Below are 72,089 nucleotides of genomic sequence, written 5' to 3'. Positions count from 1 at the left end.
ACAATATTTTCATTATATTTTTCAATCAATCATACACAGCCAGAAATAAATACACTATTATATTGATTACGTATTAAATGTAGTTTCTGTAATAAAGCTTACAGTTTCAGAATCAGAAGTACAGTACAAGTTATCAACAGATATTAAACGGCGAAAAATTTTGAATCGTTCAGAAGGTATTTTATCTGCATTTTCGGTATTACACTCTACCCCGCAGTGGTCACACAACTTATCCCGCTGCCTCTCAGTAAGTGGCCAAATTTACTTCGCTCACGGCCGAATTCACCAACGTCAACTGAACTTAAACACCTCCTAAAACACTTCTGTCTCTGTAAATATTTTGTGTGTAATGAGCAACAAAATTACAGTTCTTATAAAGCTCTTATCGTTAGCTGACTTTTTTGACTTGGTTGTTAGTTGCAAGATACATATTATAAAATACGGCTCGCAAGGGAAACTCTCCAACGCACTCCCCTCAGATTTTGTGGTAAGATGGCCCAGTGGATAGCGTGTCAAAAACTGAATACAGATCAAGTATGAAAACAAGAAGAAGGTGTAATGAACTGTGAAAAAAGAAGAAAAATAGAAACAGTGAAACGTCCAAGCTCTAGGGAGGAGGAGGATCTTGGTGTTTAACGTCCCGTCGACAACGAGGTCATCAGAGACGGAGCGCAAGCTCGGGTGAGGGAAGGATGGGGAAGGAAATCGGCCGTGCCCTTTCAAAGGAACCATCCCGGCATTTGCCTGACGCGATTTAGGGAAATCACGGAAAACCTAAATCAGGATGGCCGGAGACGGGATTGAACCGTCGTCCTCCGAATGCGAGTCCAGTGTGCTAACCACTGCGCCACCTCGCTCGGTTCCAAGCTCTAGATGTGCTACATCGAGCAAACTGCAAAAGCCACGGCGTCGTGGTTATGTGGTCACGGTGTTGGACTTCAAAGCGGGAGGTGCCTATTTAAACCACCCTCTTTTTTCACAAAATTACAGACTGTCCGTCTGGTGATTGACGTGTCTTTTCGATGTATTCGAACTGGTGTCTCTATCGTGGTGTAACGTCCGTTTGCAACAGTGAGGTGTAAGGAAGGGACCTACAGACGTTCGTACCTCCTATTTGTACTATACAGGTACTACATGTTATGACTCTCGCGTCCCGTTTTGGAAGTTTTGTCTCTTGCATTCCTTTGTTGCAACTTAGTTCACACCCGTTTACTTGTTATTTTCATTTCTGTGAGACATCTATGTAGCATCTCACCTGCTCTCACTATTTATGACGTTCACTTGCGACAGTAATATATTCTTACTACAAGATCATATTCTATAACCAATGGATGACGACTGCCGAGACTATAGAAGAAGAATAAACAGGTCAAACGACTGGACGGAAAATTCATAATTTTGTGAAAAAGAAATGTTACATAAGGGAGTTTCTGAACACGGATCTCCCTCTTTGCGGTACAACACCGTGACCACACAACCACAACACAATTCTCTCGATGTTGCACGTCTTGAGCTTGAATCATCCACTGTTTCTGTTTTGCTACTTTCTCCACAGTTCAGTAGACCTTCTTCCTGTTTTCATTCTTGACCGGTGTCCAGCTTTTGCACGGCTATCCACTGGACCATCTTATCACAAAAATTGAGGTGGGTGCAATGGGGGGTTTCCCTTGTCAGATTTGCTGGCCAAATGAATACATGAGGCAGGCTGTATGTGGCCCGCGGGCTGCAGTTGACGATCGCTGCCTCTAAATCTTTTAACATTCCTGTCTCACCTGTCCAGCTTCAACGCCCACTGACGTCATGACCCGAGAGATGACCGTTACGTTATTTTCAGACTGGTGTTATGGTAAGAAATTTCGTGCCATATGTGTACTGTTCGTCTTTGGTATTACGTTTTCCCTGTTGATGATACATTCTTCAGAGAAAATGACAGTCTTCTTGGATATAGACCAGTTCTTTGTGGAATACGCTTATTGATTACTGTGTTGCCCAGGTGCAGAGTTTATCAAATGCACTAAAGAGCCAAATAAACTGGTACACCTGTAGGGCAACTGGGAGCGCGCACAAGTTCCGCAGCACTATGTGGAATGGACTCCACTAATGTCTGAAGTAATGCTGAAGGGAACTGACACCACGAATCCTGCAGGTCTGTCCATAAATCCGTAAGAGTACGAGGGGGGTGGAGATCTCTTCTCAACATCACGTTGCAAGGCATCCCAGATATGCTCGGTAATGTTCATGTCTGGGGAGTTTGGTGACCAGCGAAAGTGTTTAAACTCAGAAGATTATTCCCGAAGCCACTCTGCAGCTGTTCTGGAGGTATGGGGTGTCGCATTGCCCTGCTGGAATTTCCCTAGTCCTTCGGAAAGCACAGTGGACATGAATGGATGCAGGTGACCAGACAGGATGCTTACTTGTCTGTCATCTGTCAGAGTCGTATCTAGACGTACTAGGAGACCCATATCACTCCACCTGCACACACCCCACACCATAGCAGAACCTCCACCAAATTGAACTGTCCCCTGCTGACATACAGGGTCCATGGAACCATGAGGTTGTCTCCGAAAGCCTACATCGACGATGTGTCGTTGACTGATTCGCACGCTAACACTTGTTGATGGCCCAGCATTAAAATCTGCAGCAATTTGCGGAAGGGTTCAACTTCTGTCACGTTGAACGATTCTCTTATTCGTCGTCGGTCCCGTTCTTTAAGGATCTTTTTCCCGCCTCAGCGATGTCGGAGATTTGATGTTTTACCGGATTCGTGATATTCAAGGTACACACGTGAACTAGTCGTACGGGAAAATCCCCACTTCATCGCTACTTCTGAAATGCTGTGTCCCATCGCTCGTGCGCCGACTATAACATCACGTTTAAACTCACTTAAATCTCGAAAACTTGCCATTGTAGCAGCAGTAACTGATCTAACATCTGTGCCAGTCACTTGTTGTCTTACATTTTCAACGACTCATTAATCACAAGTGTTTTCCCTGAGGCCTGGAAACTGGGACAAATTAAGCCACTGCCTAAAAAGGACATCGCCACAGCACCCTCTGACTACCGCCCCATCTGCCTTCTTCCTGCACTATCAAAGGCCTTAGAATATATAGTCCATGACCAGCTCACCAACTACCTAACTACTAACAACCTACTAGACGAATAACAATCAGGTTTCCGTAAACATCGAAGCACAACATCCGCACTGATAAAGGTGACAGATGACCTGAAACTTGCCATGGACAGACAAGAAGCGACTATCATTTGCTTCTTAGATTTCAGCAAAGCATTTGATACTGTCGACTTCGACATCTTACTAGCCAAACTTAGCGGTCTTAATTTCTCACCAAGTGCAGTGCAATGGTTTCGCTCATACATGACGTCTCGTCAGCAACGCGTCCTGTCCGGGAATATAAAATCACAATGGCGGCAGGTAGTGTCAGGCGTTCCCCAAGGCTCAGTACTAGGTCCCATACTCTTCTCTCTGTATGTCAATGATGTGTCATCGGTTCTGACTTATTGCAAATATCATATGTATGCTGATGACCTTCAGTTGTATCTAAGTGCGGAACCAAACAATCTGAAGAAAGCTATTGAAAACTTCAATACTGATCTCGATGCACTATCAAAATGGGCACAGGACATAGGACTAAAACTAAACCCATCTAAAACCCAAGCGGTACTTGTTGGTCACTCTAAGCTCATTAGCCCAAAACATCGGGAATCCGTACCATCTCTTATCCTAAATGGAACAAATATTAACTTCTCTCCCTCAGCAAAGAGTTTGGGAGTAATAATAGATGAAAATCTAAATTGGACAGAGCACGTAACTGCAGTGTGCAAAAAAGCATCAGCATCCCTTCATGTCCTACAAAAATATAAAAAACTCTTCCCTTTCGATCTGAAAAAGAAATTAGTACAAACGCTTATATTCCCAATCATTGATTACAGCGATATTCTCCTACAAGGCCTCTCTCAGGAAAACTCGCGACGTCTGCAACTGGTCATGAACGCCTGTGTCCGTTATATCTGTGACATTCGACTTTTTGATCACATTTCACCAGCATATGCAAAATTGTCCTGGCTGCGTGCAGACAAACGCAGAGACTTCCATACACTCTGTCTCATCTACTGCCTTATAAATGTACACTGTCCCTCATATCTCTCCTCGTCCTTAACGCTTATGTCTGAACAACATGGCAGAAACACACGTTCCCATCATAATAAAATCCTCTCTGTTCCACTGCATCGCTCAGTCGCCTTCTCCAAGTCCTTTACAGTAGCGGGAACCCGACTCTGGAATAACCTCCCTCGGTATGTTAGAGAACTTAAAAACATGTCTAGCTTCAAAAAACAGTTAATGACGTATCTACTTAAGCAACAGTAATGCTTTCCTTTGTACACAAATGCACTTCACCTCATTACTTCCCTCTTTCCCCCTCCTTAAGTCTCCCTCCCCCAAAACTCGCTATACTAGTAAACATCTACCTTACACACCAAGATATTAATGTACATCTGCACAAATCTTCATTACTATTGCCAATTTTTCTCATGTTTATCATTATTATTTAATTTTTTTTACTGTTACTATTATTACTTTTATCATAATTTGTATGTATAGCACCTGTCGTAAAAATACTGCGAGTACTTACTTTATTAGGTCTTAGTCATTATTCTTTATTCATATTGTGACTAGAGTAATCTAATTTTCTTATTTAAAGTATTGTCATGATGTAACTCTGATGTGTGAAATGCTGCATGTGTGAAACACTGGTCCGATGTAAGAGAGGGCCTGATGGCCCTAATCTGATCAGGTTAAATAAATAAATAAATAAATAAATAAATAAATATATAGGACTTGTCGACCGCAGCGACGTATTCTGCTCGTTTAGATACCTCTGTTTTTGAATATGCATGCCTATACCAGTTTCTTTGGCACTTCTGTGTATTATGTGGTGTACGTTAGAGACTTACCATGAATAGAGTTTGCCTGAATCTTAAGCCTGCAACCTTAAACTTTGTCCTTAGCCTGTAGGACAATATCAGGTACCCCAAATACGTATCTAGTTTTATATTTCCCAATGTTTATGTTTCATTTTGTGTTTACCACTTACTGAATTGTAAGAAGAGCGTCCCTCTCTACGGATTGAAGCATGTATGTTGCCAGTATATCATAGCAAGAACATAATTGCATGGCTGTTAATGATCAAATTTTAATCTGCATGTAAATCGTAACTGCTCTCACAATTATAACGCATGAGCAATGTATTTATTGCAAATGAAAATTCATGCCAGATTATGTGAACCACACACTTGCTAAATATGCTTAATCGACGTTAGATCAATTTCGTATATTTTCATGGAATGGTTTCTTTCTAGCTTGATGGTTCCTATTACACAGATAAGCCAAAAAGATATGACCACCGTCCAACCTATAACACTCCTGTCTGCTACTACTGTACCATAACCTCAATGCCAGAAACAGGTTGTGACATAAAACTAATTTGTAAAAGCAACTATGGCACAAAGCAACAGAGCAGTGTTACCCTCTGACTGGAATTTTGTTATGTTGACAGTGTTGTTCCTAACGGAGGTGGCTTATCGGAAATGAAAGTCAGAATTACGTTAATATTTGAACAGTAACAAATGGAATTTTGTTTATCTGCACTGTTTAATGGATAAAGAAAATGGTCGCCAGCCTAACTAGGCAAGAGAATGATTAACATTCTCGTTCAAGAAACTATTTATTAGTAATTTTAGTGGATAAACACAACCTAGACTTAGCCACACGCGAGTACAATGAACTCTGACACACATATGTTTTAAGATTGAAGCTAACAACTGGAGCAGCACAAACTATTTGCTAAATTATAAGAGATACCGAAACACCCTATTACTTTCAGGCTTACTTAAAGTGAATGGTCTTTATAATATTACTATTAACATGCACTTCTAATACACAAGATACACAAACACTTAGCAAACATGAATATATAATATTTCACAACTGCAGCTTTCTCACTTTTACTACAGCGAAACACAATACTGACCAAATTGCAAGAATTGACTCACCTTTTAGAATTTACCACAGACAACAATGTGTCCATTTACTTTATAAGCCTCAGTCTTAAGAATTTTTAATTTTGAAGTTGGCAACAGCACTTTAATAAGCAGTTTTAATAGGAATATTTTTAACAAACAACATATACTTTAACTCACTCTATTGCCACATTAACTTTAACTTCGTTTTTACTAAGTTCAAGAGGCATTAATTAGCAAAACTCTAGGCTTTAATTTCCTTTAGTAAGGACACTCGGATATCACTTTAGCTCAAACGGAGAGGAACCTGAAAGGTGTTATGATGAGGAGAAAAATCAAGGTAGGTACACAAATTCAGATACAAATTACCTTACATTTCAGCACATTAGCACATCCATTAAGCTGATCCTTCACTGTACATCATTATAGTATTACGTTGCAATGATTGCGCAATGTGGTGGCAACTGCATGTTGGCAGGTGGAATTGTAGGCAAAATTGCTGGACTCTGTCATTTCTTGGTGGCGATGATAGATACAAACTCCAGAATAGTTCCAGCTATTTATCCATCCATCCGAGGCCTTGGAAAGAAGCAGGAGAAGCCTCTCTCTGAATCAGCACAATATGCACCTTTATAATGGCAGTGCACGGACTCGTAGCTCGTCTCCGACTGCTGGCTCGTCTCCGACTGACTATCAGTTCCACCTTTTCCACCTAGGCCAACCACAATTTGCGCGCGCTACCCAGTTCCGTTCCCGAGGGGAACCACTACACCTTTTACATACAGAATAACTAAGAGCCCTAAGTGAAGGTCAGCAGTTTACATAACAGCAAGCAAACACATTAAATAAAACAGAACATTTTCACATATTGACACTTCTACAAAAAATTATTCACACAGAAATTACAATTATATATAGTAAGTTTTGTTCCCTCCAAATGGGACAAAGAATTTAAATTACAGATACACTACTTTGCATAGAATCAAATCACGACATCAAAGGTTTAACAAAGGAAAGAGTACACAATTTTATGTTATCGATTCAAACACATTTACAGACGATCAACAATGTAACATTAAATAAAGCAAAAAAAAAAAATAAATAAATCCATACAGTATAAGAGCTGTGGTGTTACACATGCCCCATGTTTCGTTGAAGTTTCCTGTAAGGGATACTTCAAGGAAACATCTATAACACCTAAGTGGTGTTGGCTGCAAAAAAATAATTTATTCCATCCAACTTTAGTTGGGACAAAAAAAATACATATTACAAACATACAGTATATACACTAAAAAACTGCATACATTTCTTCCAAAAGGTTTTCAAAATAAGACATTTACAGAAATTTTCATATTCACACTAGTTTAAGGATACTAATTTTCATCATTACACTAGATATCTTTAAGCATGTTCATTTCATACACACACAGTTCAAATAATTAACAAACAGTACATAAACTAATCTACATATTAGTATAATAGGTATCACCTTAAAAATAAAATAAAAGAATAAACACATATACAATAGCACAGAACATTTTAACTTAACAAAGCAGAAATTAGTCTTTCAATATTTTCAAAGAAAGTAAATATTCACAGACACCCAAGTATACCCATGGTCACAGTACGTTTTACAAGATTCAACAATTAATGTAATATTGAAAATTTCAATTTGCATCCAGATATGCACAAATATTTACACAAACAACTATGAGATCCTTTTTCCAACTGACTCTTTAAATACCAAAGTAACTTTGCAAGGTTTTTTCAAAATAATTAACTTTAAAGCTGCTCTTCATTAATAGCAGTCCAAAATATTTGTTGCACATAAACACACTAACCTATTCAGAACCTATCTTTAATCATCACTGCTGTGTTTTCAAACAAGGCAGTCCAAAACTTTAATTTATTTCAAAGAACCTAGTATCAAAAACATCTACATCCATTTAAATAAGAATGCATGCATATTTTATAATAACTTTTCACTGACTTCAATAAGAATAGTCAGTTCATAACACATTGACCAAAAAACCTAACTTACTTCACTGCTTGCCTCAGCACTAGCAGTCCATGTTGCACATTCTGCCCATTATTAGTTTGGCAGTCTTTGTATGTAAACATTTAGACACAAAAACACAATTTAGATTAAGAACACTAAAATACACATTTTTAAATTGACACACTGCCCCATCCTCTAGGTTTGGCAGTTCGTGACCACTTATCAACTTCTTGCCCCACAATGGCAAGTCCTTTGGCTACGGCTCACACAGCATATTTTGTAGTCCATAGCTTCAGGACCACAACATTTTTATTCTTTTGTCTTGTTTTGCTGCCCAACAACATATTTTTGAGCAGTTTATTGTCATCATCTTTAAGCTTTTTCATCGTTAAATCACATCTTTGGTAAAATTTGCGTTAATGGTATAAAACATGAAACCTGTAACTTTGAAACAGTAATTAGACACTGGCAACAAAATCATTTCTTTACACCATGACCAAATCAGTTAATATACACATCATTAATAGAGAAAAAATTTAAATGACATATTCAGGATCAAGTTAGGATAAAGTATTTTTACTACTCATTTGTCATTGCTTTTCCACACACTGTTAGGTCATTACATACATCAAGATCAGGACAATAATTTTATATCCTATTGCAAGTGATTTCTGCCACCCTTTTGGTGGCACTAGACACATACCTCACACACCTATTTCACATACATTAGCCAGGTTCATCTCCTCAGTTTTAAACACATATACAGTTTTTCAACACCATATTTGCCCCTTTTTTTCAATGACATTTACATTTAATCATATTATGGCATTCATTTACCTTTTCTTTTCAGTAAGCTATTCTTTTCTCATCTACTTTTCCCTTTACTTTTCCATTACATTTTCTCTTTTACAATACCCACTATACTCTCATTCTTCTTAGTCATTTTCTAGTGTACCCAATTTAATTATTCATTTACTTGTCCACAAACAATACACAGTATCTTAACCATTTCTACACTATTCAATACACTCTGATAGAGAAGAAGGAAAGAAGATAGTAAAAGTTCTGACTGATGAAGAGCAAGGTTGTCAGGCACCTGACAATGCAAAGAGTGCATGTCCCCTGAGGCTTCTACATTTCATTCATCATTGGTTCCTGTGGACATACAATTTCAGGTCAACTATATTTCTAACTCCTAAAGGCTTCCTTGACCTAGGGTACACAAGAAAATAAGCATTTGCATGTGGAGTTCCTTGCACTTCAAAAGGCCCATTGTAAATGTATTTGAATTTAGAAATTCCATTATTAATTTCGCTAGATTTTTCATGGGTCTTCACTAAAACATAATCTCCAAGCTTGAATTTAGTTGTTTTGAGGTTATTATCATGCCTTTTAGATCTAGCGGCCGCTCTCTCTTTCATTCTTTTCTTAACCAACTCTTTTTTCTCATGCAGGTTAATTCCTACAATAGGTGGGAATTGCAAGATTTCTTCAATAATACTTTTACTTTTACGGTCCAGCAGAATTTCTTCAGGGGTAAAACCGGTGGTTTCATGGTATAAGGTGTTCATAGTCTTTTCAAAGTCACTTACAAATCTGCCCCAAGCCTTATGGTTATGGTGACAGTAGGTTCTACCTAACCTTCCTAATTCACGCATATATCTTTCGACAGGGTTACTAGCCGGGTGGTAAGCTGAAATATATTTAACTTGAACAACATGTTGCTTCATGCCTTCCTTCCAGATTCTTGAGATAAACTGTGGTCCATTATCAGACAAAACTGCTTTAGGTTTACCAATGGTGTTAAAATACTCAGTCATTTTGCTAAAGACTGCTTTAGCAGTGGCTTTCCTGATTGGATATAATTTAATAAATTTGGAGAACACTTCCAATACTGCAACAATGTAAGACCAATTACCTGAGGTTTTAGGTAAAGGACCATACAAATCCACTGACAGTAATTCTGATGTGTCCTCTGGTATGGTATTCTGCATAAAACCTTGATTTACTTTATTTGTTACTTTTGCCCTCTGACATCCATCACAAGATCTTATTCTCTCAGTAATTTTCTTAGTAGCACCTACATTAATCGCAACAACATCAGTTAACTTTTCAATACACTTCTTGGGACCACAATGCCCTAAGGCAAGATGAAAATAATCAATCACTTCAGTCTCAAATTGCCTACGCCAACACACCTTCCATTCTTCAGTGCTGGTATTCTTTCTTCTATATAAAATTCCATTAAATATCTTGTAAAATCTGCAGATTTGTGGGTAATTAGGGTTACTAAAATTAACCTTCACTGACTTCCATATTTCATCCTCATTCTGGTGGAACCTCATGCTTTTACAAATTTGCTCTATTCTTTTCCTACCTGGAACCTCCTTAATATATCTTATATGAAATTTGCCTTCTTCATTACATTCCCTTGGTAAGTTGTTCATACCCTCAGGCAATCGTGATAAAGCGGCAGCTACATAATTGTCACTACCTTTAATATATAATATCTCATAATGAAACTGTTGTAAGTACAGGGCCCATCGACTCAATCTGCCAGTAAACAGTCGACAGTTTTTTTAAAAAGGTTAATGCCTTGTGGTCTGTATGAATTATAGTTTTATGTCCCCATAAATAATTCCTAAATTTCTTTAATCCCCAAATGATTGCTAAGGCCTCTTTCTCTGAAATAGTATAGTTTTTCTCATATTTAGTTAATGTTCTACTAGCAAAAGCAGTGGTCTTATGTGCTGTTTCCCCAGATTCTGTGTTTTCCTGAAATATTTCAACATCAATACCATAAGCACTACTGTCTGTAATCATGTGGAATGGCTCACTTAAAACTGGATGATGTAAAATGTTTTCCCTTACTAACTCAGTTTTTAAATTTTCAAAATCTTTCTGACATTCAGATGACCAAACATACACACTATTTTTCTTCAACAAGCTATTCAAATGTGGGCTGTTGAAAGCTTGCCCCTTCGCCAATTTGCGGTAAAACCCACAAAGACCTAAAAACGCTTTCAACTGTTTCCTGTTCTTTGGAGGAGGGCACTTTTCGATAGCATTAAGCTTTTCTGGGTCTTTGCCAATCCCAGATGTGGTTATTATGTGTCCTAAAAATTTAATTTCTTGTCTCCCAAATTCACACTTTTTTAATTTTAAAGTCATGCCCCCTGCTTGAAGAGCAACAAGGGTTTTGTTTAACAGGTCACAATGTTCTTCCCAGTTATCAGTAGCAATCAATAGGTCATCCACATATACAGTCAATCTGGCACAAAGTTCTTTTCCCAACACAGAATCCAAAGCCCTAATGAAAACAGAAACAGAGGTATTTAAACCAAATGGTACAACTTTGTATTGGTAACACTTTCCTGCAAACAAAAAAGCTGTATATTTCCTAGAATCTTTGTGCAATGGGATTTGCCAATATCCAGCAGTGAGGTCTAAACTAGTTAAATATTTTACATTATGGAACTTTAGTAATAAATCGTCTAAATTTTCAGGTCTGTCTACTTCTCTCCTGACAATTTTATTCAGTGTCCGTGCATCAATGACTACTACGCCTCCATCCTTCTTATTGACTATAATAAGTGGACTATTGTATTCACTATTGCTCCTCTCTATTACCCCCCATTCCAACATTTTATCAATTTCAGCTTGTACTGCTGCTTTCTTAGCTATAGGTATTGGATATGGCCTGACAAAGAATGGTTCATGTTCTATGACATCCATACGGTATTCAAAGTTGTTTGCAACACCTGGTTTATCAGAGAACACTTCCTTGTTATTATTCAAGATATTAAATAAATCCTCTTTCTGATAATATGAGATTTGTTGGATAACATCAACAATTTCCCTAAAGCTGTCAGTTTTTTTATCATACTGCAATAAATCTTTTACATGGTATATTTCATATAGTTGAGATAAACCATCATTTTCAGAATCAATTTTTAACAATATAGGTTCTACATTAACATCTTGGCCCTGGTTGCCACCTTCAAATTTAATTTCTATTGTTTTGGTTTCTCTATTAATCTTAACAGTTCCACTACCACAATCTAAAATTACTTTTTCCTTGTCTAGCCAATCAATACCTAGAATCATTTCCGTACTTAGTTCAGGGATCACTAAAAAATCATGTTCAAATTTTTTACTTCCTATTTCAAAATCCATCAATACTTGTTTTTGAATGGGCTTGCTGGACCTACCAGTAGCTCCTATAATTTTTACCCCACTCACAGACATTATTACTAGTCCTGGTTTACCTGAAATATGACCAAAGAAAGATTCTGATATGGCACTGATTTGGGATCCTGTGTCTAAAAGCACTTGCAGTTCAGTGTTATAAACATTTACAGGTATTGTAGTTTGTTTAATAATTCTGTGTTCCGTTTCCTCCTGTTCTTCCCATAACAGATCCTGCTCAATCATAATGTCTTTCCAGGAAATATTACCTACTGACTTCTGTTGTATATCAGGTGGCTTTTTGGGTTTGTTGACTTCTACATCTTTACAGATTTGCAACAATTCACGTTCTACTATATTTATATCTGGAGGTTCTTTAGGTTTCTGTGAATCTATTTTATTCATTACATCAAGCAAAGCTTGCCCTAATATAGTGTCATCTGGCGGCTCTTTCGGTTTTGTTTCGGTTACGCATTCCGGATTTTGTTTCGAAAAGATGTCATTAAATTTTTCGTAACCTCTTTCTGTAAAGGTATAATTGTGTTTGTCGACCTCCGAAAACTCAGATGTATCTGAATCTAAAGTATCTCCTTCATCTGAGCTATCACTAGGTTCTATCTCGTGATCAGATTCGAGCAGGAAAGCAACTTTTAAACAGTGAGGCAGATTATCACTAGATGTTTCAGCCACTTCGTTATTCGATTCATTTTCTACACAATATATATCGTTTGGAGACTCAGGCACTTCTGTTGTATCACTTTGAACGATTTCAGCCTTAACTTCATACTTAATATAATCGTCATATACTTCGATAACTTTCATTTCATTTTCCCCCTTTGTTATCATTCTCAGGTAATCGTGCGAAATTCCTACTAGGCCCTTCTGCATTAGAATCATAAAACACCTTTCCATCAACAACAATTTTGTCTGCACTGTTTATAATGCAATGTTCACTAACGTCCTCCTTTACATCATTTTCACCTATTTTTAATTGTGCACACGTCTTTTGCGTGGCATATTCTATCTCCCTTTCCTCTTTATTCATCATAACCTCCCCCACATCTACGTCTTTTACCTCATACACATCATTAACAGTGCCAATATTCTCCTTTTCACTCGCCTTTTCTGTCTCCCTTTCATTCTTTAATAAAGTCTTTTCGCACGATTCCGATACTAAGTTATCCTTATCATATGACATATTAATTTTATTTCCATTTTTACATTCATCTACTACTGAAACCGGCCAACGGAAGTGTCCAATCCCGCCTCTTCTGTTTCTCTCTACGGCAGCCATCTTGTTCTGACGTCTGCCATTTGTGTGTGCTGCCAAGCGCAATGTACGCTGCTCCGGCAACCGCTGGCCCAAGCACGAACGGTCACGTGACTTCGCACTGGATACGCCACTATGTATCACTCCGCGCCCGTCTTTCATAGGCGCGTCCTTACCCTTCCTGCCCCGTATTTTGCATCTTTCCTTCTCAAATTTATTATTTGACATCTTTTCTTTGGGCCCAAAACCGGTTTCCGCGTGAATCCGGCCCATAACACACACGGTTTTCAGTTTTCCTTTTCGTTTCTAATTTGGAAATTCCGCGCCGTGTATCCTCTGCCGCGCGTCGTACAATTTCCCCTACCTCTTGCACGACCTCTTTGAATCGTGTTTACACGATATCTTTCGTTTTCAGGTCGTTCATTTTGGTCATTACTTTCTCGCAAATAATTGTTGTTATTGTGGGGACGAGATTCGCGATTTCTTCGCCAGTGATCTTCATCCTCGACCCTTTCCAAAAAGGCAGAAAAACTTCTATGGGTACTCCCAACATATCGTTTCGAATCCTCAGGCAGTTTCTGCCAAAGAACCCAGACGATCTCGGCTTCAGTCCTTCTTGCTTTTAGGTGTATCAGTTTTCTATACCACGATTCGCAAAACTCTTTCATGGTTTGTCTACCCCTGGTATCATATAGCCTGGCCATTAGAAATTCACGCCACAACTGGTCTTGTTTTTGTTCTGACCAGTATTCGTCAATAAATTTTTGTTTAAAAGTTTCAAAAGACATCTGGTTAGTATCCAGATTCAACCCCCATCTTTTTGCTTCTCCCGTTAATGCACTGATCACAACATTGATTTTTTTCCTGGTCAGTCAAATATTCAGGAAAATTTCTTTCGCAATTCTTTACAAAATCAAGGGGGTGCCAACCGTTATGTCTCTTTGCAGGGTCGAATTTTTCCTCGCCCTCTAATATTTTACTGAAAGGAATTTTTTCAGTAAAATGTGTAGGTCCTGATTGTATTTTTCTTTCCAAGTCATACACTTTGCTTTGGATTTGTGAAGTGTTATGTTCACACTTCTTTTCGCAAGTAACAATCTGTTTGGTTAATTCTCTACTTGTTTCTGTTACAGATTGTTTGATCTGTGCAAATTCCACGTTACATTCTGTTTGTATTTCGGATTTAATACCGAATACCTTTTCGTCTACTTTAGTGATGACTAAGGGTTCTATTTGATCTTGAATTTTAATTACTTCAGTGTCAAATCTTTCGTTAACGTCATCAATTTGTCCTTGTACATTGGCAATATTGCCATTGATGACAGTAATTTCGCTTTTAATACTTTTGATTTCATTACTCACTGTTCCTACCCTTGAGTTGACTTCTTCAATTTGTTTACTAAGTCTAGTACCCTGCATTTCGATTTGTTTACTTTGTGCTGCATTTTGTTGCCCCAGTGCTGCAATTTGTGCCTTAATATTGTCATTTTGTGCAGTGTTTTGTTGCCCCTGTGCTGCAATTAGCTGTCTTTGTTCTACATTTTGTTGCCCCAGTGCTGTAATTTGTGCAGACAACATTTTTAACAAATCAGGCACATCTGGCGTCTTTTCACTTTGGGTTTCTACTGCATTTTCGTGTTCAAATCCTACAGCCCTTTCTGTTTTTGGAGATTCAAACATATCCCGCGATTCATTAACATAGCCACTATCTTCCACAACATTACTCATACTGTCTTGCTTAGTACGCGCGACACACATAGCTTCGATCTGTTTATTAACGTCTGCGTGATAACGTACGTCATTTAACTCGCGCGTCATGCCATCTGTTGGTGTGCTGCCTGAATTGCTCTCGGTTGCATTCTGCTCTCACGTGTCTAGATTTATTTCTAGTTTCCTGTCCATTTTAGCTATTATTAAGTACTGATACCTTTTATTTTTAATTTAAACTGAACTTTCACTACCAGTTCTGTCAAGTAATGTACAGGTTCGTGCCGCTGGACGTTTTATGTTCACTCTATGTTTGTAAAATGCTAACTACTTATAATTTTTTCCGTCTGTTGGTGCAACTGAACAACGTCCTGTCACGCGGCGCCACGTATAACACTCCTGTCTGCTACTACTGTACCATAACCTCAATGCCAGAAACAGGTTGTGACATAAAACTAATTTGTAAAAGCAACTATGGCACAAAGCAACAGAGCAGTGTTACCCTCTGAGAGGAATTTTGTTATGTTGACCGTGTTGTTCCTAATGGAGGTGGCTTATCGGAAATGAAAGTCAGAATTACGTTAACATTTGAACAGTAACAAATGGAATTTTGTTTATCTGCACTGTTTAATGGATAAAGAAAATGGTCGCCAGCCTAACTAGGCAAGAGAATGATTAACATTCTCGTTCAAGAAACTATTTATTAGTAATTTTAGTGGATAAACACAACCTAGACTTAGCCACACGCGAGTACAATGAACTCTGACACACATATGTTTTAAGATTGAAGCTAACAACTGGAGCAGCACAAACTATTTGCTAAATTATAAGAGATACCGAAACACCCTATTACTTTCAGGCTTACTTAAAGTGAATGGTCTTTATAATATTACTATTAACATGCACTTCTAATACACAAGATACACAAACACTTAGCAAACATGAATATATAATATTTCACAACTGCAGCTTTCTCACTTTTACTACAGCGAAACACAATACTGACCAAATTGCAAGAACTGACTCACCTTTTAGAATTTACCACAGACAACAATGTGTCCATTTACTTTATAAGCCTCAGTCTTAAGAATTTTTAATTTTGAAGTTGGCAACAGCACTTTAATAAGCAGTTTTAATAGGAATATTTTTAACAAACAACATATACTTTAACTCACTCTATTGCCACATTAACTTTAACTTCGTTTTTACTAAGTTCAAGAGGCATTAATTAGCAAAACTCTAGGCTTTAATTTCTTTTAGTAAGGACACTCGGATATCACTTTAGCTCAAACGGAGAGGAACCTGAGAGGTGTTATGATGAGGAGAAAAATCAAGGTAGGTACACAAATTTAGATACAAATTACCTTATATTTCAGCACATTAGCACATCCATTAAGCTGATCCTTCACTGTATATCATTATAGTATTACGTTGCAATGATTGCGCAATGTGGTGGCAACTGCATGTTGGCAGGTGCAATTGTATGCAGAATTGCTGGACTCTGTCATTTCTTGGTGGCAATGATAGATACAAACTCCAGAATAGTTCCAGCTATTTATCCATCCATCCGAGGCCTTGGAAAGAAGCAGGAGAAGCCTCTCTCTGAATCAGCACAATATGCACCTTTATAATGGCAGTGCACGGACTCGTAGCTCGTCTCCGACTGCTGGCCCGTCTCCGACTGACTATCAGTTCCACCTTTTCCACCTAGGCCAACCACAATTTGCGCGCGCTACCCAGTTCCGTTCCCGAGGGGAACCACTACACCTTTTACATACAGAATAACTAAGAGCCCTAAGTGAAGGTCAGCAGTTTACATAACAGCAAGCAAACACATTAAATAAAACAGAACATTTTCACATATTGACACTTCTACAAAAAATTATTCACACAGAAATTACAATTATATATAGTAAGTTTTGTTCCCTCCAAATGGGACAAAGAATTTAAATTACAGATACACTACTTTGCATAGAATCAAATCACGACATCAAAGGTTTAACAAAGGAAAGAGTACACAATTTTATGTTATCGATTCAAACACATTTACAGACGATCAACAATGTAACATTAAATAAAGCAAAAAAAAAAACAAAATAAATCCATACAGCATAAGAGCTGTGGTGTTACAAACCGTTCACCGGAAGTTGGATGCCGCCTGGTGGCATTTCGGCAAGTGACGCAGTAACGAAAGTATGTAAGCGGTTCATACACGGCAAGAGAAGATTTGGGCTGCAAATTGGGAAATCCATTGAGATAAGCGACTTCGACAAAGAGCAGATTATTGTTACGCACAACCTGTGTTCGGGTATCTCGCAAACGGTGAAGCTGGTCGAATGTTCACGAGCTGTCTGGTGACTGCTGGTGCCACGCTCTGAATCACATAGGTGCACGATGACCTCACTCAAGCTGATAGTTCTTATCTCTAAACTGACCCTTGTCCAGTATTTGCAAGACTGCAGAACTCAGTTCCCCACAGTTCTGCACGTCCTGCTGCTGTTAGCTTGAGGGAAAAGTCGCGAATCTGGGACAGGATGGCAGGGCATCTGTTAAGACATCAGGGAAGCGTCCTGGGACCTCTGCTGTCATATAAATGTCCTGAGTGACAATCTGAGCAGTTCTCTTAGGTAGTACATTTCTCAAGGCTGTCAATTCAACTAAGTACTTGGGTGTTAAAATTACGAACAACTTCAGTTGGAAAGACCACATAGATAATATTGTGGGGAAGGCGAGCCAAAGGTTGCGTTTCATTGGCAGGACACTTAGAAGATGCAACAAGTCCACTAAAGAGACAGCTTACACTACACTCGTTCGTCCTCTGTTAGAATATTCCTGTACGGTGTGGGATCCTTACCAGGTGGGATTGACGGAGGACACCGAAAGGGTGCAAAAAAGGGCAGCTCGTTTTGTATTATCACGTAATAGGGGAGAGAGTGTGGCAGATATGATACACGAGTTGGGATGGAAGTCATTAAAGCAAAGACGTTTTTCGTCGCGGCGAGATCTATTTACGAAATTTCAGTCACCACCTTTCTCTTCCGAATGCGAAAATATTTTGTTGAGCCCAATCTACATAGGTAGGAATGATCATCAAAATAAAATAAGAGAAATCAGAGCTCGAACAGAAAGGTTTAGGTGTTCGCTTTTCCCGCGCGCTGTTCGGGATTGGAATGGTAGAGAGATAGTATGATTGTGGTTCGATTAACCCTCTTCCAAGCACTTAAATGTGAATTGCAGAGTAATCATGTAGAATAGCTTGCGTGGTACTAGAGAGAACTATAGAAGGTAAAAACTGTAGAGGAAGGTAGTGATTGGGATACATCCAGCAAATAATTGAGGACGCAGGACGCAAATGCTTCTCTGAGCTGAAAAGGTGGACGCGTGGTGGGCAACATCAAACCAGTCAGAACACCGACAACTCAAAAAGAAAAGAGAAAAAATTCAACAGCCTCTCTTTACAGCATCCATGTTCCATGTAAGTTAGAGACACTCCTATTTAATTAAATGAATTCGCTGAGCTATCCATTGTGCGACACCTATAGTTAAATCCATGTGATACTATGAGGAGCGATCTATTTATCGGTAACATCACTCGATACAGATTACTCTGACACCCGCAGGCGTATGTCGATCGCTCAACCGTGACATCACACAGTAGATTACCTCATTGCTGTAGTTACAGACATCGCCAAAAGGGAATGGAACAAGGTCTGGGGTACTGAACGTCTGCACAACAGCATCCGGTACCAAATAATCCATGCGCATTTGCCGAAGGCCCAATGTTAGTGAAAAATTAGCTCTGAAATGCACCTCAGCTGGCATAGAAAACGAGAGGAGCTCTATAGACTCCGCCTCGCAGCGTCGGGCAGTGGGCCAGATAATGGCGTAAACGCATACAGATGAAAGTACACGATACTAGAAGCAAAAAGTCTCAGTAAACGTAGGGTCAAAAATGCATACCTTAAGAGCTACGAGCAATTTTTCATCTTCGATACTGTAAAGAAAATCTCTTCTACTGCAAGCACTTTGCTTTCCACAGTTTGGGAAGTAGAAGTATGGACCAAAACAAGAAAAAAATGTCCAGTAAACATTTGCTCTAAAATGCATACCTTAAAAGTTATGAGCAGTTGTTCATTAGAAGAGTTGTGTTTCTATGTAGATCTTAGATCTTAAGGTATGCATTTCAGAGCACATGTTAACTGAAAAAAAAATTTTCTTGTTTTGGTCCATATTACCGTTTTCCAAAATATGGAAAGCAAAGAGTTTTCAGTAGAAGAGATTTGCTTCATATTATCGAAGATGAATAATTGCTCGTAGCTCTTAAGGTATGCATATGCGACCCCATGTTTACTGAGACTTTTTTCTTCCAGTATCGTGTACTTTCAACTGTAGGCGTTTACACCATTAATTATGTTACACCATATATATATATATATATATATATATATCGGGTGGTCAGAAAATGTGTGAAATGCTTGTAGGGATGTTACAGGGCAGGTTGTACTGAGACATAAGTATTAAGAAAGAAATTCGATACGTTGCGCCGTTTCCGAGTTATTTAGCATTGAAGATAGCCAATCAGATCGTCGCGCTCGTAAATTCAAGTTCCAGCTAACGAGACACAGCACTCGTTGGGCAACACCGCCCCTGGCAGGCCGCTTGAAAGCGAGCGCGCGACGCCCCGATTGGCTAACTTCAATGCTAAATAACTCGGAAACGGAGCAACGTATCGAATCTCTTTCTTAATATTTATGTCTCAGTATAATCTGCCCTGTAACATCCCTACAAGCATTTAACACATTTTCTGACCACCCCCTATATATACAGGGCGAGTCACCTAACGTTACAGCTGGATATATTTCGTAAACCACATCAAATACTAACGAATCGATTCCACAGACCGAACCTGAGGAGAGGGACTGGTGTAATTGGTGAATACAAACCATAAAAAAATGCACGGAAGTATGTTTTTTAATACAAACCTACGTTTTTTTAAATGGAACCCCGTTAGTTTTGTTAGCACATCTGAACATATAAACAAATATGTAATCAGTGCCGTTTGTTGCATTGTAAAATGTTAATTATATCCGGAGATATTGTAACCTAAAGTTGACGCTTTAGTACCACTCCTCCGCTGTTCGATCGTGTGTATCGGAGAGCACCGAATTACGTAGGGATCCAAAGGGAACGGTGATGGACCTTAGGTACAGAAGAGACTGGAACAACACATTACGTCCACATGCTAACACCTTTTTATTGGTCTTTTTCACTGACGCACATGTACATTACCATGAAGGGTGAGGTACACGTACACACGTGGTTTCCGTTTTCAATTACGGAGTGGAACAGAGTATGTCCCGACATGTCAGGCCAATAGATGTTCAATGTGTAGCCATCATTTGCTGCACACAATTGCAATCTCTGTCGTAATGAATGTCGTACACGCCGCAGTACATCTGGTGTAATGTTAACGCAGGCTGCCACAATACGTTGTTTCATATCCTCTGGGGTTGTAGGCACATCACGGTACATATTCCCCTTTAACGTACCCAACAGAAAGAAGTCCAGAGGCGTAAGATCAGGAGAACGGGCTGGCCAATTTATGCTTCCTCCACGTCCTATGAAACGCCCGTCTAACGTGTACCACACCCCTCGTGGTAGGTGGTACCGAGCAAGGTGGAGCAGTGGTTAGCACACTGGACTCGCATTCGGGAGGACGACGGTTCAATCCCGTCTCCGGCCATCCTGATTTAGGTTTTCCGTGATTTCCCTAAATCGTTTCAGGCAAATGCCGGGATGGATCCTTTGAAAGGGCACGGCCGATTTCCTTCCCAATCCTTCCCTAATCCGAGCTTGCGCTCCGTCTCTAATGACCTCGTTGTCGATGGGACGTTAAACACTAACCACCACCCCACCCCTCGTGGTAATGTACATGTGCGTCAGTGAAAAAGACCAATAAAAAGGTGTTAGCATGTGGACGTAATGTGCTGTTCCAGACTCTTCTGTACCTAAGGTCCATCACCGTTCCCTTTGAATCCCTACGTAATTCGGTGCTCTCCGATACACACGATCGAACAGCGGAGGAGTGGTACTCAAGCGTCAACTTTAGGTTACAATATCTCCGGATGTAATTAACATTTTACAATGCAACAACGGCACTGATTACGTATTTGTTTATATGTTCAGATGTGCTAACAAAACTAACGGGATTCCATTTAAAAAACGTAGGTTTGTATTAAAAAACATACTTCCGTGCATTTTTTTATGGTTTGTATTCACCAATTACACTAGCCCCTCTCCTCAGGTTCGGTCTGTGGAATCGATTCGTCGGTATTTGATGTGGTTTACGAAATATATCAGCGGTAATGTTAGGTGACTCACCCTGTATAAATATTTTTAACCTAAGAGAGCCCTGTCCAACGGACAGCCTGGCTGTCAGATTAAATGCTGAAGGACTTCTTCACTTTCTGGCACTTTCAACGCCGCTTTAAGCAACGCTTGTATCTGAAACAGATGCTGTTCTTCTGTACGTAATTCCAATGTGATGTGAATGGATGGGAAAAAGTCACAAGTTGTGATAAAATAAAAAGGGGATAGAATCCAATGCTATTGCTTGTCTCAGGTTCATTTTATTCAATAAAATTTCTCACTGTGTAACCTCCCCCTCACTTATCGACCTTAATGACAGTGAAAAATTAAACCGCGTGTACCTAATGGAAATTTGGGAAAAGCAATCGTCACCGAGGTTAATTTGTCGGTAAAGAGGGAGGAAAGGGTTACATCTAAATGAAAGGAAAAATGCTAATGAAACTGGTGGAAATTATTTTTGAAATAGGGGTAAAGTTAATAAAGAAAGTAAATGTGCAGCCGTTACTTTAACAATCGACTAGCGGTAATTAGATATTTGAGATTTGGGGGAAATTACGGTCGCCAGTCCTAAGGACAATTACTATAGTAACTGAAAAAGAAAGATTATTACACATATAATTAGCACTAGAAGTGTGGCAACTGAAGGTTGACACGTGTAGTGTGAAAACTGGAAGTTTGTCAGAAGTAATAAATTTCGCTACACTCTGACTTAATTTAGCAAAAGAATTAATAAAACCGGAAAATCGAAAGTTAATTTAGTGACTGAAGTTAATAGTGTGCTTTCTTTCTGAAGCACATCGAAATTCAGTAAAATACGGTTAGTCTTGGACTACCTCAACAATCATTTCAAAAGCTACTTGAATCTACGCAATTTAGAAATAAGAGATTTAACTTTGAACTTAATTAAATGATTCCGAACAATTAACAATAGTAAAATTTAGTACGTACCAAGCTGAGCTGCAGTCACAGGTAAGCTAAAATATGGTAACAAAAGTAGCACTCTTAATTTGTGCTTGTGTAATCTAAATATTGTAGCCAGCTATGAATACTTTAACTGAACTTTGAAATTAAAGTAGTGAAGTGGAATGATGCTGGCGTTTGAATTTCAACGACACTCGGGTTCATTCCGGAAAAGGAAGGGACCCTGCTTGGTAATGCAATTGGGACAATGAGCAACAAACGTTCATGCTAAGTTGCTGTAATTTTGTGATGCAACAATTTTAAAAGTTTGAAAAGCTGAGGTCTGCCATACAGTTCTAAAACTTTACGTGCTTCCAGTCTTCCTTGTTGATTGATTGAAGGTTTGAAGCTGTCGATCGAGGAGGTGGCGACAGTCACTCATTGTCGGCCGTCGCTGTTGCAGAAGCTGGATGTTGACGCCTTCTTCTCGACACGGTCACCAGACGAAACGGGCTCTTGATGTGCACCAGCTAATGCTTCCCGTCCGCGACACCATGTCAGAAACTATCATCGCAAGTCGAGCGCAATTACATGCTGCCAAACCCCAAAAGCGCGGTAACTCGCGGGAGCTTCACACAACACACCTGCTCCACTCGCTACTCCCGCCAGACTACCAAAGATCCTACACACTTTGATTCTTTACACGACCTATCGATGTAATCGTTCGATAGCAGTTTTCCCTAGGCAAGACCCAGCGTAAAAATACAAATAATATTTACGAAACAAACCAATTATACATCGACATAAATGCATATATATATTCATTCATTCATTCATTCATTCATTTCATTGTTGCCCTTATGGACAGTGTTTGAACTCATATATATATATATATATACACAAAAAGTAAAACAATTACAATATGTAAAGACACAGAAATGTCATATATTCAGGTAACAAAAATAAGGGAAACAAATTTATAGTACAATAGATGGAAATAGGAGGATATGCATTTCCGGCGTTACAACTGGAGCAATAATATAGTGAAATCGAATACTTTATTTATCAGTATTTCCTCCATAATTTTCACAACATCCAAATCGTGACAGTAACACATCAAAGAACACTATGCAACATACATCTGTACCGGCGACACCACTTATCATTCTAGCCCATTGGTTTCAAGCCTGGGAGTAATTACCCCTTGAGGGGTAAACTGAAATTTTCTGAGGGGTAAAAACTAAACAATTAGATTCTGTTTCAGTCACGAAACTAAATAATTTTCCAAATATCATTACCATTAATCACACTTTTGTAAGAGTCTAATGTTCATTACATAAGTTATAAATAATTACTTTTTCTCAACTAGTAGCATTAATGCAGTGTAGGTTACAGGTTCCTCACATAGTCGACCCACTACAGACATATGTTGTGCTTTGATCCGTACATCGTTGATGATAAAAGTGAGACATACATAACAAATGCTAAATATCTCAAGAAAATGTCTTTTTCAAGTTGTAGATTAAATATCCCTAAAAAAATTTATTTTCCAAGTTGTAGATAATAACTGCAGTAGTACAGAAATTGCTCCCTTAATCGCTTCGTGACAGATAAATTAATTAATTGACAGCACGACACAGCAGTGACTACATAATCGCTACTATAGTGCTGTACACGGTGGTATTATTATTAGACTGGTTAGACACAAATCATTAACAGTCTGAAGTCGTCCGATTTCCGCCATTTCAAAAGTAAGAAATGCAGCAGTAAGGTGATCTACAAACAGTAAGTATAGTGCACTCGCCTGAACCTGTTTGATTTTAAATGAGACTGCAGTGTGTAGGCCAAGCAAGTGCCACAAAGGAAAGGGGTAACGCAGAGGAAGTACGTTTTGTAACAAGTGTCCACCCTCACAATGGATAGTTAGATTTCCTATCTGAGAAGGAATTGTTGGTAGTACTTGCAACGCACCACTCCTTCTAATGCACACACACACTCCCCTCTATCTCTATCTCTCTCTCTCTCTCTCTCTCTCTCTCTCACACACACACACACACACACACACGCACACGCACACGCACACGCACACGCACACGCACACGCACACACACACACACACACACACACACACACACACACACACACACACAGAGAGTAAATATCATTCACCTTTCATCATTTTAAAAATAAAAGTGTTCCAAGAAAAGTCTTTCATTCTATAGTTTAGTTAGGTGCTAAAGTTGGTGATAATGTGGGGGAGTGGGGTGCAACAGAGGGCAGGGACGGGAGGGAGGGTTGAGGGGGGGTTCCACATAACGTCTGATTGCACTCAGGTGTAATAGTCCAAGAAAGGTTGGAACCACTGTTCTATTCAATATAGGATCTTTCATCACCAGACCACTCTGCTATCGCCTTAACTCATAGAAGACCCTTTCTGTCAAATACTGGTGCAAGGTATTTCAAACACGAAACATAGTGGGGATTTCTGAAAACATCTTCCATGAGAGACGCCGAACCGTCGGCGATTTGGAAAAACTTCCCCCACTCGGAAGTGTGGCTGTGCGAGGTAAGCGACATGAGGCTCAGTGCACTGTAGTAGACGGCGCAGGTGCCGGCCGCTTGCACGTCGTCGACGAGGGCCTGCAGGGGGTAGCTGTCCGCCTCAGCCGCCATGTCCAGGCGACGCAGGAGCGCCACCAGCGTGCCGTGGTAGTCGGCCAGCAGTGCGTCCAGGTGGTCGCGGTGCACCTCCACGCTGGCGTTCCTGTACAGGAAGTGCAGCAGGTCCGCTGCCCCACTGTGCACCTTGCTGCCCTGAGACAGAAAAACAGTAATTCTGTAACATCTTTACTGGACAACTCTGAGGTGGTACAAAATGGTTCAAATATCTCTGCGCACTATGGGCTTAACTGCTGAGGTCATCAGTCCCCTAGAACTTAGAACTACTTAAACCTAACTAACCTAAGGACATCATACACATCCATGCCCGAGGTAGGATTCGAACCTGCGACCGTAGCGGTCGCGAAGTTCCAAACTGTAGCGACTAGAATCGTGAGGTGTTACAGATTAAGAGGAACACCATCTGGCTAGAAACGTTAAGAACCTAGAAGGAATGATTCAGTGATTCAAGTTAAATGAGGAAAAAATATACAGATGCTATATTGCTTTCGGTCAAGATATATGCACATTGATTCGGTTGGGCTGAGAGAGAGCCGTCGTATCTTCACTGGGGTAAGTCTGATCACAGCTATTGTAACCAACTCTACATTTCCTGCATGTTGCCACTTCTTTGGTACTGTCGTGCAAGCTTCTCACTAACAAGTTCTATTGGGAAAAGTTTAGAAGGTGGTCCAAGGCAGGAGTGGGCTGATGTTCACTGAGATCACAATTCCCAAAGGAAAAAGTTAAAAGCCTTTATATTTCTACAAATTTCACTTCCTAAATTTCACAGTTCCAGGGAATAAAGTAGCATGAAAACCAAAGGGTCTCAAAAATGACCAGGAATTCTAAAGCTTAAAAGCTAAGTTTTGAGCAAAATGTTTTTCAGGAACTTGTGAGGGGGTCTGCTTGCCTGGATGGGCTTGCGTCCTGATATCTTAACATTTCAGCCAAGCAGATGTGCACATGCAAATTCAAATGGTTCAAATGGCTCTGACCACTATGGGACTTAACTTCTGAGGTTATCAGTCCCCTAGAACTTAGAACTACTTAAACCTAACTAACCTAAGGACATCACACACATCCATGACCGAGGCAGGATTCGAACCTGCGACCGTAGCGGTCTCGCGGCTCCAGACTGTAGCGCCTAGAACCGCTCGTCCACCACAGCCGGCTGTGCATATGCACAGACTGGCTGTGCATACTACCAACAACAAATCTAACACAGTTCGTGGATACACAGGAACAACAATCAAATCACAAGAAGCTGACTAAGGGAAGTGGCAACGGCCTTGCCGCAGAGGATACACCGGTTCCCGTCAGATCACCGAAGTTAAGCGCTGTCGGGCGTGGCCGGCACTTGGATGGGTGACCATCCGGGCCGCCATGTGCTGTTCCCATTTTTTGGGGTGCACTCAGCTTCGTGATGCCAATTGAGGAGCTACTCGACCGAATAGTAGCGGCTCCGGTCACAGAAAACCATCATAACGATCGGGAGAGCGGTGTGCTGACCACACGCCCCTCTTATCCGCATTTTCAGCTGAGGATGACACGGCGGTCGGATGGTACCGATGGGCCTGAAGACGGAGTGCTGACTAGGCGAAGACAGGAAGCAAAACAGAAAAAATGACTGACTTTCACAACGTAGGTGAAACCGACAAACAGAAACAGTACTACTCTTACTTACAAGCTTAAGTACACACAGTCTCCAGGCTTGTTTCTATAATTATGATGCTTAGTGGAATGCTTATTAAGATGATGATGAAGAAATTAGTGCACACATCGACTTTCTATTATGCGAATTATGATGTTGTCAAACCTGCGAGACTTTGTTGCTATTATACAGTAGTTCTTCATTGTGTGAAACATCAACTCAAATATTTGCACATACACTGATGACCCAGAGCATTGTGACCACCTGATTAATAGCTTGTTTGACTGTCTTTGAAACGAAATACATCACTGACCATGCGTGTTAGGGATCCGACAGTTTGTTGGTAGGTTTGTGAAGGTATGCAACATTAGATGTCTATGCGCAGATCATGTGATGGCACCCAATAGAGACCCCAAATTGGTTCCGGAGGATTCACATCAGGCGGTTTTGGTCGCCGAGATATCAACGTCAGTCCACTATAATGATCTTCAAAGCACTGTAACACGTTCTGGCTCTGAGACATGGACAGTCATACTGCTGAAAGGTGACATCAAGCATGAAAAGGTGCAGGTGGTTCGCAGCTCTCAGCGTGTCTTCGATAGCGCAGGAAAATGTCTCCCACAGCACAATACTGCTCTCGCCAGCCTGCGTCCGTGGCACGCTACACGTTTCGAGTCGCCGTTCATCTCGATGACGATGTATGTGAGGACGATCATAGACTTTTTTCCTTTTTTTGAGTCATCAGTCTAACAGTCTTCTCATTGGTTTAATGCGGCCGAACACGAATTCCTCTCCGGTGCCAAACTCTTCATCTCAGAATACCACTTGCAGCCTACGTCCTCAATTATTTGCTGGGTGTATTCCAATCTCTGACTTCCTATACAAGTTTTACTCTCTACCGTTCCATCTAGTACCATGGAAGTTATTCCCTGCTGTCTTAACAGATTTGCTATCATCCTGTCTCTTCTCCTTGTCAGTGTTTTCCACATATTCCTTTCCTCTCCGATTCTGCGCAGCACCTCCTCGTTCTTCACCTTATCAGTCCACCTAATTTTTAACATTTGTCTGTAGCATCACAGCACAAATGCTCCGATTCTCTTCTATTCCGGTTTCCCCACACCCCATGTTTCACTACCATACAATCGGTGCTCCAAACGTACATTCTCAAAAATTTCTTCTTCAAATGAAGGCCTATGTTTGATATTAGTAAAATTCTCTTGGCCAGGAATGCCGTTTTTGCCAGTGCTTTTGATGTCCTCCTTGCTCCGACCGTCATTGGTTATTCACTGGTTGTTTCGTTGTCTAGGTAGCAAAATTCCTTAACCTCATCTACTTCGTGACCATCAGTCCTGGTGTTTAAGTTTCTCACTGCTCCATATCTGCAACTTCTCATTACTTTCGTCTTACTTCGATTTACTCTCAATTTACTGTACTCATCACACTGTTCATTCCATTCAGCACCTCATGGAATCCTTCTTCACTTTCACTCAGGACAGCAATGTCATCAGCGAATCATATCTTTGATATTCTTTCACCTTGAATTTTAATTCCACTCCTGAACCATTCTTTTATTTCCATTATTGCTTCTTCGATACACAAATTGAACCGTAGGGAAGAAAGACTACATCCCTGTCTTATATCATTTTTAATCCGAGCACTTCGTTCTTGGTCGTCCACTCTTACTATGCCCGCTTGGCTCTCGTACATATTGTACATTATTCGTCTCCCCCTATAACTTACGCCTATTTTTCTCAAAATTTCGAACACCTTGCACCATTTTATATTGCCGAACGATTATTCCAGGTTGAAAAATCCTATGAACGTCTCTTGATTTTTCTTTAGTCTTGCTTCCATTATCAACCGCAACGTCAGAATTGCCTCTCTCGTGCCTTTATGTTTCCTAAAGCCAAACTGATCGTCATCTGACTTATCCTCGGTTCTTTCCATTCTTCTGTATGTTATTCTTGTCGTCAATTTGGATGCATGAGCTGATAAGCGGACTGTGCTATAATTGTTCCTCTTGACAGGTTCAAAATGGCTCTGAGCACTATGGGACTTAACTTCTGAGGTCATCAGTCCCCTATAACTTAGAACTACTTAAACCTAACTAACCTAAGGAGATCACACACATCCATGCCCGAGGCAGGATTCGAACCTGCGACCGTAGCAGTCGCGCGGTTCCAGACTGTAGCGCCTAGAACCGCTTGTCCACATCGGCCGGCTCTTGACAGGTCTTGCGGTCTTAGGAATTGCGTGGATGACATTTTCCCAAAGGTCACATGGTATGTCGCCAGACTCATATATTCTACACACCAACGTGAACAGTCGTTGTGCTTCCACTTCCACAAATGATTTTAGATATTCTGATGGAATGTTATCTATCCCTTCTGCCTTATTTGATCTTCAGTCCTCCAGAGCTCTCTTAAATTTCGATTCCAATGCTGGATCCCCTGTCTCTTCTGAATCAATTCCTGTTCGTTCTTCAATCACATCAGACAAATATTTCCCCTCATAGAGGCTTCAGTGTACTCTTTCCACCATCCGCTCTCTCCTCTGCATTTAACAGTGTAATGCCCACTGCACTCTTAACGTAACTACCCTCGCTTTTAAGTTCATCGAAGGTTGTTTCGACTTTCCTATATGCTGAATTAGTCCTTCCGACAATCATTTTTAGACCTTTCACATTTTTCTTGCAACCATTTCGTCTTTTTCAAAAAAAAAATTTCTTGAATTTCTCTGAACATTTTTGTACTTTCTTCTTTCATAGATCAACTGTGGTATTTGTTCCATTACTCACGGTTTCTTTGCAATTACTTTCTTTGTACCTATATTTTTCTATCCAACTTCTGTGATTGCCCTTTTTAGAGATGTCCATTCCTATTCAACTCTATTGCGTCCTGAGCTACTCCTTATTGCTGTATCTATATCCTTAGAGAACTTCAAGAGTGTCTTGTCATCCCTTAGTACTTACGTATCCTACTTCTTTATCCTACTTCCTGACTAATCTCTTCAACCTACTCTTCATTACTAATAAATTGTGATCTGAGGCTATATCTGCTCCTGGGTATGCCTTACAATCCAATATCTGATTTCGAAATCTTTGCCTGACCATGACGCAATCTAAATGAAATCTTCCTGTACCTCCTGGCCTGTTCTTAGTAGACTTCCTCCTCTTGTGATCTTGAACAGAGTATTCGCTATTACTAGCTGAAATTTATTATATAACTCAATTAGTCTTTCTCCTCTCTCATTCCTTGTCCTGAGCCCACATTATCCTGTAACGTTTTCTTTTACTCCTTCCTCTACAACTGCTTTCCAGGCCCTCATGACTGTTAGATTCTCATCCCCCTTTACATACTGTATTACTCTTTCAGTATCCTAGTATACTTTCTCTATCTCTTCACTGTCAGCTTACGAGGTCGACATGTATACCTGAACTGTCGTTGTCTGTATTGGTTTGCTGTCGATTCTGACAAGAATAAGCCTATCACTGAACTGTTCAAGATAACAAACTCTCTGCCCTACCTTCCCATTCATAACGAATCCTGCTCCCGTTATACCATTTTCTGCTGCTGTTGATATTACCCTATACTCATCTGACCAGAAATCCTTGTCTTCTTTCCATTTCACTTTACTGACCCCTACTACATCTAAAGTGAGCCTTTGCATTTCCCTTTTCGGATTTTCTAGCTTCCCTACCACGTTCAAGCTTCCGACATTCCGCGCCCCGACTCGTAGAACGTTATCCTTTCGTTGGTTATTCAGTCATTTTCTCATGGTGACCTCCCCTTTGGCAGTCCCCTTCCAGAGATCCGAATGGGGACTTTTCCGAAATCTTTTGTCAATTACAGACAACATGTACTGTGGATCCAGGTTATGTGTATTTAATGCAGTGGTTCCCATTGACTTCTACAGTCTCATGGTGTTAATCATTGCTGATTCTTCCGCCTTTATTGGCAGTTCCCCAACCCAAGGACAAGACAATTCCCTTAACATTTGCTCGCTCCTCCGCCCTCCTTGGCAAGGCCGTTGGCACAGTGAGGGTTCCTTCTTAGGCCGTAAGTCTTCGGCCGCCAATGCTGATTATCAATCAAAATTCAAGCGGCAGCGAGTTTCGAACACGGGACCGAGAACGCTTTCATTACTAGTCAAATACGCTACCCCTACACTGCGGGTGCGGGTTGCCAGGTATCAAGTGTGGCAAAAATGTGACGCTTTCGAAGAGCCGGCACATTTTGGCTGATCGACGGTCGAGTCACGATTCCCCTTTGCCCATTGCAATCGTAATACGCCAGCGATGTTTACACCCACATTACCGAGTCTAACCGCATTGCTTTCCTATTTTAGAACATTCCTCGGATTATTTTGCGAAAGATTTAAATGTCAATATTAACAAGCACTATAACCTTGTAACTATCTTTCCCAGAGCTTCTGAGTACAATTATGAAACGTATACAGTTCCTTGAAAAACTCACACTTGTTTTGATATCTTGGTTGGTACCAGACTCAGCATTATCCGCCGGCCTAAGTGGCCGAGTGGTTCTAGGTGCTACAGTCTGGAACCGCGCTACCGCGACGGTCGCAGGTTCGAATCCTGCCTCGGGCATGGACGTGTGTGATGTCCTTAGTTAGGTTTAAGTAGTTCTAAGTTCTAGGGGACTGATGACCTCAGAAGTTAAGTCCCATAGTGCTCAGAGCCATTTGACCCATTTTTGAGCATTATCCATACATAACATTATGTGCCCCTTAGCATACCATTATTCTCAGAAAACCTTGTTTCGATATCTGGAACGGTTCACGAAGTAAAAGGTGTGCTACGACTTCAGCGACCCACCCTACGTATTGTAAACAGCTAATGTCATATCACACTTCCATGGGGCACTCCTGAAATTACCTTTACATATGTCGATTTTGTTCCATTAATAGCGACGAGTTGTGTTCTCTCTGCAAGAAAGTCTCGAATCCTGCCGCAAGTCTGGTCCAGTACTCGGTAAGTTGGAGATCTTTTCACTTAATTTCAGTGTATGATGGTGTCAAATGTCTACCTGAAGTCTAGGAACACTGCATCAACCTAAGTGTTGACGCCTACAGCACTGTGGATCTCATGGAGTTACAGAGTGAGCTGAGTTCCACAAGTTCGCTGTTTCATTTTTTAAGGAGATTTTTTATCTTCGAAAACGTCACAATATGCTAGCATAGAACATGTTCCAATAGTCTACAACAGATTGATGTCATTGACAGGGACCTATAATTATGTGCAGCTGTCCTACAACCCTTCTTAAAAACGCTTCAAGTGGTGTATGTATTTTCGAAAGCATAATTTCAACCCAAATACCAGCTCTTAAAATAGAGCATTGATGATGTAACACAATGAAAGCAGTGTTGTCCAATCTCCTGACAGAGTAAAGTCTAATACTTTGTTTATATTTGATGATGTTGCTGTAAGAAACCAAGATTAAATACAGAAATATTTCCGCTTTGGTCGTTACAAGGTGGTGGCTGTCTTTCATTTGAGCCAAACATACAGCAAAATTCCAAAATGGTTAGTGATAAAACACATATTATTGTCATGTTCAAGATAATAAGAATTAAAATCAAATTTATCAAGTGCATATAAATGTGAATGACCTTCAAGGAATCTGTGACGATATACGAAGTTTGCTAGAATCGCACAATGTATGGGGTTTTTGTTAGTGATGATATAAGACCGTTGAATGATGGTCGATGCAGATGAAATTTGCAGAAGCTTCTTTTTAAAAGATAATGTACTAATATGTAATTCTACCAGTGGCTCTGAGCACTATGGGACTTAACATCTATATTCATCAGTCCCCTAGAACTTAGAACTACTTAAACCTAACTAACCTAAGAACATCACACAACACCCAGTCATCACGAGGCAGAGAAAATCCCTGATCCCGCCGGGAATCGAACCCGGGAACCCGGGCGCGGGAAGCGAGAACGCTACCGCACGACCACGAGCTGCGGACAATTCTACCAGTACATTGCGTACTATGGACAAGTACAGTCAACTGATGTGTTCTCACAAATGAATCAAAATATTCAAATGTGTGTGAATTCCTAAGGGACCAAACTGCTAAGGTCATCGGTCCCTAGACTTACACACTACTTAAAATAACTTATGCTAAGAACAACACACACACCCATGCTCGAGAGAGGAATCAAAACTCCGGCGGGAGTGGCCACGTAATCCGTGACATAGCGCCCTAGACCACACGGCCACTCCGCGCGGCCACAAATGAATCTACAGAGCCTTGAAAGCTCAATTACTTATATACTTCTAGACCAACAAAACTACTCAATATGTTTATTCTCATACAAAATATTAAACGAGCATCGGGTGTTGTGACTTGGTAAGACAGCCAAGCCACTAGGAGGAAGCCGAAAGGCACGCGTTTAAGCTCACGCAGGCTGGCGTGAGGCCTGGAAAAGGTAAAGTAATTATACTAGCAAAAAAGGTACGTAGCTCCTGGAATACTTAACTTTAATTCATAATTGGTGAACATCGGTCTGACGGTACATGCATCACAAGATAAATAGCAAATGATAATGGCGCCTTGCTAGGTCGTAGCAAATTACGTAGCTGAAGGCTATGCTAACTATCGTCTCGGCAAATGAGAGCGTAATTTGTCAGTGAACCATCGCTAGCAAAGTCGGCTGTACAACTGGGGCGAGTGGTAGGACGTCTCTCTAGACCTGCCGTGTGGCGGCGCTCGGTCTGCAATCACTGATAGTGGCGACACCCGGGTCCGACGTATACTAGCGGACCGCGGCCGATTTAAAGGCTACCACCTAGCAAGTGTGGTGTCTGGCGGTGACACCACATCGGGAATCTATGGAACACTAGAAGAATTTAATATATTAACGGATCAGTTGATGGGCCATAATACTTCACTTGCTTGTGAAGATAATCAATCATAGATGGTAATCACACTGTTATCCATTACACTATGGAAAAATTCGTATAATATCATACATTCATTCTGAGGGGATGATGCATTGGCCAACACACGTTTTTATGTCGATGCAAAAACTGAAAATATCAACGAAAATCTTACATTCTATAGCAGGAACCTCGAGAAAAGAAATTAAAATCTTAAAAGCTGTACTACAAAAATTGAAATTACTAGAAAGGTTAACACAATTTCTAAGAGAACTGGTCAGGATATCAACGCACATTACGATGAGATTGAGCAGCAATTAAATATAGAATTCGAGAGAATGTGGAGGAGAATGATTACGCTAGCAGCAAGGACTTGTCACTCGTAGGAGGTATGACAATACTCCATTCTGGAGTTATCAAAATGGTTCAAATGGCTCTGAGCACTATGGGACTTAAGATCTGACGTCATCAGTCCCCTAGAACTTAGAACTACTTAAACCTAACTAACCTAAGGACATCACACACATCCATGTCCGAGGCAGGATGCGAACCTGCGACCGTAGCGGTCGCGCAGTTCCAGACTGAAGCGCCTAGAACCGCTCGGCCACACCGGCCGGCCTCTGGAGCTGTCACGAAAGTACCAAGGATATAAATGCCTGAGAAGAAAACATTGACAAAAGTATTATGGATATAAATGGTTGGCAAGAAAGCATAACAGAGGTATGGAGAAGAAAGCACCAGCAAAATTATCAGGGATATAAATACTTGAGAAGAAACCATCGACAAAGGTATCTATGATATAAAAGCTCGAGAAAATAGAAGCGGCAATGTATCAGGGATGATAATTCACGAGTGTAAAACCGTGTCAGACCCATTTTAAAATTATTCAACAGTTTAAGTGTAAATGTTGATGAAACTGACAAAAATCTCCCAAACAACAAATCAGAGTATGTAAGTTGTACACTATCTCGAAGTCTGTTTAGTACACAACAGCACATACATGAAACGTAAATTCATTTAGGCACGTAAGGCCACTCAGCAGAACTTATGGTCGCTGAAAGTTGGGTTGTTGGAAAGAGATGTTTAAGGCTGTTACTGAATCCCTAAAAAGACTCTCGCACACGTCTGTAAGACGGATGAAGGCACAGAAGAAGGTGAAGGAAATACCGTTATTCATTTCGTTACCCGTCATGAAGATATCAAGGAAGATAAAACATATGGAGTCAGCAGGGTACACCGTTTAAATTTAACTAAACGTGCTTCCACAACCACAGCAATGTATCACGTGAAAATATTACTTCGCCCGCGTTCGCGAGTCCAATTTAGCACTACCAGCAACCGTTGGCACGGCATGTGTGCGAAAAATAGCGTACTGCATTTGATTTGTTGCTGCGCCAGAGATGCTACCCCTTGTGATCTCACCAGCACGTGTCGACCCACGTGACAGGCTACTACACGTCTGGTGAGGTTTTACACCCTTACACACGATTCCTTATCCTTACCGTCCCTCTCCCCTGCAGCTTCCACTTTGTAAGGTGAAATCTAAGCAAGATGACCATCAATCAAGATGAAGACCATATCAGTGGATCCAACTGCTGGACACCAGGGCACCAGGCACATCATCCGCAAATCGGCCCTCTGAGAGGTGAAGCACCACTCCTGCCCCCCCCCCCCCCTCCCCCCATGGGCACACACGCAATCAACGCTTCATACCATCCCACAAATTCTCCAAGCTGCAAGACACAACACATTCACCCACTCAGAAGATCAGAGAGCAACAACCACCTCCACCACCAACATTCCCCCTCTGGCAGCAGCACCAGAGGTAGTCCACCTTGCTAAAATGATAGAAGCCATGAGTGAGGCAGTCGTCCCTCTGAATTAAATTTCTGTAAATCGCAGCTCAAAACAGCTGCAGCAAAGGTGGCCCTCACGGCTAGCACAAAAACGTACAACACTCAAAATGGCTTTTAGATCGCATGGCCTAAAGATATGCATATTAAATGCATGCCTAACCAGGTGGAAGAATTCTGACAGTTTTTACTGGAAGAAGACAATGGACATTTGCCTGCTTACAGTGGCACATCTGAAACAAGGCGTCCATGATGGAGTGTCAAATTATACATGCCGCGTAAGAGACTAACCCACAGCTGGGCGCAGAATGGTTGTCTATGTTAGGAGGTCACTGCACCATCATCCCTGTCCCCTGACCAACCTGACGATGTTAGAAGCCAACACAGATACAGTGTATCCACCCTTCAAGGGGAAACCTGAAGCGACCAGACTTCGAATCCCTGCTGTCCCTTCAAGGCAGGCTATTCATCGGAGGGAACTTGAATGCGAAAAACGTAATCTGGAACTCCGGCTTGATCAATATCAGCGAGAGGCGGCTGCTCCAAGACGCCAAAAACTATGATGCCACAATCATTGGCCCACATATTATACAGGGCCAGAGCCCAACTAACGTAGCACCATGCTGACGCACTGATTAAAGGATTATCATTTATTATCACCGTGAGCACGAGTTTGGGCTTGCCATCAAACCACTTCCCTGTGGTATTCAACATAGACCTACACAGTGTAGCACCGCATCCATCACTGCCGGGCTGGACCTCAAGGGTATAAGACGTCTTTGTGAGAGGTCGCCGGCAAGCTGGGTGACAAAGCAAATGCACTTTCGGTTGTGTTTGCAGGTAATTTCCCTCCAGTTGATGAGCCACGTGACCCAGAAAACATAGAACTGGTCACTGAACGTCTGCACCAGTTCATGCCAGACCCAGAGGGAGGCGACGAAATTGAACTATCATCAATATAAGGAGTGTTGCTGCAGCTCAGAATTCTATTTGCCAATAAAGCAGCTAGATTAGACATGCTGACAAACTAGACACTAATGGAAATGCCACAGACCACAGCTGCAGTGCTGCCAAAATCATTCAGAGGCATCCTGAGTACAGGCAGCTGCCACAAGATGTGGATATAAGTCCAGAAAGGATCACTGCCTGCCTCGCAGCTGACAGGCCCATAAGCCTCGTGCCACCAGTTTCTAAACTCCTCAAGCATCTGTTCCTGAGCTGGTTTCTCCAGCATATCGAAGCATGCCAGATGCTACTTGAAGAACTGTTCTGGTTCAGAAGCTGCCATGCCACAACCCACCACCAGCGGCGTCTCATCGAGGAGGCTATGCATTCTACTGAGAGGTGGGAATACTTCGGAGCAGTATTTCTAAATGTCTCTCTTGCCTTCGATAGCATGTGGCACAATGGCCTCCTGCATAAAATACGCGTACAGGAAGCGACAGTGCCCCACGTTCAACTGCTGAAGTCCTACCTCACCGACCACACATACCATAACGAGCACAATAAGGGGAATCAAGCCAGTGACACACCCTAGCCAGAGTCCAACAACCAACAAGGGAGCGTGTTGGGACCCTTGCAGTAGGACGCAACGGCACTATCCGCGGACAGCATGATGCTGTAGCTGTGGTGCAGGAGCACCAGGTTCCTATAACACTGCCTACAAAGAGCAACAGATGCGCTCACTGACTGGGGAAAAAAGTGGTCTGGTCTTCAACAATACAAAAACACAGGTGATCAGCAGAGGCAGACGACCGTTCACAGCTGCCGTGCCACCCTTACTTGTGCCAGTACTCCCATCCTATGAAGAAGCACCACGTATTACTTGGGCATCACTATGAACAGACGCCTCATCCGGGAGCACCATTCAATAAGCTACACCAGAAAGCAATGTGTAGACTGAGGACCGTACACCTGTCGCTCAACCGGGAGTCATCACTGGAAGAAGGACTTAACATTACATTTTACTTCATACTGGTGCACCCATTGTTAAAGTATGTTGCAGTAGAGTGGGGGAAGTCCACCCTGAAGAACATGCTGTACCTCCCATGGGACATTCCCACCATGGAGATACAGGAACTCACTGTAGTCCCATTACTGCAAGATAGGTACTGTCAACTGACCACACATTCTACAGGAAGTGTGTGAAATCCAGCAACAAACTAATATTTGTACTAGGTAAACGAGTGGACACTCAATGGCTACATATGCTGAACACACAACAATAGCAGCATAAGTGAAAGAAAACCATAGTCGCCAAACACCAAGCAGTGCTCTCCATGGAGAGGAAAAGAACTCCAGAGTCGACAAACACCAAGCGGTGATGTTTGTGGGGAGACAAAAATGTTTGTGAAACTTCAATGTAGATGACCATCAGTTGTTTATTTTTATGCTCAATGCTACCGGTTTCGATCAGTAAATCATTATCAAGCGGAAGCCCAACGGACAGACAAAACATTTAAAGTGCACAGGTCACAATATGCTGCCAAAATAAATAAAAAATATGGCTTTAAAAAACGTAGAAATTTCTTATAAAGCGTTACTAGCTTGCCACTAAAGCATTTGAAGTGAACAACTTCGATGTAGGTAGAAAAACATGCGACTCTATTTTGCTTTATTTGGTTGAGTTACATAGCTACAGTGGCTGACTACACTCCAAATGAAATCGTAGACATGATTACTACGTTAGGAGAGCACAATGGTGTTTTTGTGCACGCGGTTGCATTTTATGCTAGACGATTTCCTAACTGACGACACTCAAGTATCGTCACCTTTCGCGATCTCTGTGAATGAGATCGGGATAGACGGTTACATCTTGTACGTCCTCGTCATGAACATGGAGAAAATGAGAAACGCGTCATAGTCGTTCTTGCAGTTGTCAAGCTAAATCCCCATATTAGGTCAAAGCAAATTCAAACGGAACTATGATTATCGAAGTCAACGAATCTCAGAATCCTAAATGCGTGGAGATTTCATACTTACAGTATCACATTGACCCACAAACTAACACTTTCGTTCGAGGAACGCCTTGTATTTCGTATCTGACCGTACATCATCAAGAGGTGTTCACATCTGTTTCCTGATGAAGCTACATTTACAAATACTGGTTAATTAAGTAGGCACAACTGTCATTACTGGTCGGATATCCATCCTCACTGGTATAGAACTGTTGATGGCCAACATCGTTGTTGCCTCAACGTTTGGTGCGTGACTGTCAGTGGCTATCTGATTGGTGCCAAATTTTTAACGTTAATTTTATAGAAATATTGAGAAACCATTTACCTGGGTTACTTGAAGCTGTTGACACAGAGACAGATAAGGAATGTCGATGCAAGTGGATGGTGTACTGCCACATTACTCACGTATCATAAGGACATTTTTAAATGAATAATATCCATACTAACGGCTTGGACGTGGTGGCCCCTTCCTGTGGCCCGCTTGTTCATCCGATCTAACTTTCGCTGATATTTACCTTTCGGGATATTGAAAAATATTTGTTAACAGCAGCAGCCAATGACAAGAGAAAACATGATGGATCGTATCCGGAGAGCTAGTGCAATCGTTCCACAAGGCGTCCTGCTTTCCAGTGTCAGACATTTCTTAAGGAGGATTAATTTGTGCATTGAAGCAAATGGTGACCACTTTGAGCACATGCTCAGCGGTTAATTTCCACGCACAAAGTGTAAGACACGGGAACTCTTTAAATTAAGCACTCTAAGGATGAATGGTGAGGGGAGTCACTCAGCTACTTGTAAATCAATTATCTACTTTTTACTTATAACTGGTCTGTTTTTCAAATGTCAAAAGAACATTTCTACATTGTGACGCATTTATTTGTGCCAATAAACGCATTAATTAAAACTTAAAGTTCAAACTTCTCTTCCCTCTTTCCTAATCCAATGTCACAAATAGGGGCTTCCATTAAACAAAACTCAACCTTCGAATGACCTTCGATTATTAGCTTTAACATCAAGATTATTGGTAATGAATAGTGACCACTTACGCTCCTTCGAAATTGTATCGAACATCGTATTCCGCTGCATCCCTCCTCATTTCTGCTTAATGCTTCTTAGAACTAAAAACATGTTTGCTTATTTGAACTTCATTGAACAATACCAAGACGTTGAATAATGTATCACTGTATACTTAACATTTGCCGCTTTTTTTCTGGTCTTGAATAAAATATTACAGCAGCCATTTTTTTAAAAAAAAATCAATTTAACCTCCTTAGTCGCCTTGAAAATCATGTCCAAGGTCACCCATTAGTAGAAATGCGTGACCCTCTTTGCCACCTGCAACTTTTACCTAAAATATTTTGCTGTATCTCATCTCCACCCTGACTTACTCCTGATTATGGATTAAAAGCGGCCACCATGTATACACCTAACATGCTGTGTATGGACAAGGATGTAAGCCCCCTCGCATTCGTGCTAGAACAGTCCTAGAGAGTATGCATAACTGGCAGATTAAAACTGTGTGCCAGACCGAGACTCGAACTCGGGACCTTTGCCTTTCGCGGGCAAGTCCTCTACCAAAAATGGTTCAAATGGCTCTGAGCACTATGGGACTTAACATCTATGGTCATCAGGCCCCTAGAACTTAGAACTACTTAAACCTAACTAACCTAAGGACATCACATAACACCCAGTCATCACGAGGCAGAGAAAATCCCTGACCCCGCCGGGAATCGAACCCGGGAACCCGGGCGTGGGAAGCGAGAACACTACCGCACGACCACGAGCTGTGGACAGTCCTCTACCAACTGAGCCACTCAAGCACGACTCACGCCCCGTCCTCACAGCTTTACTTCTGCCAGTACCTCGTCTCCTACCTTCCAAACTTAACAGAAGCTCTCCTGCAGACCTTGCAGAACTAGCACTCCTGAAAGAAAGGATATTGCGGAGACATGGCTTAGCCACAGCCTTGGGGATGTTTCCAGAATGAGATTTTCACTCTGCAGCCGAGTGTGCGCTGTTCGAGTCTCGGTCCGGCACACAGTTTTAATCTGCCAGGAAGTTTCATATCAGCGCACACTCCGCTGCAGAGTGAAAATCTCACATATAATCTTGATACATCACACCTATTTTAGCATGGGATACCGCACTCGTAAACACAGATACTGAACTAGAACTTTTCACCACTGTAGATAGGCTGTTGTTTATTGATGCGAGATTTCTGGAGGACATAGCCCATGCGCCAAGGTAAATAACCCACAAATGCATGAAATGTTCAAGAACACATCTTCCAATTCAAGTTTCATCATGTACGTTGATGTGAACAATTTAAACACTTTCGCCATGCAACAATGTCTAGCAACTGGAGGGTTTCGATGACTAAAAAAATCCTAGTGTGTGTGTGTGTGTGTGTGTGTGTGTGTGTGCGAGTATGTTTGGACCTTATGATTATCACCACAATGACACTCATTAAAACAAACGAATGTGAATAAAACATCTAAAATAGTTGCATACTCCTGTACTCAAATTGACTACACAGTCACTCCATCTCTCATTCGCTAAAACAACCAAAAAAAGTAAAAGTAGCTATACATGAAATTGGAACACAAGTAAAACGACATAGGAGCACATGGAAATGTCACTGGCTGATCACTTAAAAAAAACATAGGTGATCCAGTCACCCTGTTAACACATTTAAACCATCTCCCTAATATCTCGGGAAAAATGGTGGAAAATTAACAAACATTAAAACTTGAACCACATTCATTTGAACGTTACTTAAAACAGAGGGCAGATCCGTCGGGAAATCCGCCGCGGCATGCTAGTCCGAAAATAAAACACAATCGAATAAAATGTGGTGCACAGTGATCTGTACGCCACAAGCACCACACATGTGACGGATAAGGAGGACATCGTCCCGTCAACATGGCTGGAAAGAGGTACGCCATGACCACGTTGCGTCCTTTATTTGACGGAGCTTATTGTCTGTTACTTCCAGCCACTCATCCTCCCACTGACGCAAAACTCTAGATTTAACAGTGAGGCTATAGGAGGCAGAGGGATGGCACATTGAAATAGCTGAGGGTCATGATACTCCTAGTTGGTTGCTATATCTGCCCTTTCGTTCCCCGCAATACCCATACATCCTGGTAACCAGCGGAACTCACTTCCTTTCCCAGCTGTTGTAGTTGTCGGAGCCCATCCTGGATATTCTGGAGTACTTTATCTGCTAGGTACAAACGTTGTAGACAGCGAAGCGCACTCAGAGAATCTGAACAGACAAGGAATATAGCACTGGAAGAACGTCTTATCTGCTCCAGTGCCTGCAAGATCATATATAAATCTGTGTCCAGTACAGTGAAGTCTTAAGGCAGTTGGGTGGTGAGTACACAATCCGGGAAAAGAACAGAGCAAACAACGGAGTCACCATGCTTAGACCCATCTTTAAAGACAGCTACATAGTAGTGATGCTCATATAAAATGTCAGAAAATATATTAAAAACGGAAGTAGGAGTGTAGCCTCTCTTGCACTGCACTAAACCGAAAATTACCCTGGGCCGCTGCAATAAAGATAGTGACTGCCAGTTAAAACACTGGATTAGTGGCTGTACGTGCTCCACATCAAGTGGCGCCAGCAAATTCTGCACACGGATGCCAAATGGCACTGTAGCTCGTGGACGTTTGGAGAAAAGGCGTTCCAGAGCGGGAGAATAACAGTATGGTATGCAGATGAAGTCAGAGCTGTGAGGACCTTACATACCTGATGCACCGTGAGGAGCTGTCGGCGGATGGTGAGTGGTGGTTCCCCACCCTCGGCACAGAGACTGAGTGTGGAACTGGTCCAGTAAGCACCTGTGGCCAGCCTAATCTCATGTTGGATAGCGTCAATAATCTTCGTTAGAAGGCCTCGCTGACCCATACATTGTGCATCCATAGTCCAGCCGTGAACACACAAAAGCCCTATAAAACTGGAGCAGACGCGCTCTGTCTCTTTCTCAAGACCTGTGACTAAGGCACTCTGAGATATTCAGTGCCTCACTTTCGGGACTCTCGAGTGTGGTAACCACGACAGTTCAGAGTAAAAAATAAGGCCGAGAACCCTCACTGTGTCTTTAAAATGTAGAATGGAATCCCTTATACGTAAGTCAGATAAATTAAAAATACGACAAGAATGATTAAAATGTACATACAGAAATTCATCTGTAGAAAATTGAAAACCCGTTTCTGCTTCCCACTCTCCTAACATCCACACAGTAAGTTGCAACTGACTGACAGGTCGCTTTGCAACAATGGAGAAGGAACAGAAAACAGGAAAATCGTCCCAGGAGTAGTGTACAGGACTCCTTACCGTAGCTGTACTACTGTTAATGGCTACGGCAAAGAGGGCAACACGTAAAACGCTGTCCTAAGGGACACCATTCTCCTGTTTAAAACCGAGCGGGGTGGCGCAGTGGTTAGACACTGGCCTCGCATTCGGGAGGGCGACGGTTCAATCCCGCGTCCGGCCATCCTGATTTAGGTTTTACGTGATTTCCCTAAATCACTCCAGGCAAATGCCGGGATGGTTCCTCTGAAAGGGCACGGCCGACTTCCTTCCCAATCCTTCCCTAATCCTATGAGACCGATGGCCACGCTGTCTGGTCTCCTTCCCCAAACCAACCAACCAACCAATCCTGTTTAAAACGATCTGACAACGTGTCACTAATTCAGGTCTTAAAAAACTGCTGAGACAAGAAAAGTCATATGAAGATGGGGGGAGGGGGGGGGATGGCCACAAAAGCCCCATTGAAGCAGTTCCGAAAGCAAACCATGTTTCCAAGTGGTGTCATACGCTTTTCTGATGTCGAAGATTGTGCCAACACAGTGATGTTTATGTAGTAAAGACTGCTGAACAGTCGCCACTAGTAGGGTTAGGTTGTGGACAGTGGACCGAAATCTCCAAAATCCACCCCAAGAGCGGGTAAGAAAAAGCATGGTCTCTAACAACAAGGCCAGATGACGGTTAACCATTGGTCAAGAGTCTTTCCTGCACAGATCGTTAAGGTGACAATCTGGTAACACGACATGTGGAGTCCTTTCCTGGTTCGACGATAGATACCGAAATTCCCTCTGTCCACAAGCTGGGGAAATGTCCTGTCTGCCACATGAAATTAAAATATTCGAGCAGGATTTCCTCTGACACTGCCAGCAAATGTCGGAGCATGCAGTACAGGATCAGGTCGCGACCGGGTACAGTATCACGAGTCTCAGACAGCGTCAATTCCAGCTCGCACGTGGAGAAAGGGTGGTTGTAAGCCAGAATTGTTAGATCTGAAGTCAAACTTTCCTCTCTATACATAAGCACGGAAGTGACGAAACGCTGGATCCTGACTTGCATTGGCTCTAGCTTTCGCAAAATGATCAGCCATCATCTGAGCGAAGCCTCTGGGTGTTGTTTGGAGAGACACCTGTTTCAGCACTGCTGCTATTGTGTTCACCAGAAATCCTCTGGATGACTTCCCACACTTTTGTAGGACAAGGGGAAAGATTGAGGGAATTTAGGAACGCTTTCCACCTTTTCTTGTACTACTTAATTGCGTATGGAGCTTTGGCTCCCGAGATCCGAAAGGGGTTTGTCTGCTGAGCTGTCGATGAGCTGCCTGCCTGTGCCGGATTGCTGAACGGCACTCATCTGTCCACCAAGGCACAGGTCACCTCCTAAGATGACCTGAAGACATTAGGCTCGATAAGTCAGCGGTATGATGGATATGGTATGCTTGATATAGTCCACCCATTCCTGCACACTGTCACGATGTTCAAACACAGCCAACTGGCTGAACAGCACACAAAAAAAAATGGTTCAAATGGCTCTGAGCACTATGCGACTTAACTTCTGAGATCATCAGTCGCCTAGAACTTAGAACTAATTAAACCTAATTAACCTAAGGACATCACACACATCCATGCCCGAGGCAGGATTCGAACCTGCGACCGTAGCGGTAGCCCGGTTCCAGACTGTAGCGCCTAAAACCGCACGGCCACTCCGGCGGCGGACAGCACACAGTTAGCCCCGCTGATCATCTCTCTCGATGGATTCTGTTCAAGCAATTCCCCATCCAGTAGGTGAATCCACAGTGGGGAGTGGTGACTGGACTGAAGGTCAACAGTTGCTTCACATTGTGATGAGTCTGCAAGGGCTGGAGAGCCGAAATAGAGGTCGATGGCTGAGGATGACCCAGTAGCAGCCGAGTGGGACTGCCCCAGTTGAGGATGCACAGCTCCTGAGACGTCATAAGGTTCTCCAGCACTCGACCGCTGGAGCAAGTATAGTTTGAATCCCATATTACATTACGGGTATTGAAATCACCCAGCGGTAGAAATGGGTAAGGGAGTTGTTCGATAAGGGATGTGAGAGCCTCAGAGTCTACTGCATCTTAAGGAGGTAAGTACAGGGAGCAAATAGTCATCTGACTCCCATGAACTGTAATGGTTACTGCTTGTAGGTCAGTAATCAAGGAGAGAGCAAAGGAGTGATGCGTGTCATTGACAAAGGCAGCAACATCTCCCTTGGCCCTTTCCCCAATCAAGTCGTCATTAAGGTGGAGGGTTATATTGTTAGCATAAGGGCAACAGTGGCTTTTAAATGTCTTTTCTGTAAACACAAGCATTGGGATTGTGCCTGGGCCACGTATTTCAGTTCCTCCACAAAAGTCCTGAATCCATTCGTGATTCACTATAGTATGGAAGCCATTTATCACAGGGATTGCACCTGCACCACGTCTTTCCCACCAGGGGAAGGAGCCTACAGAAGATGGTCAACCTTGGGGCTAGATGGCTGCCCTGGGCTGACTTCGAATTCCATTGGCTCTGAAGCAGAAGCAGCAGAACCGTCACGTCAAATGACTTCTACCGCCTGTTTTGCCTGTGGTGGAAGCTTCGCATTTGCGTTATTGGCCTGCGAGGGCTTTGTGGGGACTACCGCAGCAGTTTTGGGTTTTTTAAAAGGTTCTGCCTTGGAGCTCCACAATGGTGGTGACAGTGGCTTTCTTTGATATTCTCAGAGGGGCTGTGGGCTCCAAAGCAACAGCAGCTTCACAAGCACACTGACAAACATAGGTACTAGTGCTGACATTGACAACCTCCATTGGCATACAAGGATTGGCTGTCGAAACAGGCTTCTTAAGGGCTGAAGTAAAAGATGTAGTGAATGTGGGAGGCTTCATGGTACACAAAACGGGTCAGAACACAGTTGCAGAAACAACGAAACATACATACCAAATTTAAAGAGACGCAAAATCCCCAAGATTGAAAATCTGTTACAGAAGCTCGAAATTTAGCGCGGACTGAAATGCGAGATGCTTATAACAGTTTCCACAACAAAACTTTGTCTCGAAACCTGGCAGGAAATCCAAAGAGGTTCTGGTCGTATGTGAAGTATGTTAGCGGCAAGAAACAATCAATGCCATCTCTGCGCGATAGCAATGGAGATACTATCGAAGACAGGCTGCCAAAGCAGAGTTACTAAACACAGCCTTCCGTAATGCCTTCACAAAAGAAGACTAAGTAAATATTCCAGAATTCGAATCAAGAACAGCTGCCAACATGAGTAACGTAGAAGTAAATATCTTCGGAGTAGTGAAGCAACTTAAATCACGTAAAAAAAGTCTTCTGGTCCAGACTGTATACCAATTAGGTTCCTTTCGGAGTATGCTGATGCATTAGCTCCATACTTAACAATCATATACAACAGTTCGCTCGACGAAAGATCCGTACCTAAAGACTGGAAAGTTGCACAGGTCACACCAATATTCAAGAAAGGTAGTAGGAGTAATCCACTAAATTACAGGCCCATATCGTTAACATCGATATGCAGCAGGATTTTAGAACATATATTGTGTTCGAACATTATGAATTACCTCGAAGAAAACTGTCTGTTGACACACAGTCAACACGGGTTTAGAAAACATCGTTCCTGTGAAACAACTATCTCATTATTCACATGAAGTGTTGAGCGCTATTGACAAGGGATTTCAGATCGATTTCGTATTTCTGCACTTCCGGAAGGCTTTCGACACTGTACCACACAAGCGGCTCGTAGTGAAATTGCGTGCTTATGGAATATCGTCTCAGTTATGTGACTGGATTTGTGATTTCCTGTCAGGGAGGTCACGGTTCGTAGTAACTGATGGAAAGTCATCGAGTAAAACTGAAGTGATTTCTGGCTTTCCCCAAGGTAGTGTTATAGGCCGTTTGCTGTTCCTTATCTATATAAACGACTTGGGAGACAATCTGAGCAGCCGTCTTTAGTTGTTTACAGATGACGCTGTCGTTTATCGACTAATAAAGTCATTAGAAAATCAAAACATATTGCTAGACGATTTAGAAAAGATATCTGAATGTTGCGAAAATTGGCAGTTAACCATAAATAACGAAAAGTGTGAGGTCATCCACATTAGTGCTAAAATAAATCCGTTAAACTTCGGTTACACGATAAATTAGTCAAATCTAAAGGCCGTAAATTCAACTTAATACCTAGGAATTACAATTACGAACAACACATAGAAAATGTTGTGGGGAGGGCTAACCAAAGGCTGCGTTTTATTGGCAGGACACCACTTAGAAAATGTAAGAGACCTACTAAGGAGACTACCTACACCACGCTTGTCCGACCTCTTTTAGAATACTGCTGTGCGGTGTGGGATCCTTACCAAATAGGACTGACGGAGTACATCGAAAAAGTTAGAAGAAGGGCAGCACTTTTTGTATTATCGCGAAATATGGGAGAGAGTGCCACAGAAATGATATAGGATTTTACAGGATTTGGGCTGGACATCATTAAAAGAAAGGCGTTTTTCGTTGCGACGGAACCTTGTCATCAAATTCCAATCACCAACTTTCTAGTCCGGATGCTAAAATATGTTGTTGACGCCGACCTACATAGAGAGAAACGATCACCACGATAAAATAAGGGACATCAGGACTCATACGGAAAGGTATAGGTGTTCGTTCTTTCCGCATGCTATACGAGATTGGGATAATAGATAATTGTGAAGGTGGTTCGATGAACCCTCTGCCAGGCACTTAAATGTGATTTGCAGAGTATCCATATAGATGCATTTAAGCGCACCCAAATGGCCGCTTCGTCTCATAGCATTTCATGCAAATTGCATAAAAGGCAAGTTTGGAAGCATCTGTGTGCTCTTTACATTTCACTGAAAATTATCCTTACTGTTCGGTGTACCTCATGTTACAAGATGCACACCATATTTTATATTCTCCGACTTGTTCTAATTTACTTTTGTCTTTAGCGATCTCATGCATTAGACTTTATCTGACTGGATTTTTCGCTTGGAATGCTCATGGTTGAATATATTCCTCAGTTTTTCTGAGATTTCTTCAAAATATGGAACAGCAACGATCTTTTTGTCCTTCACTAGTTACTTTTTCTGTTTTCTGTTTCCCTGTGGTCAGTCACCATACTTAAATCGTATCCACTGTTTTCTGCTATCTGTTTATGATGTTTCACTCATTCGGTCTATCCGCTATACCTACTGGTACACTAAATTCTCTATGTGCTAAACTACTAAATGCAGCATTTTTAATAATTCGCAGGTGACATGATTAATTAGGAATCACATCTGTTGCTGCTACTAATTTTCTGAATATCTTGAAGTCACGCCGTCTGTTTTTCCTCGTTATCTCTAGGTCCAACAACTGAATACGATTATTACTTTCGAGCTCCACAGTAAAGATGATTTTCTCATGGCACTCATTGAATTTACTATTAAATAATGTGTCGTCTACAGAACATTTAAAATATGCTAACGTTTGCATCAAAGAATTTTCAGATTTTAAAACGTTCTCTTCTAAACTGCTAATAAATATATCCAACCAAAATGCTGGATCCCATAGCCTTTCCACGTTTTGGGGTGTTAAGCAAGAAATAGTTGAAATCAGTGACAAGCCCAGCAGCTCTGAAAACTCTGTCCTTTCCAATATGGACCTTTTCATGCTTGAGTACATTATTTTTAATAATTTTGACATCTACTGGAATTTTAGAATACCATTTTTAGTATGATGGGAGGCTATTTGGGAGGAATCAATGATCGGCTTGTCTTTAATTTCGTTAACGAAGGCGATATTGTTACACACTGAGTAGTAGCCTCTAAAAAACCTATTTAGTAACTTTGTTAATTTTTAACGATTGGTCTCATAGGCTGATTTACAAACTCACCAATTAGTTAACTCTTTAGATATTTCAGTAATGGCGTTGTTATCAAAAAATTCTAATGTTTCCCTGATGTATTCATCTTCCTTAACAACCACTATAGTGTTCCCTCCATCTGCCTTAGTAACAATCACTTTACTACCTTCCGTTCATTCCTGATTAACGGATTTTATTGTATTCTGTCCTTATTACTTTTCTGATATTTGCTACCATTCTCCCATTTACTTAATTAAATTTCCATGGTCTTGCACATCTTGTGCCGTAAAAGCCCTACTTTGTTACGATTAAGTTTCACTAAGTCAACCGCCAGTTTAGCAACAATAATTGTCATCCTTGCATTCTCTTGTCAAACTATCAAACAGTGGCTCAGTTTTTTGTTTCAGGCCTTGATTCAACCCTCCAGCGGGCACGTCTATGTATAAAGTGCGCCAACCGCAAGTCAGGTTGTCTTGCTACGTTCAGTTGTTGTTTTACAACTGTGAGCCCGTACCTATTGCTTCATTATTGCTTCAACTAACACTGTTTTGTATGTCCAAGTGCGCAGCAGTAATATAAAATAAACAGCGAGCTAGGTGAAAAAAAATTTAAATCATTTGCGATACGTGCAAGAACAACGCCCCACATTCCAAGCTATCAGCAGAATCCCACAATGAGGCACTTGTCTATGAGATAATTAGTAATCGGAAAAGCGTCTGGCTGGGATCTGATGCAACTGCGATGTTTAACTTGAAGAAAGCTGCTCGTTGCATGTGTGCAAAGTACGCCGCGCGTCTGCTCGTGCTACGAAGATCGAGGGTTGAAAGTATATTTTCTTCTTCTTTAAACACGGTGTCTTTCTGATTTGCGTCTCTTGGATAGAAGTTAAAAGTTTGTGGTTTATTTTACCCTCCCTGCTTTACCTGCGATTTTACCGAATTTTAGCGACATCTTATCCCTTCAGTTTCTTTTTAATGCATCCTTTCTACTATACATTGTCAACTTAACTTTTCGCTTTCTCCCAAATGCGCTCGTGCAGCTTATCTCAAGTTTTAACCAGCAACACGACTAATTATCTTGTTATCTTATCTCTCTTCTCACAAAAGCAATTAATTTCAGTGTGTTCCCACCGTATCTTGGCTTTAAAATTGTTACTTCTTCTGTTCTAGATTGCTGATCACCTGTTTCCATCTTTGTATAATTTGGGATAAGACCGTTTCTAACATATTCTTTCTTGAATTTTTCTGACTTTTTTAAGCAATCTGGATTTAAGATTCTTATATTTACATAAACACCTCACAGTCTTCACTGGAACCGGCATTCTAATGTTATCTGTCCTAAGCACTGGAGGTAGCAGTTGTGAAGATAACCGTTACCATTATGTAGCATGTAAATTCAGATGTGAGAAATGTAAACCACAGCTACATGTTTAGCGAGTCAAGTTCCCATCATCTTGACACAGAAGCACTTAAAGCACATAGAAGCAGCAAGATCTGATACTCTGGTTCACTTCTTCATACGACCACTTGTTCATCAAAGTGTTCCCTTTTCTATAGAGGTGACACAGGCCACATCTGCTTGTCGCAACAGCCACCGTCCTGGACACTGACTTGTTCTGTAAACAGAACAATGGCGCCAGCTGACAGCACTGAGTCACCAACCATTCCACAGCATTCCAGAGATATAATACCACTGCCCTGTTCCCAGCTCACGTGGAGACTGGCTGAAAGGAACTTGATACTACAATGAGATTCATTTCTAAAAGCCTGCCATGACCACTTCTTTAAGGAAAGAAGCAGAAAACATGTACAAACAAAAAAACTGCACCAAATCACTATACTATAATGATAAGGCCACAATGTTTATAAACAGGTGAAATCTTAACTATGAATTATATGCTGGACAGGACAGAGACGATGATATGAAAAATAGTGTGTGCAATGCAAATTATAGATGGTTGGAAAGCGAGAAGTATTTAGAGCGTCCGAAATATACAGAAGATACCAGATATCGAGTCTAAGAGAAGGTTAACTTTCTTTGAACACCTCATTCAAATGAATCAGAATGGGCAAACGTATATTTCTTTCAGGAGTGCTAGTTCTGCAAGGTTCGCGGGAGAGCTTCTGTAAAGTTTGGAAGGTAGGAGACGAGGTACTGGCAGAAGTAAAGCTGTGAGTACCGAGCGTGAGTCGTGCTTCGGTAGCTCAGTTGGTAGAGCACTTGCCCGCGAAAGGCAAAGGTCCCGAGTTCGAGTCTCGGTCGGGCACACAGTTTTAATCTGCCAGGAAGTTTCATATCAGCGCACACTCCGCTGCAGAGTGAAAATCTCATTCTGGAAACATCCCCCAAGCTGTGGCTAAGCCATGTATCCGCAATATCCTTTCTTTCAGGAGTGCTAGTTCTGCAAGGTTCGCGGGAGAGCTTCTGTAAAGTTTGGAAGGTAGGAGACGAGGTACTGGCAGAAGTAAAGCTGTGAGTACCGGGCGTGAGTCGTGCTTCGGTAGCTCAGTTGGTAGAGCACTTGCCCGCGAAAGGCAAAGGTCCCGAGTTCGAGTCTCGGTCGGGCACACAGTTTTAATCTGCCAGGAAGTTTCAAGTTTCGTATATTTCTTGATTTCTGGACAAAAACTATAACAGTAACCTAGGTTACAGGAATACGAAAATGACTAGCAAGGGAAAAGTATCAAGGAATCCAAAATAACAGAAATAAATTTTTAAGCAGAGAATAATAATTTTACAACGCTTGCAAGGCAGAAAAAAATAAGAAGTCAGTAAAACTCGGACATAAGGAAGGAAAAGAAAACATGGGGAGAAGATGAAGTTTCAGAAGAATAGAAAGAAAACGAACTCAAACTGTTACACGGAAAGGAAATGCACTTACCTGAAAATCTATGAGCCTAACATCTATATTATTTCCACCCACATTTGCAAACATGTAGTTGTACTTCCAACAGTCGCCGTGCAGAATAACTGGTAGCCTTACTTCCGTTGACCTCCAGTAGTTGAAGAAGTCGTTTGTGAATTTTTCTGCAAGCCGTTCATACTTTTCAGCGTAGCTTTCGAACCCACTGTGAGCTCTAAGCTGCCGGGCCGCGGCTTTGAAGAGATGGTCAGAGAACTGCCTGTAGTACTCCTGCAGACCCTCATTCATGGTATCCTTTGGGTCAAAGAGCGTTTTGTAGTGTGGCCGGTCCCTGAGGACCCTCGCGGAGGCGGCGTGCAGGCGGGCGTAGGCGCGCACCACTGCTGCACACTGCTCGTAGTCCAGGGGGAGCGCGGCATCCGCCGTCCTGAAGCCCGCCGGCGAGAGGTCCTCTATGGCGAGGAACGGGACGGGGCTTCTACCTGCCAGGTAGCAGAGCGGCGCCACAGGCCGGAACGCCTCGCCCTCCACACTCCTCAGCAGTTTATGCACCTGTGGCATCACTTCATCCAGTGCCATTGTCTCCGTTTGGAAGTCCTTTGGGACACCTTCCCTTTCCCAATCTATCTCCAAGTACTTCAGTACGAAGCTCCTCTTTTCATAGTCGTCGGATTCTCCAGGCCCGACATCCGCGACAATTCTGATCACGTCGCTTGAGAAGCTCATGCCTCGCTTCGAGGCAGAGTCAGATTCGAATATTTTCACCGTCAGCGCAGTCCCCTCATTTCCATTATTCAGCACAGACTCTATGAACTGCTTGTTGACCCAATAAGGAAAGGGCGGACTTTCAGGTTCAGCACAACTCATGTTTGAAGACTGCAAACAAACAAGAATACCAAAGTAAATCTCTTGTCGTTAACCAAAGGCTTATTTCAGTAACACTATGCAGCAATGGACCTTTAAACGAGAAATCAGCGTTCTGTAGGCATTTCTCTCTTAAGGGGAGCTACCTAGATTGATTCACAGGTTCCAGAAATATCACGCTCTCGTATATCCAATCGAAAAGGTAGGACGTGTAACGAGTTGGGAGATTTGTTCCAGATGATTTAGCTCTTCCGAGTTGGAGGCTAGAAATCTTGTTGGGTTCTAAAGGGAGCTGTTGTTCGCTTGGTGAATGAGGAGAGGTACTGACGGATCGAAGGCTTGTGTGAATCCGTCTCCAGTCCTCAAACCCACTAGCCAACTGCTAGTTCTCAGCGCACTGATATACAGGGTGGTCCATTGATAGTGACCGGGCAAAATATCTCACGAAATAAGCATCAAACGAAAAAACTACAAAAAATGAAACTCGTCTAGCTTGAAGGGGGAAACCAGATAGCGCTATGGTTGGCTCGCTAGATGGCGCTGCCATAGGTCAAACGGATATCAACTGCGATTTTTTAAGTAGGAACCCCCATTTTTATTACATATTCGTGTAGTACGTAAAGAAATATGAATGTTTTAGTTGGACCACTTTTTTCGCAACACGATATCGACCTTTTCCGCAATTGGTAACGGTACGTTTTAACACGGGTAATGTATCACTAAGCAAATACCCTTCGCACTGGCGGTATGTTACGTGATACCACGTACTTATACGTTTGGGACTATTATAGCGCCATCTGTCACAAAGCGCAAAAAGTGGTCCAACTAAAACATTCATATTTCTTTACGTACTACACGAATATGTAATAAAAATGGGGGTTCCTATTTTTAAAAAACGCCGTTGATATCCGTTTGACCTATGGCAGCGCCATCTGGCGGGCCAACCATAGCGCCATCTGGTTTCCCCCTTCAAGCTGAACAAGTTTCGTTCTTTGTAGTTTTTTCGTTTGACGCTTATTTCGTGACATACACTCCTGGAAATTGAAATAAGAACACCGTGAATTCATTGTCCCAGGAAGGGGAAACTTTATTGACACATTCCTGGGGTCAGATACATCACATGATCACACTGACAGAACCACAGGCACATAGACACAGGCAACAGAGCATGCACAATGTCGGCACTAGTACAGTGTATACCCACCTTTCGCAGCAATGCAGGCTGCTATTCTCCCATGGAGACGATCGTAGAGATGCTGGATGTAGTCCTGTGGAACGGCTTGCCATGCCATTTCCACCTGGCGCCTCAGTTGGACCAGCGTTCGTGCTGGACGTGCAGACCACGTGAGACGACGCTTCATCCAGTCCCAAACGTGCTAAATGGGGGACAGATCCGGAGATCTTGCTGGCCAGGGTAGTTGACTTACACCTTCTAGAGCTCGTTCGGTGGCACGGGATACATGCGGACGTGCATTGTCCTGTTGGAACAGCAAGTTCCCTTGCCGGTCTAGGAATGGTAGAACGATGGGTTCGATGACGGTTTGGATGTACCGTGCACTATTCTGTGTCCCCTCGACGATCACCAGTGGTGTACGGCCAGTGTAGGAGATCGCTTCCCACACCATGATGCCGGGTGTTGGCCCTGTGTGCCTCGGTCGTATGCAGTCCTGATTGTGGCGCTCACCTGCACGGCGCCAAACACGCATACGACCATCATTGGCACCAAGGCAGAAGCGACTCTCATCGCTGAAGACGACACGTCTCCATTCGTCCCTCCATTCACGCCTGTCGCGACACCACTGGAGGCGGGCTGCACGATGTTGGGGCGTGAGCGGAAGACGGCCTAACGGTGTGCGGGACCGTAGCCCAGCTTCATGGAGCCGGTTGAGAATGGTCCTCGCCGATACCCCAGGAGCAACAGTGTCCCTAATTTGCTGGGAAGTGGCGTTGCGGTCCCCTACGGCACTGCGTAGGATCCTACGGTCTTGGCGTGCATCCGTGCGTCGCTGCGGTCCGGTCCCAGGTCGACGGGCACGTGCACCTTCCGCCGACCACTGGCGACAACATCGATGTACTGTGGAGACCTCACGCCCCACGTGTTGAGCAATTCGGCGGTACGTCCACCCGGCCTCCCGCATGCCCACTATACGCCCTCGCTCAAAGTCCGTCAACTGCACATACGGTTCACGTCCACGCTGTCGCGGCATGCTACCAGTGTTAAAGACTGCGATGGAGCTCCGTATGCCACGGCAAACTGGCTGACACTGACGGCGGCGGTGCACAAATGCTGCGCAGCTAGCGCCATTCGACGGCCAACACCGCGGTTCCTGGTGTGTCCGCTGTGCCGTGCGTGTGATCATTGCTTGTACAGCCCTCTCGCAGTGTCCGGAGCAAGTATGGTGGGTCTGACACACCGGTGTCAATGTGTTCTTTTTTCCATTTCCAGGAGTGTATTTGGCGCGGTCACGATCAATGGACCACCCTCTATAGGGTGCAATAAAATTGTTCGGCCAAACACCCAGTACACACTCCTCAAGCATGGACGGTCAAATTATATTGTGTATTCAGATTTATGGATTCTGCCGTCAATTCTTGGTAGATAAATTCTCTATTTAACGTTGAAAAACGATCAAACTCTTTTTGCATATCTACTATTTGTTTATTTTCAACCTTTTTTTGCATTAGTAGACCATTGTCTGCAAACAAGTACCTAGCGTCCACGAGTGACACACACTTTTTTTCTTTTTTTCCTGACTCTTCAGCCTTGTAACAGGTTTTATGCGGCCTGCCACGAATTCCTGTCCTATCCTAATCTCTTCATCTCAGAGTAGTACTTACAACCTACTTCCTCTACAGTTTTTGCCCTCTAAGCTCACCCTACGACCGTGGAAGTTACTTGTTTATGTCTTAACCGATGGCCTACCTTCCTGTCCCTTCTTCCTGACAGTTTATCCATATATTCCTTTCCCCGCCGATTCTGTGGAGACCCTCCTTTTTCCATACCTTATCAGCCCATCTAATTTCCAACATTTTTCTCTAGCACCGCATCCCAGATCCTTCGATTCTCTTCTATTCCGGTTTTCCCATGGTCCATGTGTTTGCTCCAAACGTACATTCTCAGAAATTTTTTCCTCAAACTAATGCCTATGTTTGATACCAGTAGACTTCTTTTGGCCAGTAGTGTCCTTTTTTCCAGTACTAGTCTGCTTTTGATGTCCTCCTTGCTCCGTCCATCCTGGGTTATTGTGTTGCCTAAGTAGCAGAATTCGTTAACTTCATCTACTTCATGATCGCCGATCCTGTTGTTAACTTTCTCGCTGTTCTCATTTCTTCTATTTCTCATTAATTTTGTCTTTCTTCATTTACTCTCAGTCCTTATTCTGTGCTCAGTAGACTTTTCATTCCATTCAGCAGAACTTGTAATTCTTCTTCACTTTCACTGAGGATAGCCATGTCATCAGTGAATCTTCTCATTGATATAATTTCACCTTGAATTGTAATCCCACCTTTCTTTTACTCCCGTCATTGCTTCTTCGATGTATGGACTGAACCGTTTTACACCATTAATAATCCCTTCACCTCGTTCTTGGTCTTCCACTCTTCTTGTTCCCTACTTGTCTCTTGCACATATTGTATATTACCCCTCTTTTCCTATAACTTATCCCCATTTTTCGTCCTTTGAAAAGGCACGGCCGACTTCCTTCCCCGTCCTTTCCTAATCCGATGAGACCGGTGACCTAGCTGTCTGGTCTCTTCCCCCAAACAACCAACCAACCCATTTTTCTCAGGATTTTGAACATCTTACACTATTTTACAGTGTCGAACGCTTTTTTCAGGTCTACAGATCCTAGGAATACGTCTTGATTTTTCTTTAGTCTGGCTTCCTTTATCAACAGCAACGTCAGTACTGTCCCTCTGGTATCTTTATCTTCCCTAAGTGATCGTCATCTAAAAGATCCTCAATTTTCTTTTCCGTTCTTCTGTATATTATTCTTGCCAGCAACTTGGATACATGAGCTATTAAGCTGATTGTGCGATAATTCTCCACTTGTCGGCCCTTGCTATCTTCGGAATTGTGTGGATGGTGTTTTCCCGAAAGTCTGATGGTACACAGCCAGACTTACAAATTCTACACACGAACGTAAATTAGTCGTTTTGTAACCACTTCTCCAAGCCATTTAAGAAATTCTGATGAAATTTTATCTATCCCTTCTGCCTTATTCGATCTTAAGTCTTGCAAAGCTCTTTCAAATTCTGATTCTAAGAGTGGATCCTCTTTTCTTCCCTGTTGACTCCTGTTTCTTCTTCTGTCACAACATCATACAAGTCTTCCCCCTCATAGAGGCCTTCAATGTGTTCTTTCCATCTATCCGCTCTCTCATCTGCATTTTACAGCGACACTAGTGCATTGGAAATCAAACATTAGAAACAAAGGTGTTATTAACACCTGCAGATCTTTAGTCGTCACATTAGGCAAGAAACGTCGAGTGCTTGTCACTTAAGTTGTACAAAAACATTGAAAATTATAGTGTTAAATTACAGTTTACAAGACAGATATTATCGAACACAATTCATGACGAATACACACAATTTTAAAATATAAAAGGTCTCTGAGTATAATACTGAAGACTGTAAGTAACAACAAAGTAATATATATGACTCTTCTAGACGAAATTTAAATCCACCTTTGGAACTATAATTTAGTGGACCTTGTTGAGAAAATTTAAGGTCTCACTATCCTACACAGTAAAAAAGTGGAAGTTTATTTTCAAACACCAGTTCTGACAGAACTAGTATACAAAGTTGGTGTCAAAGAAGATATAAGGATGGCTGCCAATACATGCTGACAACTACATTGTTTTAGATTTCTAGGATCTCTGTACAGGCAGTTACATGGCTTGGCAATGTGGTCTCCCTTCAGCCCTCTTTTAGCACAAGTCTTTAGAGACCATTCAGAAAAGCTGTTTCTAGATGAAGAAGCTCTCAGTGTAACATTAACTAGTGGGTTAGATATGTAAACAATGTACTGTGTCTGTGTACAGTCACAGCCAGATAGCTCAGCGCATTCCTAGAACCCTGGAACATCTAGGCTCGCAACAGCGAACATACAGTTCACCATGGAGCTTGGTGAAAAACCCATCAGCTTCTTACATTTCTACAAATACACTTAGTTTCAAAATTAACAAAAAATCTTCAACAACAGACACTGTAACACTTTTATGTTGGTATGGGTATCCGGTTACCCACATATATGTTGTCTTCTATCCCATTGTGCATCGTTCATATCCACACCAATGTCAAGGGAGAGTTTCCAAAGAAAATGAGGCACAATTAAATTTATTCCATCTGGTAACAGCCCTGACAAAATTCTACACAAGAAACAAATATGAAAAATCTTTCCCTACCTTTATGTTTTTTGCAGTAAGAGTTGTAACTACTAGCACATATTAAGAAGTGTCATCCAACAATTTGGCCAAATTTCTAAGATCTGGCAACAATAAAACTTTATTTTACATATTATTCAACAACGAGGTTAAAACGTACTTATTAAATAATAGTAGAATTTATAAAACCAATTGCACTGTCCATAAAAAACTGCATATTGGTCAATCAGGCGGGGCTGATAAACTGATAAACTGATGGAACATGAACAAACTGGAGATTACATAAATTCAGCCACCACATTTACTGACACATGCTGGCCGTCGATCACACACACAAAGCCAACAAAGGGGAATGCTTAGCCTATCAGAAGCACTTTAAGTAAATTCGCAGTTATTTCAAAACCCCCACCTGGTACTGAATAATTTATTACGGCTCAGCACATTCCCACTCTTAAGCACCAGTCACTTACTTTCAGACCTCAAATTGAATGGTCTCATTCGTTTCCACAAACTTGTATCACAATAGAATTGTCACATGCCTTACTTCGTTTCTCATTACATCTTTATTATATTCATACTATACTTTAATACTGCGCGTTTTCGTTATGTACTGTTTTTGATATTATCTATCTTATAAAGAGTAATTCATCACTGTAATTTAAAATGTGTGGCGCATGATGTGAGTGATGAGCACGCGAACTGTAAGTCCTCAACTAATGTGAGAACTAAATATACTGTTTGTGTTGATAGTATCCTTGTTCCTAACATTTGGTTTCCTACTGACTAGTGTCTCTTTTGGGCGCTAGTCATATGTTTGCTGACGGTGGTTTCATAAGCTGAAAACCCATTCGAAATAAACAAATATCAGTAGAACAAAAATACAGTTACTTTCTTTTTCAACTTTAAACATGTTGTTTAGAAAAGTGTCTAGGAACACTTTATTTCCATGCTAGAACTCGTTTTCTACAAAATCCTCACTGTATTTAATCAAGGAAAACACAGGAAACTCTCAAGGTGCACTCCTCTGGCACTGATACATGTATCAACATTGATGTACACTGGTAGGTCCCTGGAGTAAAACTTATGGGTTAGCAGCCTTCCATAGAGTAGGCGTACAGACTCTCTGCATCTTTTATTTCTACTGCGTTTTTGTTCCGGTCATTGCCAGAGGTACTGGTACTGAGGAGAGCTGAATTTGCTTGCTTGCTTGCCTGGGTGCAAATCGGTGGGACGAGGACGTTGCGCGGCTGATCCAGAGGAGATTAGGTGCAGAAACATGGAGCACCCTGGTCATAAATGGGTAAAAACCCATTATGGGGAATTTTGACACTTAAGAGGAGAGACACTGCCCCAAGAAATTGCGAGTGTCAGACAAGCGGAAAGATGACTTCTTACAGCTCTTCAAGTATCTATAATAATTCACAAACAAGTATTAAAGCAAATCTGAATACATCTGCGACCTCATAAAAATGAGACACATCCAATGAAACAATAATGTTTCAATACCTTTAAAACTAAAGAAGTTAATGTTTCACGGAGAATGAACATTTTCACGATGAAGCTCTGAATTAACAACTTTGAAACACTTCACGCTGTTTCAACATACGATGTCTCGGACAGTAGCATTGCACTGTAGCTATCATCTCTGAAAGCTATGTATCTGTATGTATTCTATTTCTTGATTCGTTGTGGTTTTTATATCTTTTCATCGCGTAAATATTTGTTAGAACATCATATCCACCACAATTATACAGCAAATGAATACAGCACCAATGCCTCATATTTTGTCATACTTCTGCGTTTATTTAATGAACATTTTACTATTTTCCAGTATCTTTATTCACATATTACTTACACTGATAATACAAAATCATCATAATTTAATAAGAACTCAATCACGTGTATTAGCAGACACCACTGTTGTGAAAGATTGTCAGATGACACTTCTGACAAGCCTAAATGGTTACGTTTGGCTGCTTGGGGACCATGGGCTTCAAGTCCCCAAACAACGATGAAATTTTTATGGACGACGATATGTTGTGTCACTTGGTTAGAAGAACATTCTGTGGAGTTCGAGCGAATGATTCGGCCACCCACCGCACATTTATGGTACATAATCTAAAGGTCAGTTTATCATCAAAACCCTGCACAGGCAACACTTTCGCTATTATGGACGGCTATAGAGGCAGCATAGGACTTCCAAGGACATGTTAAGTTCACACGACGTCAAGTTGCTGCTCTACGCCAGGTAAAAGGTGCAGCACGATATTAGGAGGTATCCCACGATATTTGTCACGTCAGTGTAGGAATAACCTAGATACTAACGGAAACCTTAAATTTTAAGAACATGGGTTGACAAGGTCGACTTTATACAATATTTTTGAGTTCGCTCTGAAGATGTCTTATGATTCTTAGCGAACTTGGTACCATCGTGCTCACTGTTGTCTGAGCGATTAGAGCGGTCAGTACCAGCGGCCGCTGGACTTCCAGGAAGCGGGATGGACTAGCAGAAAGCGGCGCTACGTGCCATCCTGGTCTCCAGGTCCCGTAGTCAGCCGACTGCGGACACTGGTGTGAGGCTATAAGGAACAAAAGTTATACTCTCTTCTTAGAGCTATGGGAAACGTGTTTGTGTACATAGTTTTACAGTACCTCAATGCTATAAACTGCTTTAATACTTAGTTATAAATACACTATTGGCCAGTAAAATTGCTACACCACGAAGATGACGTGCTACAGACGCGAAATTTAACCGACAGGAAAAAGATGCTGTGATATGATTTTCAGAGCATTCACACAAGGTTGGCGCCGGTGGCGATACCTACAACGTGCTGACATGAGAAACATTTCCAACCGATTTCTCACACACAAACAGCAGTTGGCCGACGTTGCCTGGTGAAACGTTGTTGTGATGCCTCGTGTAAGGAGGAGAAATGCGTACCATTACGTTTCCGACTTTGATAAAGGTCGGTCGTGGCCTATCACGATTGTGGTTTATCGTATCGCGACATTGCTGCTCGCGTTGGTCGAGATCCAAAGACTGTTAGCAGAATATGGAATCGGTGGGTTCAGGAGGGTAATACGGAACGCCATGCTGGATCCCAACGGCATCGTATCACTAGCAGTCGAGATGACAGGCATCTTATCAGCATGCCTGTAACGTATCGTTCAGCAACGTCTCGATCCCTGAGTCAACAGATGGGGACGTTTGCAAGACAACAACCATCTACACGAACAGTTCGACGACGTTTGCAGCAACATGGACTATCAGCTCGGAGACCATGGCTGCGGTTACTCTTGACGCTGCATCACAGACAGGAGCGCCTGCGACGGTGTACTCAACGACGAACCTGGGTGCACGAATGGCAAAACGTCATTTTTTCGCATGAATCCAGGTTCTGTTTACAGCATCATGATGGTCGCATCACGGTGAACGCACATTGAAAGCGTGTATTCATCATCGCCATACTGGCGTATCACCCGGCGTGATGCTATGGGGCGCCATTGGTTACACGTCTCGGTCACCTCTTATTCGCATTGACGGCACTTTGAACAGTGGTCTACCCTTCATTGGATCCCTGCGAAATCCTACATTTCAGCAGGATAATGAACGACCGCATGTTGCAGGTCCTGTACGGGCCTTTCTGGATACAGAAAATGTTCGACTGCTGCCCTGGCCAGCACATTCTCCAGATCTCTCACCAAGTGAAAACGCCTGGTCAATGGTGGCCGAGAAACTGGCTCGTCACAATACGCCAGTCACTACTCTTGATGAACTGTGGTATCGTGTTGAAGCTGCATGGGCAGTTGCAGGTGGTTGTTCTGGGCACTGATTTCTCAGGATCTATGCACCCAAATTGCGTGAAAATGTAATCACATGTCAGTTCTAGTATAATATATTTGTCCAATGAATACCTGTTTATCATCTGCATTTCTTCTTGGTGCAGCAATTTTAATGGCCAGTAGTGTATTACATTGGTATACTCCAGTTGGGAGAAGATAAGCAAGTGAACTAGTGACGTATCGTAGTGCGGAGCAGAGAAGGCATGGAAACCCAAGCAGGAGAGCGCCAGTGTGAATGTGCAATCTGTGGGGTTCTTCTTCACAACTTTGCCATGCGTAGTTTCCAAGAGAAGATGAACACAAGGCAAAATAGTAGACCTACACTTGAATTAATCGCTACAACTAAGGTGAAATCTTACATGTGGTGTTTAGAATAGCGTTGACTACTGCAACGTGGCTAACGTTCACGAAAACTATTAAGAAGAACAACCAGTTTGAGAACCATTTGCACTCCTCTATGAAAAAAATGGTTCAAATAGCTCTCAGCACTATGGGACTCAACTTCTGAGGTCATCAGTCCCCTAGAACTTAGAACTACTTAAACCTAACTAACCTAAGGACGTCACACATATCCATGTCCGAGGCAGGATTCGAACCTGCGACAGTAGCAGTCGTGCGGTTCCATACTGTAGCGCCTAGAACCGCTCGGCCACTCCGGCCGGCTCCACTGTGAATGAAAAAAACATACGGGAAGACGAGAATTGGTCGTATGTTGGATGAGCACAAGGCAGTTCGTAATTTACAACATTAACAATCCTGTACGAAAGAAAAGAGAGATAACGATGCGTTTAATTTACGTAGTTCGGTTCTTGTCAAGGCAAGAGATGGCGTTCTGAGGCCTGAGTCTCTGAATAAAGGGCATTACCTTGAAATCATTCAGCTACTCATTGAGTTTCACGAAAAACTGAAACATAATTTAGAAAATTCTTCCGTGTTTACAAGTGTGTCAAATCTAATACAAAATGACTAAATTGCCTCTGTTTCAAACACGCTCATAAAAAAATAAGAATGGGGAAAAGAGAAACGAATTTTGTCTCAGTTATTCTAGATGACGTAACGGTTGTAACTCCTCAAAGGTTCAGTCTTTCATTACGTCACAGCTGATGGTGAACGTCATGAAAGATGCTTAGAATTCATAAACATCTCTGAAGACAGAAAAGCCATGGAACTATATCGTACTGTGGAACAACTGATTCACGACTACCGTAAGAGATATGATGGAGCTGCAGCCATGGTTGGTCATTTGATTGGATTGCAATCTACAGTGGAATCACGTTTCCTATTGCAACGTTCGTTCACTGTTTCGCTCACCCACTGAATTTAGAGCTATCACTAACTGGAACAAACATCAAAGAATGCGGATTTTCTCTTTCACTCTAGTCTCCCTGCTTTCCAAGTTAACCATAGGAACCATAGCTCTCGATGAGTAAGTAAAGAAGTGTCTGCCACTCAGTAGTATCTTGCGTCTCGTTCTGTAAAAACCTTATGCGAGTATCGGAGTGAACCGGTTTCACTTGTCAGGAAGACAATAGCTCCACGTGAAAAGTGGGACCAAGATACCTTTACTGCTGCCCGTGAACTGGTAATCATGAAGTAATGAGTCAGTTTCAACTTCCTTCTTCGTAATTATACACGTATTTTCCATCTCACTGATGCATTATTCGATGTCTTGCATGCTAAAGCACACGATATAAGTTACAAAAACATTAATGAATTCAAAGAAATGTTGGAGACCAAACGTGACGGATTTTAAAGACTATGGTGAAGATAATTAAAGGCCAACAGGTGAATTAACAAGTAATTAGATGTGCTAGCCATAATGCTAAAGTCAGATTGGAAACAAACTTTAGAGGAATCTATTGCAAAATTTTGGACACTACTCTAGCAGTTACAAGACAGATTAAGTAACTTGGAATTCTTTTCATTTCTGGAAGTTATAAACTTGCATAATTTTGGTCAATATAAAACAGTTTTCCCTGAATTTGCGTTTCAATCACTAAAGGACTGTTACGGATCAGTTTTAATTTTTCCTGCTTCAGAGCACAGGTAGTGGTTATGTATATTTAAAACGAAATGCACCATAAAAGTGCTGGAGATTTGTTGACGTTTATTAAGTTAAAAGGAATCCGACCAGCACAGTACGACATCTTTAAATGCTGTGAACTTATTTTGGCTATTCCTCAATCCAGTATGTCAGGTGGGAGAAGTTTTTCAATCCTAAAAAGGATAAAGAACTAGGTACATAGTTCACAAATTCTAGAAAGGCTTTCAAACTTAGCTCTGTTGTCAACTTAAAAGTATCTCCTGCAGCAGCACATGTCTTAAACTGAAATTTACCCAGCTGATGTCTTAACCTGAAATTTACCACCCGGTGATCAACGAATTTGCCCAAATGGAGAGGATGATTCAGATTCATTACATTTAAGATAACTCCAAATTTAAAAATGACATTTTATTCTTTTATAACAAATTAACTTAGCGAAAAGTTCAGTACACAGGCTGCAAGTAAACTATTTAATACATCAGTTCACCAGTGTTAAGATCTCCTATATCATAAGAGGAACACTGTATCAGCATTGCTAATTTATTGGAGCTATTTAATTGCTGTACATCACATACATGTTATACCGCTCACTCACTCATTCGTATGAAAATCAACATTAACTGAAGTCTGCTCTACTCACCACGAAGGAGTCAAGATGATCTTACGACGCTGCAGTACACGGCCAACAGTGACAAGCTATCGTCGATAGCGTGGTGCTTCCGCACCACTGCACGGAATACAAAAGTGCACACGGTCTCGCATCGATCTTTTGTCAACTGACATCGGCTGTGTTCGGCTACCTTCGGCGATGCTCGGCCGTGGCTTCTGCGAACTCGCAGCCTTGTTCTGGCGTAGCCGACGACCTTCGGTGATGGTCAAAAAAAATGGTTCAAATGGCTCTGAGCACTATGGGACTCAACTGCCGAGGTTATTAGTCCCCTAGAACTTAGAACTAGTTAAACCTAACTAACCTAAGGACATCACAAACATCCATGCCCGAGGCAGGATTCGAACCTGCGACCGTAGCGGTCTTGCGGTTCCAGACTGCAGCGCCTTTAACCGCACGGCCACTTCGGCCGGCCCGGTGATGGTCGGTCATGGCTTCTGCGAAATCGCGCCGTTGCTGCGATTTCCGCGCTCTTGTGAAATCAGAGAAATGGCTCACTGAACAACGTTATTTTACTGTGTGCAAACAATAAGGTTCTTCTTCTGCGTGTTGAGTTGCTGTTTTAACTATTGGTTTTGTCTTGTGCGATAGATCCTAGACTTCTCACCTTCTATGAGGCGTTGTCTTATCTGCAATCGGCGAACTCAAACAATCAATTATCTATGATATTTCTGTCGTCGGCGACATCTTCCTAGCCCTACGGACAGAATGACCATTGTTGGCATAAGCGTACTATGGTCAAGGCATGTTACTTTGCAGGTGAAATTACCTGCATAGAGTCTTCTTCTTTGTTGTGTGATAACAAACACAAAGTGTTTACAGCACCTTCTCCTATACGTTTCCGATTATATGGATACAAACATAGCACAAACTGTGACGTCTCAGTCCATTACTACATAAGCCAGATAGAACTTTCAAATTTTCATGTACACTCTTTGACATAAAACTCGACCGGCGGCCGGCCGTTTCAGAGGCTAAGTCCGCGCCGATCGCGACATGGGACAAAAAAACTGGCCAACTCGCTAATTCTCTAAGTCCGGTTATCTGCACAATCTGGCAACACTGTAGACTGCGGCACTTCCTGGAGGAAAACTTGTCCCAAGATAGAGAGACTCTAGGCTGATTACGCCTGTGGTCTAGCTGTAGCGTGCGTTGTTTCTGTTCGTAATGTCAGTGGATCGAGAGCAGCTGGCATAAAATATTTTTAATGCCTCTTCTGTCTGAATGCTGAAGACGTGAATGTAATGGTAGCGCAGATTCAATCTATTTCGCTTTGTGACACACCGATATCAAAATTTTATCTAGTAACGATTTTGCGGCAGATTTCCTGCAGACTGTCCTCCTCTGGAGGCCGTATGCGGCAAAGCTCCGGGATCCATTTGCTGGCTACTGGCAGCGGCCGTGGCGACAGCAGCGGCGCTGCACTCCCCCGTTCTGTATCGAAAGCGCCTGCTACCGCTCATCGCTTTTGATGATTTAAAACGCTTTATTATTAAATGTTGCTCCACAGAAAATTACTACAATTTCCATTCACGCTCAAAAGCAACGGAGACAGACGCCCTGATTAGTAGGCGGGTAATCGGCAAGAGCTGAGTATGGCCCGAAATTAATTTTATAGACTGGGACGAAATTAAACCACCTCACTACATTCGATGAATTTATAAATGCTTCATACCTCGTTTCTTTTCCTTTCAAACTTAATTATTTGTGCAACTTTTGGTCAATGTTTGGATGTTTTCGTCAAGCCAGAGTGAGCGTCTGTGGTGTAAAGTGTATTACAGTTCTTGTTTCATTCCTTATGGTAAGTCTATGCGATAAACTGTGTGAATACCTTACAATGCATGCTCTGTAGCAGTGCAGGCACACTGCACATTTGGAGTTCCATGTATGGGTTCATGAAGTATTTATTGTTGATCGGAAGTGATAGTTAAGGTCATCAGATTTACACCAGAAAAATTTGTCGTTTTGAAGGTTTCAGAGAACGGAAAGGAATTGCTAACGCCGGTGTTAGAAAACGTCTACAGTTAAATGCTATTGCAAAAATTTAGAAGATGGGAACTATATTAATGAACATGTGCACTTCATAAACAACCTTCCGACATGTTAGACCTATATGACGAACAAAGCTCAAATTTATATCGTTGACAGTCGGTTTGAATCTTTTCAGGACCTATTTTACAGTGAAGCACCTTGGAATTTGCAAAGCAGAAATCCATGATATTAACTTAATTTACTAAGTCGAAATCGGACGAAGATTGATGTTTAAAGGCATTCTTCAGATTTCGCATAAGAAATTTTTACTAGCAGTTTGCAACTCCATTAATTAAAATGGAAAATAAAAGGTTGTAGTCAGCGGCTTCTACCGTGATTCGAACTTATAGTACAAGCACTGCAACGCACAAGGGAACCTCTGAGCTAACGACACACTCGCATTTGCGGACTATAGTCACTGCGATGTTGCCTGAGCCTCAAAACGCAACCTTAAACACACAAATAGAGGAGATGGAGATTACTGTTTTAACGTCCCGTCGACAACGATGTCATTAGAGACGGAGCACAAGCTCAGATTAGGGAAGGATGGGGAAGGAAATCGGCCGTGCCTTTCCTAAGGAACCATCCCGGCATTTGCCTGAAGCGATTTAGGGAAATCATTGAAAACCTAAATCAGGATGGCCGGGCGCGGGATTGCACCGTCGTCCTCCCGAATGCACACACAATCAGGTGTTACTTATGTGAAGAACGCCGTTCTTGGAGTCCAGAAATTAAATATACTTTCTAATTGTGTCATCTTGCAGTGGATTATATCGTACGAGTCTTCGATGTGGAAAACGAATGTCAAGTGAATTTAGCGAGGTAACGCCGAACTACACCCGGAAGTAAATGCACTATCAGAGTGTTGACAAATACTTGCTACGACGCTGCCATTTCTCGGCTCTCTGACGAGGCAGCTCTTCAGCGAAATGCTTGCCGTGATTCTCCGATACGGTTCTTCAGAGTGGAGACGCGCGCGCACGTTTGGTTTTTATGCGGCGTTCTCCCCTGATGGTTTCTGACGTCGCCTTGTGGGCTATGTATACATATGAGACATTCAATTACCATTAATCCAGAATGATACAAGTTTCAGCTTCCGGCGTGGAAGAAGGCTGTTGACGCCGACATTATATCATTTCAACGTAGGGAAAGCAAAACGGATCATTCAATGTTTCTCATTCAACATAAAGCATGTGAGATAAATTTCCGTAACGTTAATAATCATCTAAAAATACAAACGAAGTAAAAATACACGGGAAGCTTATTCCAATTGAATATAATGTAAGATACCAAACGCTTTGCACCTCGATGTCGAATTTGTCCACTTGCAATCGTTTGCAGCATGCACATAGAATGTCATGATTACCACGAGAATGAAGAAATATGTTGGTAAGGATGGAAGCAAGAAGAGACGCAGTCAACAAATATTCTATTCCTCATGGCATTCATTTCATTTGACACGTAAGAAGAGGTAAAGCGGGAATTTACTTTCGTTAACACGAAAGATATGCCGCACATATTGATAACGAGGAAGTCTGCGTCTTCATACGTTTCCTCCTTGAAATCTGTATGCTCTATTATATACTAAGTAGCCCGATCATTGTTTCAGTAATGTTACCCTCTTGTTTGACCCCGTAACGATGAACAGATTCCAAATGCATGTCTCTGCGTGAAAGGAGCTGTTCGAACCCTTCCTGGGTTGTTTTTTGTGTTTTATTGCTTGGAATTTCTGAAGCAGACCACTGTGCCTTCCCCCCTCGTGGGTTAGGTCTCAAAAATAAACCGCTTTGTATCCAATGGCATAATTTATTCATACAGCATCAGCATAAGACTCTTGCGAGTGAGAGAATGACAATAACAATCGTAACAAGAACAAGCAAATAATGAATGATGTTTATTCCAACGCAGAACGAGAATGGCTTTAAATATAAAAATCTATATCTATATCCATATCTATTGATCTTTGAGTTGGCACAATGCAAATATATTCATAGCATTTAGTTACTGAATTTAGTTCTGGATGTTTGCAGAGAAAAGGAAAAGTCGGTACTTCTCGCTAGTGTAATATAATGTGAACCAGCAACTACCCTTTCCTTAGAACACGACTCAAGCAGGTCCTCAAGTAGGCACTGCTGCATTCCGTTCCCTGACATTGCTCTGATGACGGTTAATGCAGATAGTTCCGATTATGAAACACAAAACGTATTGCAGGTTAGTTCCTAGGATAGTAACATTAAATTTGCGTTGTAGACGGCACATGAACGTGACGACTATCCATATTACTCATCAATATAAAAAGACAATATTTTGGGAATTTAGCAGGATTACTCAAAATGAATTCTGAAATTGGGTGACTGACCGCACATGTGCTAAACGTCGTCAAGAGTATACGATGTCCTAATCGCATTAGGAATATGAAGATCGTCTTCGACAGCTCGCAACTTTCACATTGCTATCTCCACCCTACTCCAGACAGCTCTCGGTGGTATTGCACTACGTTGCCGATGTTATGGAAGGCCTTCAAACCGACAACAGACCACATATTGAAAAATACAAGCGAATTCTCTTGCAGCGTAAGCTTATTGTAACTAATCTAAAAATTATTGGAGAGGAACATTGTCCTATTCAAAAAAAGTAAAATGTTACACACTGTTGAGGTCAAACGGACATTATCTATGTCCTGTCTTGTGTCCTACTCATCTATAATATCAAGTGTACTATGAAAATGATTATATATAATGGATTATAAGGTAAGGCATTGATACCAGATGGTGGGGGCCGGCCGTTGTGGCCGTGCGATTCTAGGCGCTTCAGTCTGGAACCGCGTGACCGCTACGGTCGCAGGTTCGAATCCTGCCTCGGGCATGGATGTGTGTGATGTCCTTAGGTTAGTTAGGTTTAAGTAGTTCTAAGTTCTAGGGGACTGATGACCTTAGAAGTTAAGTCCCATAGTGCTCAGAGCCATTTGAACCATTTGAACTATTTAACACAAAATGACATTAAAAATTTAAGTTATTCACGAGCAGCTAGTTGGGAATATGTATGAACATTAAATGACACGACGAAACGTCTTGTTCTGCATATGGATTCAAACCCAGCTCATGCAGACTAAGCAAAGATTTCGTGACTGACGGAAACTAACAGTCATTCCTGATTAGGCATACAGAGAGTGATATACCTCGATTTTAGACAGTATCAGTTAGCAAATATCAACTTTAAATTGCATAACGCAAACATTTTTAACAGACGCGAATTCCTACCCAGCATCTATTGTCCCTGTTAACGAACTACGAGAGATGTTAAATATTGCTTCTTCACAAGTAACTTACTTGAAATGCCGTGAGGTAAAGCTGTGTGTTGGAGACGGATTCGAACCCGGAACCTAATCGGATTGCTATCGAAGCACAGTCAAATGTGACATATCGGAATTTCGCGGCAGTAACTAGATGTTTTAACTGAAATGACGAGACGAAACATTAATTTTTTCCTTCCCAGGACTCCAACCCGGCACCTATCGCTGTTATATTCTAGAGAAAACTAACGTTAAATATGGGTTTGTTGCACCAGCAGTGACATGTGAGCATGTTTGAACTGAAATAATATGACGAAGAGTTCAGCGCTCACTGGGAATAGAGCCCCACACATATCGTTGTTGACTACACACAACGAGACGTCAGCTACCGAATTTTTCTCCACCAGCTGCTCAGAATAGCATCTTGAACTTACAGTCATCTCGCCAATAGTTCTGTGTCTCACTGGGAGTTAAAAACATCGGATATCGTTAGTGTTGACAGCGAATGAAAATACATTAAAAATCAAAATTATTATCCACCAGCAGATAGGTGTTCTCATGCTAGAGCTTGATAATACATAATTAAATCTTTAGTGCCGGGCCAGGATTCGATCCCATTCACGCATAATATGTGAAGGTGTTGAGGAATCTGCAGTTTTGAACAAACAACAAATTGTAGCCGAGCTGTATTGCCACGAAGGGATCAAATTCCGCGTTAAGGGCGGTCTGAGTTGCATTCCCAGTTCAGAACCAATTTTATCGACATACAGAAGCTCAAATAAAAGATGGAATAAGTGTCCTGTGACCATACATAGCGTTTGTGTCGTCACTTGAAATAAATAACTAGTATAAGAAAGGTTACTGGTGATAGAGTTTCTACATTTCGCCACTCTAGACTTTATTGTGGTTCAACCTACCGTCTACTTGGTAAAGAAGGAATATCATCTTTAATGTGAATTTTCAGACCACGCAGCCATTATATCTCCTTCACTTGGTGTAGCCGGGAGAGAATGGAATCTGTCTCTCCCTATCTAAAATCATTGACAGAAGTGGGAATCAAACCCAGACCATAGGTATAACAACCTACCATCCGTCCAACAGACCACGGAATCCTCTTCTCTGCGAGTCATTTTTCAATCGTAATGCAGTTGCGCCACACTGGATGAGAATTCTGACACACAGGCTCCCTGTAGTAATTTGCAGCATGTTCAGTAAATTCATTTACGTGGTTGACCGAATCACCATGAACTAGCTGCCTCGGCTACCCCGTGCATACATTCGACTATTTTGTAATCACAGAAATAAAATCACGTTACTGCCACCTACACACAACTGTCAACATTGTAGGATGCAGAAGTTTAAACAGGAAGTGTTCCTTTCCACTTGAGCTATTTTATTGCGCTATCTGTTACTAGAAAACGTCGTTCAGTCCAAAAGAAAAGCTGTAACTGTTTGTCTCTCAGAAGTCAAGACCTGGCCATATGCATAAACTCACAGTGCTGTGGAATCCAAAAGTTCTGGAGGAATAGTTGCCGAGCTCTGGAGCTGTTGTAGCTACATGTCAGCTTGTAGCATAGATAAGATGTCGCGAGTTCGAATACATTCAGTGCTACATTTTTTAAAACGCAATTCTGCTCTCTGCTGAAGTTATCAATCTAATGGAACTTTGAACATAATTCCCTTCACTTCTCAACCCAAAGTAGTCGCATGTGGAAAAAGGACTAACTACTGTGACATTTTGTTCTATTCAGGTTTAATAGACAGCAGGCAGCAGATGCATCTCGAAGATGTGCAGGGAGAGCGCATCGTGCCATAATATGTCAGAAAAGTATTTTCTACATTAGCCGTCGTGTGGTAGTGATATTTTATTCTTCTTCAAACTTTGATTGACAGCTTTAACTCAGAACAAATTTTCTACATGCATGTAATCAATAAACTGCATGTGCATTGTCAGACTGTCATAGGTAACATCAGAGAATTCGCATATATCGTTGATGATTAATTTCTCTCTCATGTTTACTATTGTTTTAACAACACTAAAGGAAACCTTACGAAAATTGTGCGCTGTATTATAAGAAATGAAATAAAACTAACCATGATAACCTTACGACGAAAGTATCTGTACTCAAGCATGCCTCTATCGACACGAATTAGTAAAATACTACTCACTTAGATTTTGATTGGGTCTGTGTTTAATTGGTATACTGTGTCATACTCAAGAGGTATGCAAATGTGGCATTTCATAAATATAGTTACGTATTCCTAGAAACCCAAAATTCGCTTGTCAGCAGCGGAAAGAGGCGTTACCTGTTGTGCAGCATTGTAAGTTTTTCAACATTGCACTATGAGCTGAAAGCATTTTCTTGCGATTTCCTTATTGATGTTTGATCTGACTGCTTGTATCTCTTTCACAGAAGGGATAAAAA

The 72,089-nt window shown here is 41.8% G+C and overlaps 1 protein-coding gene and 1 pseudogene across 1 annotated transcript; one reads left to right on the top strand and one right to left on the bottom strand.

The window, feature by feature from the left end:
* Window positions 1-24,571: 24,571 nt before the first annotated feature.
* LOC126146815 (uncharacterized) lies at window positions 24,572-52,020 on the bottom strand. Its single transcript, XM_049915645.1, has 2 exons — window positions 51,557-52,020; window positions 24,572-25,283 (listed from the first exon to the last, which is right to left on the bottom strand). Exons 1-2 carry the CDS (start codon window positions 51,824-51,826, stop codon window positions 24,888-24,890), a joined length of 666 nt encoding a protein of 221 aa, XP_049771602.1. The 5' UTR covers window positions 51,827-52,020; the 3' UTR covers window positions 24,572-24,887.
* On the top strand, window positions 26,410-26,527 carry LOC126164259 (5S ribosomal RNA; annotated as a pseudogene).
* Window positions 52,021-72,089: the final 20,069 nt, after the last annotated feature.

This window comes from Schistocerca cancellata, chromosome 2 (genome assembly GCF_023864275.1).
Source record: "Schistocerca cancellata isolate TAMUIC-IGC-003103 chromosome 2, iqSchCanc2.1, whole genome shotgun sequence".
In the NCBI taxonomy this organism is placed as follows: Eukaryota; Metazoa; Arthropoda; class Insecta; order Orthoptera; family Acrididae; genus Schistocerca; species Schistocerca cancellata.
This window is presented reverse-complemented; position numbering and strand designations above follow the sequence as displayed.

Bases quoted from the DNA above. Each gene is read 5' to 3' on its own strand.
- LOC126146815 (XM_049915645.1), bottom strand. From the start codon at position 51,826: ATGAATGAGGGTCTGCAGGAGTACTACAGGCAGTTCTCTGACCATCTC. The intron at 25,284-51,556 runs GTAAGTGCATTT...TTTCTGTCTCAG, and splicing joins TTAGGCTCATAGATTTTCAG to GGCAGCAAGGTGCACAGTGG.